At 38.0% G+C, this 68,918-nt stretch overlaps 5 protein-coding genes and 1 long non-coding RNA gene across 7 annotated transcripts in view; 2 read left to right on the top strand and 4 right to left on the bottom strand.

Annotated features, from left to right (window-relative positions):
- Positions 1–9,763: 9,763 nt before the first annotated feature.
- On the bottom strand, positions 9,764–35,824 carry drd3 (dopamine receptor D3). Of its 2 annotated transcripts, none has more exons than XM_008396333.2 (8): positions 35,322–35,824; positions 32,411–32,740; positions 22,965–23,077; positions 19,954–20,090; positions 17,738–17,931; positions 15,063–15,128; positions 13,010–13,382; positions 9,764–10,666 (listed from the first exon to the last, which is right to left on the bottom strand). In XM_008396333.2, exons 2-8 carry the CDS (start codon positions 32,696–32,698, stop codon positions 10,470–10,472), a joined length of 1,368 nt encoding a protein of 455 aa, XP_008394555.1. In that variant the 5' UTR covers positions 32,699–32,740; positions 35,322–35,824; the 3' UTR covers positions 9,764–10,469. The 2 variants fall into 2 exon arrangements, with proteins under 2 accessions (XP_008394555.1, XP_008394556.1); XM_008396334.2 differs by having other exon boundaries at positions 13,010–13,379.
- Positions 35,825–41,216: 5,392 nt separating this feature from the next.
- Positions 41,217–45,036, bottom strand: LOC103456652 (thiosulfate sulfurtransferase/rhodanese-like domain-containing protein 1). The gene is made up of 4 exons (XM_008396335.2): positions 44,775–45,036; positions 42,502–42,627; positions 42,234–42,396; positions 41,217–42,124 (listed from the first exon to the last, which is right to left on the bottom strand). The coding sequence occupies exons 1-4, from the start codon at positions 44,953–44,955 to the stop codon at positions 42,070–42,072; spliced, it is 525 nt and encodes a 174-aa protein (XP_008394557.1). The 5' UTR covers positions 44,956–45,036; the 3' UTR covers positions 41,217–42,069.
- Positions 45,037–50,153: 5,117 nt separating this feature from the next.
- Positions 50,154–52,812, top strand: LOC103456655 (cystatin-B-like). The gene is made up of 3 exons (XM_008396337.2): positions 50,154–50,464; positions 50,582–50,683; positions 51,936–52,812. Exons 1-3 carry the CDS (start codon positions 50,390–50,392, stop codon positions 52,062–52,064), a joined length of 306 nt encoding a protein of 101 aa, XP_008394559.1. The 5' UTR covers positions 50,154–50,389; the 3' UTR covers positions 52,065–52,812.
- On the bottom strand, positions 52,524–54,191 carry LOC103456654 (uncharacterized). Its single transcript, XR_001776062.1, has 2 exons — positions 54,101–54,191; positions 52,524–53,970 (listed from the first exon to the last, which is right to left on the bottom strand). It is a non-coding gene; the product is annotated as an uncharacterized LOC103456654 (long non-coding RNA).
- Positions 54,153–55,737, top strand: LOC103456653 (cystatin-B-like). The gene is made up of 3 exons (XM_008396336.2): positions 54,153–54,308; positions 54,406–54,507; positions 55,420–55,737. Exons 1-3 carry the CDS (start codon positions 54,243–54,245, stop codon positions 55,546–55,548), a joined length of 297 nt encoding a protein of 98 aa, XP_008394558.1. The 5' UTR covers positions 54,153–54,242; the 3' UTR covers positions 55,549–55,737.
- A 1,916-nt stretch (positions 55,738–57,653) lies between these two features.
- cpa6 (carboxypeptidase A6) overlaps positions 57,654–68,918 on the bottom strand; it is a 16,107-nt gene continuing 4,842 nt past the window's right edge. The window contains exons 2-11 of the mRNA XM_008396339.2: positions 67,991–68,066; positions 64,071–64,195; positions 62,906–63,020; positions 62,410–62,511; positions 62,215–62,319; positions 59,658–59,768; positions 58,928–59,018; positions 58,473–58,675; positions 58,217–58,301; positions 57,654–58,131 (exon numbers count right to left, since the gene is read on the bottom strand). Coding sequence (XP_008394561.1) covers positions 57,917–58,131; positions 58,217–58,301; positions 58,473–58,675; positions 58,928–59,018; positions 59,658–59,768; positions 62,215–62,319; positions 62,410–62,511; positions 62,906–63,020; positions 64,071–64,195; positions 67,991–68,066 — 1,228 coding nt within the window. The 3' untranslated portion in view covers positions 57,654–57,916. The remainder of the gene's footprint in view (positions 58,132–58,216; positions 58,302–58,472; positions 58,676–58,927; positions 59,019–59,657; positions 59,769–62,214; positions 62,320–62,409; positions 62,512–62,905; positions 63,021–64,070; positions 64,196–67,990; positions 68,067–68,918) is intronic.

Below are 68,918 nucleotides of genomic sequence, written 5' to 3'. Positions count from 1 at the left end.
CAGCATTGGTACTGTCTTTGGAGTGGATGTGCAGATTAATCCTCTGATCTTTTGAATTTTCTCTAAAAAGAAACTTGAAAACTTGTTGCAGGCGGCATTAGATTGAAGTTCAGGTGGCAACGTCATTGGAGGATTTGTGAGCCTGTCAACAGAAGCAAATAAAGCTCGAGCGTTAGTGTTTTTGTTTTTGCAAAGAAAGCCTCTCTTGCATGTTTTAGTGTTGTGTGATAGTTACGGAGTCTTTCCTTGTAGATGTCACAATAAACATGCAGTTGACCTTTACGACATTTCCGTTCGGCCCTGCGGCAGAGTTGTCTTGCAGATTGAACTATTTGTGCATTTCAATGTATAGTAGAAAGTGGATATCGTTCATACCGATTTCAAGTCCAAGCTAAGCTTCAACCTCATTCCCTGTCTAGGCTTTTGAGAAATGAAGCAAAACAAAAAATTTGGATAAATTAAACATTTTTTCAAAACCTGACACCACGCCGTAAGTACAGTTACTGTAATACCAGATTAAAAAAAGCTATGGTAGTGACTTTTTTAATCTTTGAAATTAAATTTAAGAGTAAAAGAACAGTCCGTCCCAGCAAACCAACTTAAATCAACTCTATCTACTGTGAGTGGAAAGCAAACAGTGAACGACCAACGATTTACTGAGATATTTACAGCTTAGGTCTGAACGTGTATTATCTCTACATGTGAACTGGAGAAAATCTAAAACTAGTTCAAGCTTGTGTATCCAACTCTTGTTTTTGAAATTCAATAAATGTGTTTGTTGAAGAACGATTCAAGAATGGCATGAAAATTACTACGTGCATACATCCTGGTGAGAATGTAAACTTCTGGACTCGTGAAACTCCAAATACATCAACGATTGAAATCATCACAGTTGACCTGAAGTGTTAAAATAAAAAAAAAATAAAAACAGCTACTGTTGTCTTCATGGATTGCTGTCTATTTTTCTTGACGAAACAAAAGACAACCGATATTAAGCGTAATTCCTTTCATTGAGAATTTTCCTGCTTCTTCCCAGTCAGATGAATCCTGATTGGTATGAAGGAATCGTTGCAACCCTCACACTGTCCTTTTACTTCTCCACCGGTCATTAACTCCTGAAGTAGCTCCCTCATTGACACTCAGTGCGGAGATAATAACCAGACGGCCGCATTGTGATGGTAATTCAGAGGGCAGCAGCGTTTACCCTTTAATCTCTTACACAAAAGTGAATCTCTGAAAATATTTATCGCAGTCGCCCAGAGCGGCTGAGACACATTTACATGTCTACGTGCATGAGAAGGAAATTGGGCTAGCTCTATGTGATGAGTGTTTCAGTCAAGGAATCCGCTTTCTAATTGACTTGTAACCTTGCACATGCAAGTGCAGCACCTAGTCTGTCTATTTGGTATTTATAATTTTGCTTCCCAGAACTCAGACGTTCTACTCATCTTTTGTGGTATAGATGAATAGCATCCCCCACCCCCCCAAACAGGTTGGAGCTCTAAGATATGGAGCTCCAACCTGGAAGTTCTGGAGATTTTCATCAAACTCAGCCTCTAAGCGCAACAAGTGAGTGGTTGCAGTATGCAAATGAACAAAATGCAAAGAAATCCAAACTACTAGAAGACCCCTCACCACATGCCACACCCATAACTGCATTAAAGCAGCTTGAAATTGGCATCTTAATCTTCATATGTTGATTAAATCAGGATATTTGGAATACACTTTATAGAAATTTTCAAGCAAATTATAAAAATTTGTACCATGTTGTATGTTTTTGCCATTTTACTCTTTATATGAAGCTGACATTTGGTTAATTATTGGGCAGGCAATTACTAAACAGGCATTGTAGCTTATCATCTGCAGGTTCAAGACACATACCATAAGAATTGGTGTGGTTCTTTGGTTTTCTTAGAGCAGCTTTTTGTGTGTTTTTTTTTTCTTTGCTACAAGAAAGTGTCCAACTGACCAAAAGTGTAGTAGCCTCCTTTCAGCCAGCTGACATGCAGTGTGCAGCAGTAGGTTGGACAGAGAGAGTGCTGCTACACTCTGACATTTTCACTCCTTCCTGCTCTCTCTGACATCAAATTAAAGCATTTTGACCCAGGAGTGTAAAAATGTTAACTGTTTTTGAAAGAAATCTTGGCATGAAAATGTTTTTAAGCCATGATTCTGAGACAGGGGAGCACACCAAACCCTTAATTTGATATAGCGCTACATCTTTGTGCGCACAGTGCCGATGACATTCCACTTTTTTTCGTGCGCGTCTTCACTAGAGATTGAACAGATTCTTGGCGTTGTATTTCTACAGCTTTGCACAGATCTGCTAACTTTGAAAAGTCCTCTGAAAGATCCCCCATTCCCCTTTTATTTACCAGTATGCCACATCACTAACCATCTAGAACTAATTACATTTAATCACTCCAAATCGCTTCCTCGAAACCAAGGCGCTGCTAATGAATGTTGGTCACGAACCACACAAAGAGCAATGTCCTCTTGAGGCTTCCATTCCTCCTCTTGTTCCTCTTATATCTTATCAGAGGAGAGAGATAAATGTGGCAGAGGGAACATGAAGGAGACTGGAGGGAGCTCAAGGCACGACTGCACCTTTCAGGGTCAGTTTGCAAAAGGAAGTTAAGACGCCGTCAGGGCAGGAGAAAGATTTGCATGCAATCAGCCAGTTAGCATGAAAGCTGGAAAATGTACAAAAAAAAAAAAAAGGAAAGTCCATCTATGTTTGGTTTCTCCACATGCTATAACAACTGTTCAATGTAGAGCAGACCTGAGGAAAAAGTAGGGCTATATCCTGTGATTTTCTATTGTTAAAGTTCAAATTATATTATCTATAAATTGTTTTTAATTATATCTAGTCACCTGTTGGGAGCTAAAATTAGAATTATTATTATTATTTTTTTAAAAAGTGCCGTGCAAAACTTTTTGTCTCATGATGATAGCACATACTTAGATGTTTAAAGTCTCCTCAACTCTTAGAACACAACTCTACCATCTAATTTGGAGGCTCACTAGATTTGGGGGGGGAGAGGGAAATCTTTTTATAATGAGTTCTTCTGACTTTTGAAAAAGTGTGTCAATTCCTGAGCTGAGAGAGGGAAGACATTTCATTACTTTGTCTCCATGTCTATCCAACTTCAAACCGTGTCGCCTTCATTCTAACCTCAGAGGTGTCAGCGTCAGATTTCTTTTAGAGATACTAAAACTTACAACGTTAAAAAGGTTTAATGAACCTTTTTTCTTTTTTTTTTTGGCCAGTATTTCATACAATATACAGAAAAAAACCCATAAATAGAAACATTATTCATGGTATGACATCACCTAGCTTAGTGGTTCCTAATTTATTTTTATATCCAACAACTCAGAAAATACCAAGACATCCAAGTAGCTTAATAATTTGTTAAAATAATAATAAAAAACTTTTTTAAGAGTTTATATGATTTTGATTTGCAATATTGATGTTCAATACTGACTTGGAAGCAAATGTTCCTAAACTGGATAGAGTGAAGTAACCTGACAATTATCTGCTTAGGTAACAAATGCATTTTAGCAGGCTTTTACTTATTCTGCTGCTTCTCTTCTACCTATTTTTTTTTAAATTTCTGCAAATTTCCTGCAGTTGACTTCAAATGCTTCTGCAATTTTCACAAAAAATATTCAGCTAACAGCATTCAGCATTTTTGCAGGGAATGCCAATTTGTCCCCTTTCCTCACTGTGTTGCTCTTTTTATATTTAGTAGAAGTCACTAAAGAAAAAGTTATGGGGGCATTACAGGGAGTATTTTTTATTTATTTTTTCTCAGTCCAGCAACTTCTACCAGATTGTTGCAAATTGGACATCCGTGGGAGGTTTAAGATAGATTAACTGCATTAATGCAGCGCGCTTCCTCCTTGCAGCTCATCTTCAAAATGTTGTCAAACCATTCCTGTGACAAAAAAAACAACAAAATTTTTGTTGGTTGCAGATAAAGTTGAGTCTTTCAGCATAACCAGAATATGTCTGCTTTTTTTCCCTACCCTAACAGATCAGCTCCTACAATTTATCTTTGCCCCATATAATTAGCATAGTTTACCTGAAAATAAAACCAATCACATGGTGTGTCACAGGTGTGACCGTGTGTTAGCACATCATCCCTGCCAACCTGCTTGAACTAATTTGTCAGCACTGCTGGATTAGTCCCGTTCTAACACGTGACCATGCAACCTCAAAACGGCATCAAACATTCAAGCGAGGCAGCGCCGACGACAGGGAGGAGAGGATGATTACCGCGTTGCTTTGGTACACTGGTGGGAGGAAGAGTGTTGGATGAAAGAAAGCTGCGACAGTCTCAAGGCTCGTTGCCATCGCCGACTGTAATCAACATCTTGATCCGTCCATCATCGCTACCCATTGTTAAACGCTGCAAGTGCCTATCACAGGGCATGTTTTGTCCACCCACAGACAGGCACAAAGCCTGCTAAAATCCAGCTTGACAAAACAGGGAACCAGATGGAGGACTGCTGTCTTGTGTGAGAGCCGGGATCATCAATTCCCCTCTTGTATCGCACATGCAGCAAAGTTTGCAAGTTTGGACACGCCTGTTTATCAGTCGAGTGTCTACAAATGTTGGACAATGTGGAAATAAAGTTGGAGTTCACTCAAGTTTCAGCAAGAGAATAATCACATGGGAGCAGCTCTCACTTAGCATCCTTTTCCTTTTAAGACTTGCAGATAAACACGGCGAGCGCTTCATTGCATTCATCTTTTACTTCCTCCGTGCTGTGGCAAAAATGAAAAGTCAATTCAGTCGAACCATCCCGCTGCCTTCTTCTCACAATCCTCCCCTCAGTTAGACCTATTTAGCAAAACTCTACCCCCACACAAATGCACACACGTGGAAAGAAAGCACCTGTTTGTGCTTCTGCAGACATGCATACATCAGCAAGTAGTTTTATCCCTGCAGGCCAGGCAAGGCATGTGTCCTCTCAGGCATATCTGCATCGCATAATAATATCAATTTGTCTCATAAAAACGAAGCAAAGCGGGAAGCTGAAATCACCTTTCACAGCAGCTCTCCCACTATAAATGCAGCAGCGTTTAATAGCTTTGAAAATGTCTTCCTTTTGTCCAGTAAGCGGCGGACCGTCTATTTAGCTCACATTACAATAACACGTTGCTCCATTTGCTCTGTGGGTCAGAAAAGGCAATAATGTCACAGTCAATCAACCGGAATCATGGTGCAAATCGGAAAAACCCGGAGAGGTTGATAAATGTTGTACAAGGGAACGAAACTAACTGCAAGCTGATAATAAAACATACAATATGGGTAAAGGTATTCAGTCAACCATTTAAATTATTCAATTTGTGTATTCTGCTCACTTCTATGGTTGAAAATGTATAGAACCCAGCAGGTAGCCATTAAAGTCATGAAATTCCCTCACTGCTACATTTTACACTGTCAAGTATTAATGGTTTTATAGCAAAGGCAATTCAAGAAATATATGAGGTTATGGAATTTCAGAGTGTAGTTTTTCTGGGTCAAAAATTATTAAGCACATCTTGGTATTCCATTTTAATACACTTTAGCCTAAAGTTCTTATACTTTGCAGCTGCTGTGGCCAACTTGATGCATTAAAAACAGTTGTAGTAAGTATTACGTGGTTTTTATTAATTTTTTACATTGTAATATATAACTTATTGATACTAAAAACAGCTCTACTAACTTGTTAACATTAGTAAATGTTTAATATCTATTGTAGCTAAAGAGCTACGTTTCTTTTTGCTCGTCTCATAATTGTCTGCCGCTGTAGTTTTAATCTGTTGACTAAAAACAGGCAAAATTAATTTAGTATTTAGTTAATTTAGTTAACTTTTATAAAAATGTCTTTTTAAAGTATTTGTTAAAACTGTCACTACATTGTGTTAGTATAGTATGAGACATAATATGTTTTAAAAAATCGAGTTCCTCTGCCTCCTTTCTGTGGACCAGCTGTCATCTGAATAAATACACTGCTTCATTAGAAACAACCAACCAGAGCCAGGAGGAAGGTCTTTGCGCTGTCAATCACTCTCGTGTATGCACTGCTCACACCTGACCCTTGTTCTTTTCTGTGCTACAGGTGGTTCACCACAATCATAAAAGTTGTATGACGTGGCTTTAAATACTTGAATCGGTAAATGTAAAAAAGAAAAAGGAACATTTACAGAAGGTTTCAGTCATTCATGTGGTGTTATGTTGAGAAGTTAATCATCAACTGAGAAAACGATGCTTTTATTTTGGTGCCAGTTGATTGAATGCATGTCAGAATGATTGAAAAAATAGTAATTGAATCAGAATGCTGAATGTTGCTTTATTGTGTGTTTTCTGACAGGCAATTAATTAAATTACCAAGTTGTGACAAAGAAAATATATTAATGCTGGGACTGGATTTCCAACCATTTTTTAAATTATTTTTTTTAGTTTAGATAGTCTTTGGAAATGTATTAGTGAGATTTATATATTAACATTATTATGATCTTCCCAGAGAGTGAAGGATTTAGTGTTTTGCCTTTTCAAAAGGTTCATAATCAGAGTTTATCATCATGGCTCTCCTTAGCTACATTTGTAGAAGTGTAAAAACTAATATTTAAGTAAATGATGTTGTTTTAATCATATATTTATCATCTTAATGTTAATATTTGTGAGACTTTCTATTTAAGGTATATTAAATTCTCATTCTCAGATGAGAATGAGATCTCATCTGATCTCATTCCAGGCTCAGTTTCATTTCATTCAGTTTCATTCTGGAGGAGAATATACTTCACCCAAAAACCAAACTATAGCAAAGGATTGCTTCATAGTATCCTTGTGCTGACTAACCTATTTGCTCACCACCAAGATTCAATTTCCTTTCATCATTTTTTATTTTTTTTCCCCTCTACGAAACTCAGATCTTACTACATTAAAACTCTCATTCATTAGTCAGTTTCATTTCTTCCTCGTTCCCACCCCGGCTCAGCTCTGCTACTTCTGGGGGGGTTAATCTGGAAGCAAGAAGGAACGGTCTGACAGAAGAACACCTTAACATTAGATGGCATGCAGCTTCATCAGAGGGTTCGGAGCACACAGAGGTCCATATTAGAGACTTCAGATCTGCAGCCCCCTGCAGTGCAGCTCCATGAGGTCTTTCCCAGAACCAGCAGGAGGCTAGCAGCCAGGACTTTTAACACTGTGAGAACTTAAATCTTAACTTATTGGTGGTGGGTGGGACTACCAGTGTGTGAGCCTGTGTGTAAAATGTATCGCAGTATCCTAGACAAATCCTTTTCCCATTTTTTCCTGCAAAAAATAGTTGTATAAATACAGTTGTATCCTTTTTTTTTCTTTTTTTTGCTTAGTAAGCTCTTTATGAGCTTTTATTGCCTTTAGGAAAATGTCAACATGCAGGATGCCTTTCTATATGAAAACAGATTGCCATGAAATTGGATGAGCACTGAGAAAAACGCACATGATCCCAAAGGACCAAATCCTTTTGTTTTAAATGACCCGTTCACCTTTCCTCTAGCAACTATTAAGGACAAATAAAACATTTTTAGCATCGCAGCTGATAAAAATGCACAACCATAGCCTCTGTATGCTTCAGCCCTCCAGCTGCCTCATCTTGCTGAAAGTAATTATCTTCCAGTAAAACTATCTCGCAGTAAAAGGTGAAAAGGTCTTTTTTTAAAATATCAGCATTATTACACTTGATGGACAAAAGCGTGGCTCCTTAATCACTTTAATTTGAATGGTGCTAACAAATAATACAGTTTATTTCTCATCTGATACCATTCCAGTCTCAGTCTCATTTCTGTTTTGATTGTGCCCCTGAAATATGCAATTATTAAACCTTGCTACGCTATGAATTATGTATCGATTTGATCTCCAAGAAGACAGACTTTTCAATAGAGGGGCAACATAAATCTGTGCAATGTATTATTGATGTTTACATTAAGGGGGTCACAACCGGAATGCTCCGTTCACATTACAGCATGCGTCCATAAATAACATCAAGCGTGGAGGGATACGCAGAAATGCGCACAAGGTGTGCCGTCTTCATAAGCACTTCCAGCTGAACGAGGCTGAGTCTACGCAAAGGCACAAACTGTCAGGGGAGCAGGTGTTTGCCTCTAACTACAAAATAAGGAGATGTATGGCCAAAGGAGGCGGCTCCACCTCACACAGCCTCCACAATTTATCTTCCACATTTCTTTCCTGCCGACATAAGTGATCTGGCTCCATCTGTGCATTTCTTTTCGGCCTCAGACAGAAGCTCCTGGCTTTGATTCTTCTTACTGAACAGACTTTTCTATCAAAGTAACATTATATATATAGAGTTCAAATTATAAAAGTTTGTCATTTTTTTAAATAGGGATTTACAAAGACATTGTGGTAGAGTGCAGTGATGTGACCGGCAAATGTTGCTATGACAATATCCACTATGATTTACATACATATTACTCATTTCTTCCTTTTCCAACATTACAGTTTATTTTTTGGCAGCTTTAGTACTTAATCAATAGAAATATCCATATTGTGTGCATTAGGGGCAATTAGAGAACATCCAACTCAACAATGTCATGAATATTTTATTAGAATGTATAACACCAGAAATACATCTAATAAAATATTACATTCTGTTGCAATGATGATGTTGCAAATGTTGATATTGGGAAGATAATTGGATTCAATATTTTGTCCTGTTCCATTTGTTGGTACGCTATCTCGTTATTTGTTGCACATGTACAGTAAATAGTTAATGGAATGAAGAAAAAAACTCAATAAAATACAAAAAAAAAATGTCCACCAATTATCCACCATTCCAGGTATGAAAAAATGATCCTAGTAATTGATGATGTTGCTTTTTATCTTGCCATGTATCCTGGGATTTTTTAGAAACACGTAGCAAATGGGTCAGAGGGTGATTTTTTTTGGAGTATCCAGTCATATCTTTGAAGTATGTTGGTTGCATTTGATGTGTCTCTGTTCTGAACATTGCATGTGTACTGGGATCAAAGGTGTGGGATTCACAATGTTCTAATCAGATAAGAAAGGATACGATGCTTTTGTCATTATATATATTTATCTAATTTTAATTCTCTAAGAATGCTCCCCCGGGGTTGACTAATTGCCCAAATTAATAAGACAGTAGGCCATACCATCAGTTTCACTTTCAGTTTTTATGCATCTAGTGTGATCAAGTCCATGAGATTTTATAAATATGTTTCAGGGTCCATATTTAAATACTTTCTAACCCACTTGACATTACTTGTTACTGAAGCCAATGGAATAACTTGAAACTTTCTTGTTTGTGTCGATTCTGGTCATTCACAAGATGTTTACTGCCGGCATTTCTAGAGCATAAACAAATCTTATATTTATAAAATCTTACATTTGAAAGGTAACACTTTATGCTATTTTCTTTTTTAATTTTAACTGCTTTCGTGTTAAGAAGGAAATGCTTCTATGACTAATTTCTTTAATTTTCGTTTAGTTCTGCAATATATTTTCCTGTCTTCAGAAATAAGTAGAACTCAGATTGCACGTCCAACTCTAGGTTACAAATTATTTTTTAATGACACTTTTTTCTATTTTATTTTATTTACAATGCATTGCCTGGGCTATTTTGTCCACAACACATATGCTCAAGGTTTGCAGTCCAACGTGAGCAGCTGGCAGGCTGTTCTAAATCACTGACGAGATTGCCATTTAATGTAGTCCTCTTGGAATAAAATAAAAAAGGTTTTTACACCCAAGTTTCACTTTTTTTTATTCAAATGAATCCACACCGAGCACAACAGCTGCACATCAATACATATGAAAACCTCCAGAACGACTTTGCGTCTTGGCAGGGACCAGCTCGATCCCTTGGGCACACTTCTAATACGTAGTTGTGAATTTTGATTTGTGTATGCGCTGTCGAGTACCTGAAGGTCGCGGAGATGAAGGAGGGGGCAAACAGGAGAGGCGAGTAGCGTCAGTTCATCCACGCGATGCAGAGGCAGAGGGCCTTCGGATGAAGAGGCCCGCACATCCATTTATCAGCCTTAAAGCTCCATTTGGACTCCTAAGAGGTTTTAGATTCATATCGACCCAAAGTCATGAACTGAGGAGCTGTGCCAATGAAGAAGTACATATATCGTACAATACAAATCCCCAAAACATAAGAAATAAAAAAAAGAATACCTTGTGCTGTTCTCCAAACAGTGTGCTTGAACAATAATAGTATTGTATGAGCAATAATACTGTTAAAAATCAAATCCCAGCTTTGTTAGAAAAAAAGACTTTTATATGCATTTATTGCTCCCCGCATCCTTCATCCTCCTGTACGCTTTCCTCCACCGACTTCTTTCTTGGGGTCACAGTTTTACCAAATGTGCAATGCCTGAGTTATTGCACAAGCAGTCTGATTTCCATTTTAATCTCCTGACATGTTTCCCCCCCCGCCCCGCCCTCCGTTCAGCAGCTGAGGATTTTGATGAACGCCCGTCTGAACTCGATGTTGAAGGTGGTGTAAATGACAGGGTTGAGGGCGCTGTTCACGTATCCCAGCCAGGTAAAAGCACTGTATAGTTCAGGAGGCACATAGCACGTCCGGCAGTGGGTGTTCAGAATGTGCGTCACAAAAAAAGGCAGCCAGCAGATGAGGAACACCCCTGAAGCAGGAAGACAGTGGAGCGGCGTGGAGGAAGAACAACAGGCAGTCGAGAGGGCGAGCAGAACGAAAGTGGTGGGGGAAAAAAACGGGTTGAAAACCAAGAATATGGAACGAGGAGAAAGGGTTTGTGGAGTTAGTTGTAGGGGATTGAAATGAAAATGAGGAAAAGGAGAGAGAAAACAGAATGATTAATTAATTATGATCTCAGTACATGGTTCCTTACTTTCCCAGACTAGCGACTCCAAAAGACATCAGTAACCATAGAGTAGCTTAACATATTTAGATGCCGGAGGAAGACAGACAATTCAGAAAATACACCACTTTTGTATTTAAATAAGACAGAATATTAGGAAAATTAATTTGCGCTGTGGTTGATTTGTTGAGGAAGTCAGAATTTGGATCTGGGGATTACAACCTGCCAATGTTGCAACGATGCGTTTTAACCGGAAATTATGTTTTCCAGTTGTAGGGCTACACTTCAAGAAATAATCCAACATGCTGCACTGTTAGAGATGCACCTTTCAATACCTAAAGCTTAACTTTTGGCTTTGGCTTTTTTGAACATCAACCCAAAGTGAAACAGGAACATTTGTTGTGATCAGTGCTTCAGTTCCACCAGCTGCATGCAAATAAGCACAAATTTCTTTTCCAATATTTTATGTCATTGTATTCTGATGACACTGTGTTTTCATCTCCTATGATTAAAGCAGGCTGGTATATCTTGATATGTTTTCATCCGACAAATAATTGGCAGTTTTTTGGTATTTTCCTAAATACAAAGCCATCTTCTACTTCCACTGTTTAGTGATCAATACTTCATTGTAAGCTGACTTATACTCATTGGACATTTTTACTTTTTGTCACATTACGTCCACAGATATTTGGCATTTTGTTTCCAGAACGCTTTACTCTGAAGCTCCCTTGATAAAAGACTAAAATATAATAACTAATCATCCTGAACAGACCAACCTTCCATGAAATGTGTTGGCACATTTATGCTATACGGGTCGTTTCCATAAAGATATTGAAACTGACGATTGGTCAGAAGATAAAGGGGACTGAAGGCAGGACAATCCTGTAAAATAACTTGCTACAGACTGCAAAGGACTTAGACAGGGACAGACTTAGACAGGGACTATTTCAGATGGATGATAAAAACATGCAATGCAGTGGTTTAAATCTGTCTGCAGCTCTTCTCTTTGAGTGCCACTGTCACTGCATCCCTGCTCCAGCTTCAGACCGAAGCATATTCATGTGTTATAGTGGCCCAAAGTGCAGAGCTAAATAGAACTGATGATCTGAGGCAATAATTGAAAAGTCACAGAAGAGTCCATCCAATGTGGCTGAGGTTGAGCTATTTTGGTAGAGACGAACCCAAAAGAGTTAGAGCTGTAATTGTTTCCCAGTTGCTTCCCAGACCATACAGTCTGTCATTTGTAAAAGCTCTTCCAAACCCAAGTATCAGTTTTCTTTCTCTTCACAATAATGCAGTACTCTGTCTATGTCTATTGCATACAATCTGTAAAAAAAATACATTAAAGTTTGAGGTTGTAATGTGCCAAATGGGAAAAAAAAGTGCCTGAGTTGCAAAAATATGAATATTTTTGCAACTCAGGCACTTTTTTTTGGTTAGGGTTAGGGTAAGGGGTTAGGGTAGGGTTAGGGTTAGGGTTAGGGTTAGGGTTAGGGTTTTTTTTGGATTTTCCATGTAGAAAGAACAGGTTTGATTTTTTAAAATTAAAAATCAATGTTGTTTTTGATGTAGTTAGTGATGTACACACAATAAAAGATAAAGGCTGTGGAGAAACTGTAGTTTAGGCTCTATATAACTCGATTCTGAAGACTACAGGGAAAATGTGTCGAGGTCGCTGAGACCGAGATCTTCGTCTGTGTATGCGCAGGGCTCTCATTACAGACACCAGTGTAATGTAATCAAGCATCACTGATTCGAGTTTTGTCAGACATTTGCAGTCCCAGAGCTAACTGGACCGAGCCTAAAGTAACTTGGCTGGTCAGTGAGGTGTGTGGACGAGGTGTCAGGGGCTGCACACACTGCAAACCTGCGGCCAGGGTGACCTCTCTGTGACATTTAAGCTTTTACTGCAAGAAGTGTGGCCCAGGCACACAAATTAAGCAAATGCCATATTGCTGTCATGATAAAAGAAGAGCTTGCGTGGTCAGGTATAAACGTGGCAGAAAAGTTCATTGGGAAAATGTGAAAGGAGCCGGAAGTGGATTAAAGAACAGGGCCACTTTAACAGAAGTGTCTCCGTGATTTGTTCTTTTGACATTTACATTCTGGGTGCCTTGTTTAATCCGTATTATGAGAGGCTTGACTCACCAAGCACAATAGCCAACATCTGAGTTGCCTTTTTTTCCCGTGCGTGCATGGTCCTGAATCGCTGGCTGGTCTGAGAATGAGACATCGGCCGCAGTGACGTGTGCGTCCGTCCGTTTGACAGATCCTTCACCTCGCAGCCCATCCTGACAGGAGGAAGCTCCGTCTGGTCATTGTCCTCTGCGTCCTGCCCCACTTGGTTCTGCTCCAGGTCCAACTCGGTGCGTCCACAGGAGGCGTGGCTGATGCTGCAGTAGTTCTGCGTGTCCACCGGGGGCAGCATGGAGTTCTCCACCGGTCCGGTCTTGGGGCGTTTGCGCCACAGGCAGCCCGAGAGCAGATTGGGCTTCGACGGCCCCGACGGTTCCACACTCTGCTGAGGTGAACAAAGGATTACCAGTCAGTGTGGATATTTAGCTGATTGCTTGAGCTGCACCAAACCATCTGCAAATAAGTCACAAACTTCAAGCTTCTTCAAACCCCAAACGTGACAGTCGCAGCATCAAGATCCATCACACACAGATATTTCCAGGTCATTCGTTACATCTGTAGTTTTCCTTTTAACAAGTCATTTTGACATCAGAAAAAACAACAAAAGTCTCTTAGCGTGGCTGAAAAAAAAGAGGCCTGAACAATTTTCAGTGAATCAAGTTTTTCTGTTTAAAGGAAAGTGTTTTTTTGTTTGTTTGTTTTATTTTGGAAAGTTAAACTTTAATAGATTTCATTTTTCAGCAATATTGGCACATGCCAACTCTGACAAAAGTAGTTGTTTCTCATCTGATGGTATCACTGCCATTGATTGGCCAGCAAATTAACTTGATCTAAGTCCCAGACAAGGTAATGAAGGTCGTTATTAAAGCAACCTGGGCTTCCTGAACACCTCAGCAGAGTCACATCCTGATTCCCTCCACACCGCCTCGCATTGATTGACGAATTCATGCAAGTGGCTCAGGGACATTTAAGGAGGATGACATTTCTGTATTATTAACATCTTTTTAATTGGTCTCCCGTGATATTCTAATTGTCATTACCTGCGAGCTATGATAATCCAAACGAACAGAAACAAGCACTTGAAATATATCACCTTGAGTCTAATGAAGCTGTGTGATTTATGAGGCTCATTTATTGAGCCGAATTAGACAAATAAATTAACTTTTCTATGACATTCTAATCTATTGAGATGCAACTGTAACATTAGCTACTTGTTTAAATGTAAATAAATGAAATTCTGTTTTAAATTGTGCTTACAGCAATGCTTAATGCCCTGAGTTTGAAAAAAAAAATCATAATTATTTCAGCTTTTATCTTTGATCAATTGCACTCTGCAGCCTTTCATTCCTGGTTTCCTCAAACCTCGAATGTGGAGCCAATTGAAACCATTAGCTTGTCCTCTTTAGGTTCATGTGGAAAACACTAGCAGGTAAGTGCTACTTCACTAAGCCAACAAAGTGGTGAATAGGGATTTTTTTAAAAATGTAACCTTGCAGCACATTCATGCTCTTCAGAGAGGCTCCAAGCTTTTCATACCGCAGCACACATCAGGAAGTGTATTGTGTGTATTAGTGAATACAGTCATTCAATCTGGCATCATGGTTCATAAACCTCTCATACAACTAAATCTTCACCAGCAGTTTCAAAGGAGCTTTTTCCTTCATGAGTAATAATACTGATTAACAGGCTTCAAGCTGTGTGGCCAAAAACCAAAACATTTTGCGCCATATTCCGATTTATCTGATCTCGTGTTTTCCGCTGAGCAAAGTGAGATTGTTATTTGTTCAGCTGTCGAGCAGCCTGCAGGTTGTGCAGGTGCTGCAGTGCGTCACCCACAGACTTTGCTTATAGCTGACAAGCGACCAGATGACGTCAAGAAACAAGTCACGCTTTAGAATCGCAATTTTAGACTCCTTCTTTGACCTCTGGGTTTGTAACCACTCAATGGAATGGAAAAAAAAATAGAGGAAACGATAAAAACTGAAGCACCAGGTTACAACACCGGCACTGTCACTAACAAGATTCAATTGGTTGCATTTGATCTCTACCTAAAAATATCACTCACCACTTTAATCCTTATAGGCGATAAGTCATGTTTTGCCCTGGGAGTCTCTTCCTGCAGACATGTCTCCTAAGAAAACAGAAAGAAGGCAAATATAGAAAATAGTTTGAGACGAACATACAAAACTCCATCAGTCTACGGACAGAACTGTTTTCTTGCATTTGCACAAAACCCTCTGATTCAGCTTGCCTCATTTCAGAGGACAGTTTTATTGGAATTCATGACAGGGACAAAACAAATCAAGGAAATTAGGTTTCCTGTCGGGTGTGTTTTCACGCAGGCTGACTCTTGAGCCAACTCAATTAGAGCTCATGACAAACTTGATGATTTGCACTATTTAGTATGCTGAGAAGATAAAGACTTAAATCCCAACTAGAAGGATTTATAATCTGCTTAATTATTAGTTTTTTTTGGTTTATTTAAGAAAGTAAACAACAAAAAGAGCAACAACGCATAACAAAAGTACAAGATCCACATATAGCAAACAAGCAATATTTTAAACTCTACATTTATTGAAAAATAACAAGAATGTTGCATTTACCTAAAAACTAAACAATAACTATTTCGAATTAAACAGACAATGGTTCTTCAGTTTTTTAATAATCACCGTCACAGAATTTTGTTCCAGTCTTAACAAAAAAATTGATTGACCTAAAAAAAAAAGCGTCCTCTGAGAGGAACAACACAATCTTGATTTCACTGCAGTTTTTATTTATTTATATTACGTCGTTTTTATGCTACCAAACTTATGTGAATGAAAAATACAAGAAAAACAACGTCCTTATGCAGGACACACATTTACATATTTTCATAATCTTTTTAAGTTCAAGATGTTAATTAAATTTCCTGCTATTGATCAACAGTGAAAATATGCTGATTTCTTAGGAATATTCTTGTGGGGGAGGGTTTTCTTGAGTAAAAATTGTAATTGTGCTGCAGATAAATGATTTGATAAATATAACTATACAGATTTGAACATATTTTAATACTTTTGATTGTCTTATCAATTAGTGTTGTACTAAACTCTTAAGCAAAACTGCACTCATATCAAAAAAAGCTATATCAGAAATAGGTTTTTTTTTAAATATATGTATATATATATGATTTAAGTAAAGCAACTTTTTTTAATCTTTAAATGTCTTTTGTCCAGAAAGTCTGTGGCTTTATTAGCAGAATAATGACAAAATTCAAGTTTTCTTGCTTTCACTTTAAATTAACTTGATAAATTCATAAAACGACATTTTATTCTTTTTAATCTTTTAGGTGAAGTAACAAGACATTGAAGTAAGCAACTGAAATTGCTACCTCAGCAGTCCATTGAGAAAAAATAGTCCATTTGAAAAATACGAGTTGCATGCCAACGTCAGCATTGTTCAATCATCACAGTTTACCTGAAATGACTCAGATCTTCTAGATTTTCCAATTTTTCATTTTATTTTAATCAAACAAACATTGTGAGCAGACCATTAAATTACTGTTTTTAATGTGCCTGATTAGTGTGCACACTATACTGTGAATTAGTTCAAAGACAGAAGTCGGCACATTGTCACATCCTTCTTGATTAAGCACACTATTTTTAACTTGACGAGTCAATTTAATTAAGCGGAGCTTTATTTGGACAGACAGCCGTGTCCAGTGTGCATAAACTGTGCTTTACATTTACATTTCCTCTCTAACCCCTGTTCCTCTGAACACTCTGCTGCACTTCGCTTACACTTACAAAGCCGCCTCACACAAAATTACAGCAGCCTGATGTCACCCGGATAATTTTATGCTGCACAAATATACTTGACATTGCTTTTGAACCCTTTTATCTGTAGATTTCAAAAACTTTTTTTTTCTTGCAGACCAAGAACTTTAACACTGTGGGTTTTTATGATTTCTAATAGCGTTCGTTTTATCACCCTTCATAAAATTAGCTTTTTAAGGTTTAAAGAGGAGCATGGATGGTGTCGGTTCATTAGTTTACATTGAAAAAGGACACAGTGTGACAATTATTAGATTAAATTACATTTTATTTTGACAGTATATAATGAGTATTCTGTTAATTTTTTACTTCCATATTTTCTGTTTTCCATACTATATTTAATATATTAGGGGTTTAATACATAAATATCTAAATACAAGCCAGATGAGCGCAGGACACTGAAAAGCCCTGCAATATAGTATAAAATCATCTATATTATTTATTCTTTTATTACAATAGAATAAAATAGGATAGAATAGAAATGCATCTTATCACCCAACTGCAAAAATTAGTTCAATACCAAACAGACACTGAGTCGGAAGACAAAATTTGTAAAAGTGACTGATGTTCAGAGATAAAAAGGTCTCCAGTTGCATATTTTAGTTATTAATGAATAAGGTATTTTAATAAGTTATCAGTGGTTGATGAATAAAAATCAAGGTTAATGAGTGAATTAAAACATTAATGAGTGAACTTTGTCTGAAATGGCTCTGAGGCTCCTTTTCACAAAGTCAGAAGTCAAAGACTTATTTAATCACGACTTGACAAAACAGGACTAACAGCAAACTCTATTCCCTTGCTATTAACTTAATATTTATTTATGAGTACTTTATTCAGCTTCTTCCAAAATGTCATCATTCTAAAGTTCTGCAAAAGACACAAGTTCCCTAAAAAAAAGAAAACCAAAGGGAAAAGGATGTTTTGAACTTACCATTGAAGGCTGAGTAGAGCCAGGCTGTACTTTTCCGCTGGCCTGTCCAAAGGCAATCCTTTTCCGTCTCATCCTGAGGAAGACGTAGATGCGGATGTAGACCAGCAGAGTGACGATGAACGGCAGGTAAAAGGACACCACGGATGAGTAAATCACAAAGTCCGGATTAGAAATGGAGCACACCAAAGGGTCATCTGTGGTACAAAAGTAAAATGACAGTGTTTGAGGTCAAAATGTGAAAACATGTTAAAAAGGAGTGTGGAGGTTTTGATAATGCCGTTTTACTATGTTATGCAGAGGTGAAATGACAGATTGTGCTTCAGTGCTTGTTCTACAAGAGATAATTATTAAAATAGCTCTCTTCAAATGAGCTAAATTGATAGTCATTTTACTAAACGTTCTTGCCAGTGTCAGCTCTGAGGAAATTAGCTGCTGTGTTCCTGTTTTCCTGAAGCTGGGGTTATTTCATCAGACCCTCAGATTCGGAAAAACAATTTAGAGGTTGATCAGTTCTTCCTCCACTTTCTTTGACTCCTAATCATGTCTTTAGTTGCATGACATTAACACCGTATTAAATCCTGTCAGCAATGTGGACACATAATCTTGTAACTGACCCTTCTTATTTAACATCAAAACCACCATCTGCAGTCATGTTTTTGAGACAAAGGTCAACACGCTTTCACAGAGGGTAGACAAGGCTAATCACAACTCCAATCCTTTAAAGAAGACAGAATCCAAAGCCTTAACAAATTACAGGCTCGTAAATAATCAGATATTTTGGCAAAAAATTATGGAACAGGGAGTTAATGCACAAACATCTCTTTCTAATAAACATAACTGCTAACTACTTTTCATACAGAGTTTCAACCACACAGAATATCTGAAACTGCAGTGGTTTTAAATTGCAGGGATGATTTGCTAAGACACAGTTACTAAGCATTAGTAAGTCTCAGAGCAGCACACAGCTACTGTGCTAAACTAGTACAGATCCTGTTTGTTTGGACTCTAGCACTAGAGTCACATTCACCCAGGCAGGAGGAAGCTGGAATCGAACCCACAACCTTCCGATCAAAAGACAACTACTCTACCTACAGAGCCACAGTCGCTATGCTGATGACAGACAATGTTATATTTCTTCTTGACTGCATCACCCCAGCTCATTCAATTCACTATGCAAGCAAAACAATGTATAATTATTGAATCGTTGAATCATGGTATAATAATTATATAGATACGAGACCAAATAACTGGTGGATATTTTAGATTATTGTAATGCTTTTTGTGCTGATCCTTGTAAAAATTAATTTGACAGCTGCAGATCAACTAAAACGAGTCCAAAACCAGGAGATGATCATGAAACTGACTCTCTCTTGTAAAGAGATGGATTTAAAGATGTTGTCATTGTTCCATAAATATACTGCTTCCAGAAAGCAGTATATTATCTTGGGACAAATACATTCTGGAGATGATTGCCAGGTCTGAGCCATCAAGTCTAGCTCTTCCCAGCCTCATTCACCAAAGACTGTCTTCATGTAGGACAAAAAGTCATGGACTCTTGGTAACAAGGGGCCAAAATGAGCCTAATAAACTCTGCATGAACCTGAACTGGAGGTAGGTTCAGTGTACAGAGCAATACTCCCAAGGTCTGCTCTGCTAAGAAGTCCTTTGCTTTGGACCAGCAGCCTGTGTTGGGTTGGACATCCACACAACAGATAACATTTCAAATGAGTCAAGAGGCAGAGAGGAATGATAAGAAAATAAAAATTTTTTTTCTGAGCACGATTGTCTACAAACTGGAAATACAATTTATTGCTGATTCGAACCATTGGCACCAGTCTGTGGCCTCTTGGTAAGGCATTATTGATCTAATTTAGCTCATGATGTGAGATATGTTTTCTTTCACTCTATGTTCTCAATAACTAAACAAGGTGAGGCAGAAAAGCTTCTAGGTTTTTTTTTTACCTTTGTTTCTTTGGTTTCCTTCAAGGCACCTTAAAGTGGCTTGTTTATGGACTGTGCAATAAAAATAAACTCGCCTTGCTGTGCTCATGAGTCCAAGTTTATGTATCACGTCTCCTGCTGCCCTAAACAAGAAGCACACCGACTTTAAACCTTAGTGTCATGTTGTGCCTTGCATCCTGTTCCGCTGTGTGTACTGTGTATCTAGGGCACATCTGGACATAAAAGCAAAGGTAGGATTCTGTTGTCATCCTGACCTGTTGTGTTGAAACCGAACAGCAGGGGACAGGAGACTGTGAATGCCAGGACCCACACAGTGGCAATCATCACAAACACTCTCTTCCTCGAACGGTGGGTTGTGTTGTACAAGACGGGCATCACCACTGCTGTGTACCTGCACATAAAAAACACCCAGAGGAGCTGAAAGTGTGAGAATGCAGGAGATAAGGATGTGGCATTGAAAACGCTGATACAGGACCGTAAATGAGAGCAATTAAAAGGAGGATAAAATGGCCCTTGAGGAAAAACGTTGGGACTTTTTGCATCCCAAGAAATCAGCGCGGAGAGGATGGATGATAGACTCAAATCTAGACCACATCTATTTAGAAACAAGTTGAGTATTCAGCAAGAACTCTAGAATGGCTTTGATTTAATGGTTAATCAGTTCGCTTTATGTGCCACGAGTGTATAATGAGCTCAGGGTAAAAAAAATAAAATAAAAAAATGGGTGAAGAAGCTGCAATTATGCTGGACTTCAACCCTAAGTGGATGCGGCATTGTGTTGTTTAGAGCCAGATAACTGCCACCATTGTTTATTCTCATGTGAATAATTACTCCGGATGTGCTCTGAGCAAAAAAAGAAAAAACAAAAAAACAAAGAGTTAAAGCCACTTAGTTTCCATTTTATTCTTTTGTTCTATTTAAGCCAAGGTTGTGTCAGGTTAAAGAGTGTAATGGTAAATTATAATACACTCTTTGGTTTACAATAAGCTGATCTGCTGAGCTCTAAGTTCATTTGCACCTCCAACTGCCATTATTTCTGTTTTTTTGTGCATTTTCTGTCTAAGGGGCACAGGGAACCTATTGTTATGAACATATAAATAAACAATGGGGTAATAAAAGTAATGCAGGCATACTATTCACGACCAGTGGCAACAAATGCTCCTAATAACTCGAAACTTCATAATTATGTGCACTGCTGACTCACACAGTAATCAATCACAGAAAATGGCTTTATAACAATAGAACACCCTATGGTGTAAATTAGCTTGTTGTAAGGAAAGCAGGTGTCTAACAATATGCAATTACCCTAACAAAAGAAGCTAAAAGAATAATTCGTCAGCTAAACCCTAAAATGGAGCTTTAAACTTGTGGTTATCAGGTATTTTTGGAATCTTGTTCTATGAGGAACAAGATGAGACGTTTTCTGGACCAAACGATGAAGACACACTTCAGCTGGACCCATTTTTGGAAAGATTAGATTATGTGTTTGAGACTACATGATCGTGGACAGAGAAACAGCACAAAGTAAATGGATTACCTCTCAGTCTGTCCAATATTCTGCCCTATGTTACTTCAAAAACTATTCCTGTATGATAAAAAGGGAACCGATCTATTTTTTTATATACAGATTAAGAAACATTTTAACTTTTAAAATTAAGGACCTTGCTCCTTGGAAGCAAGGTCCTTACTTGCTTCCAAGGACCTTACTTGGAAGCAAGTAAGGTCCTGTCCAAATGTTTGTATATAATCTTCTACAAGAAAGAAAGGTATTATAAAAGAATATTCCATTATTCTTTTTTTAATTCTTCAGGGGTGGGTTTTGCATAAATGTAGGTCTGTATCCCAAGCTGAGCCACATTACACCTTACAGCAAACAAGTTCAGCAAGCTTGAATTAATAGACACCACAGAGGATCAATATTATACACACAGACTCAATTACAAACATAAACTAGCACTAATATTTAAAGAACCCGCTTTTAAATCTAGTCTACAGGGTTGAGATCAAGCCCAGTCTTTTAGCTTAATGTTAGCATACTTTATTCAGTCCAACACCAGCTGAGACCTGTGTCAGGGAAATAGTTTTTAAAGTTTCAACTATGTAGCTGCTGATCTGAGTTGAAGCTGTTCTTCTGGAATGCACTAGTACAAAAAAAAAAAAATCAATACCTTTTCCAGCATGCTAAATACCTACTGGAGATATATCTTATTGTAAGATGAAATATTGAACTGTTTGGCAAAATGAACAAGGAGAATGTTTGGAGGAGACTTTAAGGCTAAATGGTTCAAGCATGGTGGTGGTAGCACCAAGATGAGTGCTTGGTTGGATGCACAAGTGAGTCTCTGAATTTTTTTTATTTTATCTCAAATCAGCAGCTAAATGATTTGGAAACAATTCCAACGTGGTCCTGACCTCAACCTACTTGAATGTAGAATGTATAGTGATTAAGCTGCTGACGGCTATAAAAAGAACGAACTTCCCCTGAAAAATGAGCAGAGACGCTACACTAAATATTAGTTTGGGTGTGTGTGTTTAAATTTGAGCCTGTGTGCGTCGTTGTCAGCCTTTTGTGGGTTAGAGAAAATTCCCAATCAATTTGAACTTGTGCATGTGTTTGTTTTTTTTTTTAAGCTACTTGCGGCATATTCGTTCTGCCCTGGGGAAAAGAGCCGCTTAAGTTTAAACAACATTTAACACTCAGGCAAGCACTCACTATTCATCGGTAATGAAGGAGGTTATTGTCATAAGCTAACAGATGCACAGCAAAAACCTGGGATTAATGGGACATTAACTGTAATATGGTCTCACGGGAGCATTCATCTTCCTCAGCAGCTCCGTTAACCCGCTCCCTGATACGAGCTGTATAAATAGATCCCTCAGCACCTCTGGGTCGTGAGTAGACCTTTACTAATTCTACTGTACTTTTGATGCCTCCTCAGGGCTGTAAGTACGAAGATCTTGGAGAGATATTAAATATTAATTGTTGCACAAGAAGAAAACCAAACAAATAAATAATGTAAATATGTAGTGCACATCCACAGCAAACTTTTAACACAATTCCCCTGGAACAACTGCATGAGAACGTTTAAAGTGGGGGAAAAACTTGCTCGGTTTTCTCCACATGAGCCAAGCAAGCGGTTTAAAGAAAACATTGTCACAACCGTCGTCTCCACCCAGCAGCAGTCTTCAAAACATCCAGGGGACTGAGAGTCGTCATTGGCAGCTACACACAGTCAGTCGATGCACCGAGGAGGTCCGCACTCACCTGTCAATGCTGATAGCACACAGGTTGAGGATGCTGGCAGTGCACATCATGACATCCAGCGTGACGAAGATGTTACAGTAGAGCCTGCTGAAAAGCCAGGCGCCGCCGACCACCTGCACAGGACAGACGGGCTGATTAGCAGAGCCCATTTTCTCTTCCTTTCCATCACCATGAAGTGTGACTCACTGGTGAATGCACTCAGTCGTGCAAGTGACAGAAGGTCAGGGGAAAGGGAAACTGAGCACACAAAAGGTGTTTTTCTTTTTTTTTTTTTTTACCAGCAGTGCACGAAGAAAAACAGGCCAGGGCCGCAGTGCTTTGTCTCACTTTTACTCAATTACAACTTAAGAACTAGGCTAAGTTATGCTTTGCATATGGGCTTATGTTGTAAGCCCATTACAAACACAAACTGGATATTTCAAAATGATGATGTATGTGATAGGCCCTCACAACATAGTGCATGAATAGGAAGTGTAATTGAAAAGTATTCATTTTAATTAAAAACTATTAACCATTAAGCCCCTCTGAGTCGATATTTTGTATAGCAAACTTTTGCTGCAATCATAGAAGCAAATCCTATAACTAGTTCATTTTCTGCTTTGCAAACTAACTCAAACTCCTCAGTCAAGATTTCAATGGAGGTCATCCGTGGAGCTCAATAGGCAAATAGCACAGACATAGTTTTATCTAAATATCAACATATCTTTAGTGGTATGTTTAAGGTTGTCGGCCTTTTAAAATATTAACCTCTACTCCCCATCTTGACTCTTTTGTCTGCTGTGTTCCTTAGTTTTCATTATGCTTTTTGTTCTCAAACCTCTGAAACCGTCAACTGGATTCACACAGAGATTACATTACAAACAGGTGCACTCTATTTCATAATTAGGTGACTTCTGAAAGCACTTTGTTCCACTGTATTTGATTTAGTGGTGTTAGATTAAAGAGCAGAATAGAAATTGCTGGCTCATTCAGATCATCATTTGTTCCTTTCACTTTAATATTACGCACCACTACAGACACTAAGGCACAAAATCCCAGTAAAATCTACTGAAGATTGTTAAGATATTAAGTGAAAAATGTTAAGGGTGTATGAATGCTTTTGCAAAGCAATGACACTTTAGTGCCAAGTGCATGATATGTAGCTGAGCCATGACTCTGATCCTAAAAAAAGAAAGTTGGAGGAGGAAAAGTGTCTAAGATGTTGCATCACTGACTTAAATTGCTCTCATTGCTTTCCATAAAAGGGGACAAACAACAAGCCAAACGTACAAGACCCTCACCTCCCTCATCCCCAGTCTGTAATAGCTGTCTGACAGAGATAGATGGGATCCAAATGCCGTCGCCTCATTTCCGAATCAGTGCTCCATGTACGGGGAGGTGGCAGGCACACGTGGCAATCCAAAATATCATGTGCAGATAACAAAGTAAATACTCGGAAATCTCTCCCTTACTTGCAGCACAAGATTTGTAAGTGCAAGTATTTTCTTCTAACAGACTAACAGAGGGGGAAAAAAAAAATAAAAATGGCGCTGCTTATCAAGCGGTTTACCAAAAAAACTAGGTCACACGGGGTCTGAACATCTGAGCCTCCTTTTTCCACTTTTTTTTTTTTTTGACTGATTAAAATGCAGGAACGACATCAGCATGTCAGAAAACCTCAAATTTCATTGTGATGTTTCCCCAATGTAGCGCAGACAAGAAAGAATTTGCTGAATATTTAAAGATGAGGTGAATGAAGTACAGAGAAGAACCTGTCAAAGAATTTACTGGCCTCCAAACACAACTACTGCACATCCAATTTCTACAGTAAAAACAAAAACAAAACAAACTACTAGGTTCAGGCTTAGACAGGCTGCTGTACCTTTACTGCCTCTCATGAGTTTGAAGCTCAGCTTTTGCCAGCAGCAGGGAAAAAAAATGGAGCTTGCAGAAATCGATTCTCACAGTTTATAAATTGCACCCTCAATTTTTGCAATCCATGTGTAGGGGTTTGTAAAAAAGGCCCAAAGATGTGTAAGCCACATCCTTCCCCATCTATCCATGTAACTCACTGTCACTGAGTGTGTTTTTAATCTGGGGCTCCCACTCTGGATTTAGCTATGCTTGACTGATTTTTTATTATTATTATTTTTTATCCTCTTATGTCTTGTTTGATATTTTTTCTTAATCTGACGTGCAGAGTACATTACAATCACTCACATTACTTTTAAGTAATTTTGTGGTTTACCAAGATACTGAGCTGCCAATCAAATTTCTATTCCTTTGACAATGTGTCCTTTAGGGTTGGTTTAAATGATACAATGACATGGTTCAGTTTCTTCTTACAGAGACGATAGAAAAAAGAAAATCGCAGAACCTTCATCTAAAATGTATGTTCAAGCTATTTCTTCTTTGTTTTTTGTTTTGTTTTTGTATTATTTAGAAGTGAACTGCTTCTCGAAATCTGCATGAGGTCAGATTTGGGCTCTGCCTTCACTATTACTGATATATAGTTTTAAAAAAGTTTTCTTTTTCCTATTTAAAACCACATGTTGAATGTATTTAATTTAAATAATTCTTTGCAACCAATCTTCCCAGTTTTCAAAGCGGTCTAGACTTGGAAAACATGTTTAGACACAATAAAGTAGCAGCGTACTTCAGGATATGTACACTGCTAGTGAGCTAGAGCATGTATTCAATTAGTTCAAGAAAAAAAAAGAGTCAAAGTTAGAAAAATCAATTGAAATATCCCTTTAAGTAGAAATCAATTAGAAGATTATGGGCTACAGTTGGTAACCCCAAAAAATAGTTTTTTGGAAAATTCTAAGATAATAAACAAACAGACAAGCAAAAAAACAAGGACCGTTACTGTACGGCCTCCAAACTCATTACAAAGACTGCTTAATAAATAGTTGCTCAAAAGAGAGTTGTCAACACACTACATAAAGATGACGAGCCACAAAAAATGTAACTGTTAGAGAAGTTGACTGTTTCTATATCACTGCAGTTAAAATATTAATGGAAACTTGTGTGGTGGGAAAAGTGTACATAAACAACATAAATAACCACAGCCTTAAGAGGATTGTCTTTCCTGATTCCTGGTCTCCTAAGCCCTCTTAGATGAGATTACATTTTGCATCTCATTTTGAAATTAATTTGAAAGAGTTCACAGACGCCATGAATACTGAACATGTGCACCATGGTTACAGAAGCAACAGAAATACTACTAAAATGTTGAAGCAACTATCTAAAAATTACATAATCTAAACTTATGCCACACAATGCAGACGCTCTGTCTGCACTGATGAAGATTCTCGCTTTTTTTTTTTGCTAAATACGTGAAATGATGAGTTTGACCTTCTGTCTGATCAACTCAGCTGATAACTAATACTGAATGTTCAATGAAAGCATTGCCCCATGATTTTCAGTAATTAAGTTGAACATTAATAATAAAAACAATTAACAAGGTGGTGTTGCCGTGGCAAACAATAAACTCTCTCCTGAAATCCCTGAGATATATATATAAAAAATAAATTATTTAAATAAAAATAGAAAGTGTTCTGTTTAGTTAAAATATATAACACAGGGTAGTCAAGGCACAAAAACTACCTTGTCAGCGTTAGCTAAATTTAGCTTCTTAACAGAACTTTAAACGTGTCATAATTCAAGGCCACTAAACTGCAACTTACACAAATTATTGTTTGCAAATGAGCCTAAGAAACACTGTCTTGTCCCAGGCTATATATAAATTTGATTTACTGAAACACACCACAGCCTCCTCCCTCTTGTGTTCAGCGGAGCCTTAACTTCCTGCCCCACTGTGCCTTAATTGCAGGAGTGGAAACACCTGTGTGAACGCTGGATGTCCAGCTGCAGCCAATCTACAATCAAGCTCTAACAAAAGGCCCCTGCATTCCACTTAGCTTGCTGCCAAATCATAGCTGGAATTGACACTGTTCGTCTTGCTTCAGCAACACCTTGGATTTGCTGCTCTGCTGGCACTCTTAATATTAATCCCTGTCCCTTTTTTTGTTTGCAGTGTTTCTGCTCCACTGCCTCGGTTTTCCATGGTCCGGGTTCTTCTCAGTTTTTCTTCATCCTTCAGACCGTGAATCAGAGCCACGCCATTAGTAATTAATAAATGAAACACTTGATCTGTTAATATAAATTAAGTGCTAAATATGCCATGTATACAGCCTTGCAAAACTATTGACACTCTCTGAGTGAGCTTTTTCACATGTTGTCACATTGCAGCCACAATCTCAAATGTATTTTACTGGGATCCTTTTGTGGCAAACAAGCAGAAAGTAGAGCAATATTGTGAAGTGAGACTTAAAGAATGTGGTTTATGACATCTTTTCCCAAATGTGAAGAGTAGCATTCAGTCCATTTTGAGTAATGCTTTGTATAATCACCTTTCACTGCAATTACAGCCTCAAGTCTTTTAAAGTGAATCTCTACAAGCTTTGCACAATGAGAATTAAAAATCTTCTCATTGAGCATTTCAGAACATGAGTTCTTGATGAACATGCTATGAATTAAAGTAAACTGCTGTAGCCCTGGCTACAGTGGCATTGTGTTGCTGGAAGGTAAACCTCTGCCACAGTCTAAAGTTGTTTCCATCCTGCACTGTCCTGCATTTGGTACCATCACTCAATGAACTCTGACCATGTTCCCTGCCCTTCTCAAGACATCCATCCATTTTCTTGCACCCTTGTCCCTTAGTGGGGTTGGGAGTGTTGCTGGTGCCCATCTCCAGCTAACATTCCGGGCGAGAGGCGGGGTACACCCTGGACAGGTCGCCAGTCTGTCGCAAGGCAACACAGAGACACACAGGACAAACAACCACGCACACACACACCTAGGGACAATTTGGAGAGGCCAATTAACCTGACAGTCATGTTTTTGGACTGCGGGAGGAAACCGGAGTACCCGGAGAAAACCCACGCATGCACAGGGAGAACATGCAAACTCCATGCAGAAAGACCGGGGCCGGGAATCGAACCCAGAACCTTCTTGCTGCAAGTCAACAGCTCTACCAACTGCGCCACTGTGCAGCCCTTCAAGACATCCATTTCCACAAAATGATGCCACTACCATGTTCAACACTGGTAAAGGTGTGTTTAGGATTGTGTGTAGTGTTGTTCGTCTGTCACGCGTGCATGCAGGCAAAAACAAGTTGACTTTGGTCTCATCTGACCAGATGTCCACACGTCTGCTTTGTTTCCTGGGGCCTTTCATGGCTTTTATTCAATAATTGCTTTCTACTTCCAAACTGTCCACAAAGGTCAGATTTAACAAGCCATTTAAACTGTCAACTTCCACCAAATTTTCATTTAGGAGGAGGTATTGAAGGTATTGATTTTATTTGTTGAAAAAAATAGAGGAAATTATATATTTTTTTCAGTCTTTTGTATTGGGCTGCCGTAAAATCTTGACAAAACATGTTAAACTTTGCGGTTTTGATGTTGGAACATGTGAAAAAGTTCAAGGTACATTAAATGTTTTCGCAAAGCTTTGCAGTCTCATCACCTGATGCATTCCACACTGTTCTCCTAAAACAAGTTTGAAAATCATCACATTTTCTGAAAACGTTTGGTTTTAAATCTATTTCTAAACACCAGTATGCAGTACACAATACATAACTTGGTTGTCACCTTCCATCTTACGCCACAACACTTAAAAACCTTTTTGGACATATTTGATAAGCGTCCAATGGCGGAGGATCAGCAGACGCCTCGCAGTGGCCGCATTAGAACCTGTTATCTATGCTGTCAGCAAGTCGGTGCACAATATGTCCCAGTATAAAGACACAGCAGGTAAGGAAACTGTGGTCTGGCAGTTAGATAGTAAATTTCACGGTGGGGGGAAAAAAACAAAACAAACATTCACATGAAGAGATTTTGGGTTGTAATTTAAGCATTAAATCAATCAAAAAAAGAAAACTAGATTTTTCTGTTTGTACAAACTTCAAAATTGAAATAAAAACAACTCGCTGAAACAAATCTAAGCAAATGTCATGTTTGGGCATCTGCTTACTTTTTTTGAAAAGTTGTTGAATAAATAAATGTTAGGAAAGTTTTTGAGCGAATGAGTATTCCCTCATTACTGGGTGAGAATCGATCAGTCCGACATGAAAGATGTGAAGAAGCTGAGTCATTTCATTCACCAGAAAAGCTTTCACTCTCCCTTTTGTGTCCTCACACAAATTCAGAGATTCTTTCATTGGGTTTTTTTTTTTCCTTTTTTTTTTCCGTGGGATTAAGGTCAAGTCTTTGACAACTACAGCTCACCACATTGACGATATTTTCCTTTGATAACGCTTTGATAAAACGTCTTGCTTCGTTTTACAGACCAAATTTATTTGAAGCTAGAGATAATGATGAGTCGCTTTGGCCCCTGATGCAGCGAGAGACAGCCTGAACAATGCCCCTTTCACAATGACGTACCGAATAGTTGCAGAAACTGTGTCTGTGACCCAAAAGTTTTGTTTTGTGCTCATCATTCATTCAGAACACATTTTTCAGCAACTTTCCACCTCGTTCGTGCTGTTTTCAGTAAACTGCTGCAGGCGGCAAAGATCTTTTCTGAGAAGTGGAGCTTTCTCCTCCTGGTCCTGCCAATGCACACCATCATTACTCAGCCTTGCTCAAACGGTGGACTCATAAACGCCATAGTTGGTTAATGTTAGACTTTGGTTGACATTGAAATTAAGATTAATTAAGATGGATCAAACACTAATAAGGAATTGTATAAAAAAAATGAAACCTGACTTAACTTTTAGGCTCATATTTATAAAAGGAAGAAGAGTCTTTGAAAGTTTTCACATTGCTCACAGCAAGATGAAACATATTTTATGTAGAGTTTGTGCAATGACATCAAAGTAGTGGATAACAAAGTGGAATGAATGGAAATTATATCTTGTTTTCAAATTGTTTGTGTGAAAATGTGAAAATATTCACCCTCCCCCATTTTGCTTTGAGTCACCTTAATAAAATGAAGAGTTGCCTTCAGAATTTCTGTAATTGGTAAACAGACAAATCTAAATATATATCTATTAGTTGTGTAAAGGCTTATTAAAGAACATGAGTGAACAAACATCATCATGATGACCACAAGACGAGGTCAGACATAAGGTTTTGAAGAAGCTTAAAGCAAAAAATGTCCCGCAATTGGAACATCTCAAAGAGCATTGTTCAGTCTATTATCTGAAAACGTAAAGTGTGGCTCAACTGCAAATCTAGCAAAAGTGTCTGTCCACCTAAACTGACAGAAAAGGCAATGAGAGATTATTCAGAGAAGCAGCCAAGAGGACCATGGTTCACTCCACAAATGTGGACTTCACTTAAATGTGGCAAGATGAAAATCACGGTTGAAAAGAAGCCCCAAGCAGTCCTGTGTTCAATTTCACACAAGCCATATAGGGCACAGAGCAGCAGAAAACGAACACTGTAAAACACACAACATCCCCGTCATGGTGTCGGCATCGTGATTTTACAATTCATTTATTTTGCAAGAACAGGTAAGGTGCACAGGAGGATGTTTGGAGCTAAATGAAGGGCAATGCTGTATGAAAACTTGCTAGAGGCTGCAAAAAGAATCGAGACTTGGGCAAAGGCTCACCTTCAAACCTAACATACAACCAGATATCTAATATGAGAGTCTATATTTCAAAGCCTGTTTCATTTTATAAAACAATTGAAAGTCTTTAGTAACACTTAAAAATAATGCTCTTCTGAGATGCCCTTTGATGAATCTGACATAATTTTTAAAGAAATGGGAAAATGATTTGTTTATGAAGAGGAAATCACACAACAGACACGCAGCTTTAATCGCAGCAAACATGTTTCAACAAGCATATTTCTTTCTGGTACAAGTACAAATTTTATAGTACTTTCACATAAAATCCCAATTAAATACACTAATGTTTGTGGGTGTGGCATGACAAAATGTGAACACATATAAAGGGTGTGGATACTTTTCTGAGGCCCTGTACTTCCACTCTTAAAATAGAGCTGTTGCAGTAGACAAATCGTACATTCTCAGGCGCTGGAAAGCATCATTCAGGATGAGTTGTGGAAGGAGAGCGCTCGCTCCCTGATGCCAATACAGCCACTTTACTACGGTAGAGGTCGTAGCTTAACTCAACCGTCCAAGGATAAGGTGACATGGGAGGAGGCGCATGATTTGTTCGCGCCCACAGAGGAGAGAGTGATTATCACATTTCTTGCAGAAACGGTCTTAGAAAAGCTAACCAGGAACCCTGCGGTCGCAATAACACAATCTGTCTTTTTCACCCTACAGCGGACGGTGTTTACTTTGGCAGCTTTTGTGATCTTTTTGTGGTATTTAGTGCTTAGCTTGATATGTTTTCCATCACTCTTTTTCAATCCAAAATGGAAGTCATGCAAAAAAATTTAAAATAAAATCCTGGAAAGCATAACACACATGGAAGTTAAAGCTCATGACTGACCCCAATTAAGGTTCTTGCCTAACTAAATTTACTGTCCACAGGAGGTGATCAAATTTGATTTGTCAGTCTTTTCTCACTGTGTGTCCCTGAAGTTGACGTGCAGCTGGATTTTTGTGAAAACCAATTACTTTCTCAAGATGTGGACCAAACTTTGTCCGGTGGGGTGCCTGTTTACTAAGCATAATCACACTTTAAACCAGATGATTATCAGACCGCATGCCGTCAAGTCCATCCTTAAGCAACACAATTAGTCGCTTCAAGGGTGCCTGTGTAATATAAACATGACTGTAAGACAGTTCGTCTTCAGAGTCCAGTCTTTCTTTGAAATAGATGCTTGAGGCTTGTGTTTGGGTGCACACGAACCGGGGTTGCCAAGCAGCGAATAACATGACGTGAGGTGCTGAGGAAATTAACAATTAACTGGTAAATAAAGATTAATTAGGACAAATAGCCGTTTTCTATTTAAAATTTACTTCTCCGAAGCTCTCACAGTTGATTAGTCATCGCCAATTAGGACCAAGACGTCACCAAAGCCAGTAAATCACTATGTAATTATTTAGCAAATTAAGAGATAATAATATTAATCAAGAAAATGAGGAGCCGCAAATGTATTCATGCATATAGGAAAATGAAGTATAGTAATGTGGAAACTATAAAACCAGGCCAACTAAAAAAACAACAACAAAAAAAACATGGCATCTGAACCAAAAAGGTTGGGTAATCACAGTTCATTCATAATTTAAGATACATTGTCAGGTTGAGCTGGATAGCATTTTTCACTCGATAAGTAATATAATTTAAAATCTACACTTTGTTTCTACTTAGAATATGCTACTTTCACATCAAATTTTGTGTTATTATTAGAAACCTTTCAAAGTGACAGCAGACATTTGAAAGCGGGCAAATGCTTCCTCTTGCCGCTCCACAGGGACGCTTGGGCTCATAAATACTCCAGTAGGTTTGCTGAAGCACATTTACCAGGCCAGGTACATACCTCCAGGTATACGGCCCAGGGCATGACCAGCGACGCCACCAGCAGGTCAGCCACAGCCAAGCTGACCACCAGGTAGTTTGTGGTCGTCTGGAGCGAGCGCTCTCTCAACACGGCCAGACACACCAACACGTTCCCAAACACGATGGCCAGGATGAGCAGGGAGTACAGCATGGCGTAGTAGTTGAGCTCCCCCTCATCCCTCCCGGACGCATCCGACTCGTTCTTCTCGTCCCATCCGAGGCGGTCCGACTCGTTCCAGAGCCGCTCTGCGCTGCTAAACATCGCCATGGGTTTTTCCCGGTGACATGGGAGGTGAGATATTTGGCAAACCTGTCCCAGACAAATAAAAGGAGCATTGTTCAGTGTCACAAAACACTTTTTTGCCTGAATTCCCATGCAAACATGGACAATATATTTCATATAACAGCTCATTAGTCAGATACTGTAAGTACAGCATAATTGTCCTCTGATGCTGAGAGCACAGAACAAAGAACCTTCTGGGAAAACTGCCTCTTAGCAACAGCGGTCAGATGAACTGATAAATAAAATGAAACGGTAGAAATCCCAGCTGAAATGCTATTTTCTGTGCATCACTTCTGTTTCCATGCAACATTGTTTCAGTTTTCCTGCTGAATGAGGAATGGAGGCAATACTGTCAGCCTTTGTGCCTCCAATAGGTACACTTACCTAAATAAAGACACAGCAGAAAAAAATGCTTAAAGCAGCAAAAGTCCTGCATATGAAACCAATTTTTCCCTCCTTGCAGTTCAGATGTTGTGTAGTAAAACTATTAAACCAGAGATTTATTTTAATGTGGGTCTAGGAGTCTAAACGGCATCTCTGAGATGTCCAGTTGGCTCCAGTCCCACGTTCTCCTCCTCTTCCCTCTCATTACTCTCGAAACCTCCCAGCATGGCCTCAAGCCAAATGTCAGACTATCCGACTAGCAGCGGTGCTCACACCTGTGCCTGCTTCCCAAACTGTGACTTGGTAAGACTTTCCCACAGACTTCTTTCCCGGAAAGAGCCAGTCCATTGCCCTACCCTATTTGCTTCACACAGAGGGTCTGGGCTCTTGGTTTTGAGAAACGATTTCTTCCTGGAGTCGTGGACAGTGTTGAGGTTTTAAATTTTAGCCAATTGCTAACGTTTGCTCGTGATGTATGTAATGTGCCAGTTCGCTTACTGGGAATGGCCTTCGCTGTAAATGACCATCCTCCACTGCGAAGAGAGAAGTTCTGAGCTGAGCTATTCGGCTGTTAATGTTAATTCTATATTTGGAAGCTTCAACAACACGGACTGAATGTTCACTTCCTCTGCTGCCATCGCTCAACCAACATAAAGACTACAATTCTAAAACAGCACAGAAAATCAACGTCATCATTCACAACTTCTCCTTTTGTTCGCTGATTGACCTGGTAATAAATCCACTGAAGACAATCCAAGTCCAGGGGAGAAAGCCTTTGCTGGAAGGAGGAGTGTTTTTTTCTTTTTTTGTCCAAGTGGAATTGCACAGGAAGGTAATGTCCAGGCTATTGAACTGCTGTAGCACTTAAAAAAATTAACCCAAATATTCTACCAGACACCTGAATGTTTTGGGTAAAAACTAACTAATATTTAGAACTGTACCTTGCTTCATCCACTTCGAAAATTAGCTTAGTTCAATGTACTAAAATCTACTGAAACATAAACCCTCATCATGATACAGCTGTCACTGTGTTCCACTGAGAGTAAGGTGTTCTTGTGATACTTGCTGTTGTTGTTGCACAAATTTATCTTATGTAATTGTGATGCAAATGTCCAAGATTGGTTTCATGAGACCATAATACGTTCTCCTACAAAGCCTTCATAATTTTTTGCCAGGCCTGAATGTCCCTTTGAATGAAAGGGCGTCCATTTAAATGAAAGCTCTACTCCCTAGTCCACACAGAGACTTACATGGAAGAGGAAAACAGGAGATTGTTACACACGGAGCACAACCTGCACTAACCAGGGATTTCTGCAGCACGTAATTTTGCCGCCACAAAAAATTACGTATATATATATATATATATATATATATACACTGTAGGTACTAAACAAGCAGATCCATCTTATCCATAATCTCTCTCCCTGAACTGCGGAGAGAGAGTGAAAGAGAGAGGTCGGATTTAGACCTGGATGGCACCCAGGTTTTTGAAGATTTCCTCAGTCTATTATCCCAGTCAGTTCCTGAACGGATCTAGTATCACACTGATGCCTACTGAAGAAGCTGAAGAAGCCGAGGAAGATTAAGACACACTGAGACAGATCAGTTTCAAATCTCCTAATTGGAGTGCTTTGGTGAATTTATCACATAAAATTATGTTTGACAGCTACACAAAATGGCAATCATAAATCATTTTAGTGAAAATGCATGGAATGTAAGCTCATGAACAGACATTAATTTTTAATTTGAAAGCAGTAAAAGGATTTATTTACCCCTGAAAATGATGCTCCTCTTTACCCTTTGGTTCATAAAACAATCTGCAGCCCCAAAGACAAACCTCTCAGTTCATAGTTGATTTACTCTGACTGCTGCAAGAGGATTGGGTTCATTTTATTTTCGTTATTTATTTGCAATCAAAACCTCGCTGACAGAATCTGCTTGTTCCGGGTTAAATGTATGCGAGATTGATCAAATCTTAATTTGCAAGCGCAATAATGAACTTTTGAGATTTGGAGCGCCTAATCGGGACTTGGAATCTGACTTTGGCAAAAGGCTGAAGTCAAATAAATCAGCGATAATTATTTGTTCATATGGTTGAGTAGCAAAGCCAACTTGAGACACAAAACAGCGAGGAATATAGCTTAAACGTTTTTAGAGCTTCATGACGCGGTAATTGGTGCGTTTTCCTCCCACGCAAACAAAAAGTGCACACACATTTCCATACCTGTTACCGTTTCCCAGTGGAGGATTCATCAGATGCCATCGTGGAGCCGCTTAATCCGCGCTGAAATAAAAGTTGTCCGGTTACAGCTTCCATCTCCAGCGGGAGGAGCGCTCCGTGCCATTGCGCGCAGGGTGGATGATGTAAATGAAAGGGGCTTTGTGAGAAACCAAGCTGGTTACTTCATCTCGACCGAACTCTCCGAGCTTCTGAGGCAGCTGTTCACACGCTTTCTGCTCCTTTTTTTTTTTTTTTTTTTTTTGGAGGCGCAGTGGAGGCGCGTAACTGGAGTAGCAGGCGCAGATATTATGTGCAAGTAAATGAACAGTTTTTACTTAAACAAAAAAGAAAAACTAATTTATTGTCTCGCTCAAGATTAGTAGCCTTCATGTCCCTCAGTCTGCCTGGGTCGTACATTGCTGGAAGAGGCGTTCAAACGAAAATGGTCTAATGTTGGCCTCATTAAACAAGCAAATGAGAGGACCAGTCAGACAGGGCGCAAATCAGGTCAGCCTGGGAACCGGGGGTGTGGAGGGGGGGATGCTGAGACTGTCGCACCTTTTTTTTTTCCACCAGGGACGCTTCCAAAATGTTTTGTAAGAGGGTGGTGGATTGGGAGTAATACCGCTAGGGTGGCTTCTAATAGTCTTGTCAATTAATTAAAATATTATTCAAAAGTTTATCTACTTCAGTAACTCATTTCATTAATTGAAATCTCAATTATGTAGAATAATTGCACCGATATTTCAAGTCTTTATCTCTGTTAAGGATGATTTTCTACATACATCTAATGACAGCAGACCATGAAAATAATACAATATTTTTTTTTAAAAAAGTATTTGATACAGAAATGTAGACTAATTGGAAAGTATGCAAGGTTATTTTGAAAAGTTGCTTCTGACTAATTTGGCAAATGGCTCTTATCAAGGCACACATTCTCTGAGAAAACAGCTGAAATTGTTTACAAAAATAAACTTTTGGACCCTAGATCGATTGGTAAAATCTATGACGCCGTTTGCGCAATTCTGACCTCTCGGTAGCTGCAGAAATTCAAAATCAACCCAAATCTCACTCTCTTTGGTGTCAATGTTTAAGCATTTGAAATATTGTCAGAAGAAGCAGAGAGATATTTATGGGGCACTGATAAACTTTGGGTGCTACAGCAAAACAAAAACAGATGAAAGAAAAAAAAGAATTTCTGGATTTTTATTTTTTACTCAATTGTAGAATTGAGATTATTTAAAATGTAGGTAATCATTTAGAACTTTTTGCAATATTTTAAAACAACCTATTTGTAAGTTTGTGTTTTCAAGTGCATAGCTCTCATAATGTTGATGGTTTTGTGCATCAGTATATCATTGCGATAAACTTAAAACATTGTTACTCACCTCATTTTTGACTTCAATGATTATCCTTAAAATGCCGCACAACACACAATATTTATATTTAACTTCTCACATGCAAATTTGTCACAAATAAAATATTTGCATGCATTTTGTATATCTGACTGATTATACATATATTTGTGTCCAATTTTAGCTAATCACTGACACATTAAAATACATCTGACATTGCTTATGTCTTGATTGAACAGTGGCACTTTTGGATCTCCATACTTCAGGAGTTTCTGGCTAAGCATGAGGACAAACTGAAACAAACCAGATTAAAGATGTTATTAGAAAGCGTTATTTTCCTTTCTAAGACCAAATTTCTCATTGCAGAATTTCAGTCTTTCAAGCACTTTTTCAGCCCTTCACAGCCTCAAGTTTCCCGGTTTAGTCAACAAGAGAAAGTCGAGGTTTAAATTTCACTACAAAAGAAGAGTGAAGTGCATTTTTTTTTCTTCAAAAAAAGCACGAGCAGCAGGAAGTTGATGGACTGTAACAGCAGTAGCTGGCAACTACGTCCAACAGATCATTTTTCACTTCAAGCTGCCCACGAGTTTGTGATTTAACTAATGTAAAAGTGTCCAAATGTCCTTGATGCTCAAAGGAAACATGACCCATCCTTCTGCTCTTCAACAGCAAATTTCCCACGTGCTTTGTGGCAAGCTGGGAAGAATCCTAATGTGTGCTGTAGCTGAGGGGAATATGAATCTTAAAGTGGTGGTGTTTGAGACCCTTACGGCGTGCTTAAGTTGGACTTAACACTGGAAACCGGTGTCCAGTAAACTCTGACTCCATCAGTCCTACCTTCCTGGTACATCATGCAACATTCAGTAGATCGATCCCAGTCGCTCCCATTAGTGGGAGTCGGTGGAAGTGTGCAACTTGTCCTAAACTTGCTATTCCCTTAATTGAGTTGAACATTTAAAACGGGAGCAAAAAAAAAAAACCCAGATTCTTTTCTCAACTAATTACCTTAAATGTGGCCATTCGGAGCCCTCCTACTGTTTTCATGGAAGTACGAGGCTGGAAAGGGCTGGGACAAAGGAAGGTATGTCCACCTGAATGAGGAGGGACCTTGTGAAGATCAGACCCCTGATAGCTCCTCACAGAGCTGTTACTGTCAGGATCTATATCTGTCTGGGATAATGCCGGTGTGAAGGTCAGGCCTTAGAGAACAATGCTGCAAGAATAATAAAGGAATGGAGTTGGATGGGGGGGGGAATGGTGTATTTAAATCTGCCTACACTTTGCTGCCATCTATTGGTTGAAACACTATTTTCTATCTGTCCAACACCACCATTATGAACAAAAGTTTTTAAACAGACAAATATATAGTTTTACCATATTTTCTACATCACTGTTCTGTATTGAGATTCGATAATAAACATTTTAGTAGTTTTAGGAAAACATTACAGCTGTAGTATGTGACTTTTATTTTAAAAATATGTTTTCTACATATTAAAAATAATCCTTATGTTGTGACAGTATAATGTAAACTACATAATCAGTGAAAAAAAACTCAAGCTCCTTTGTCTTCTCCCAGTGCTCCCAGTACTAACTGCAGAAATACACTAGTCAGTCAGAAGCAACCAATTAGAGTCAGGAGGACGGTCTTAGTGCTGTCAATCACTCGCATGCCCACCCCCTCCCGCTTGCTTTTTGTTTCATTACAAGCTTCCATTGAAGCTAAAGCTAGTTAGCAGAGTCGCTGATGACAGCAGATAAAAGGTTGTTTTTCTACCATTACCACATTGAGCAGGCTGCTAAGGGTGTTGATTGACAGCGGTCAGACACTCCTCCTGGCTCTGATTGGCTGTTTTTTACCGGGAGCCGTGCATTTTTGTGGACCACTAGTAGAAATGGGAGAAGGCGGAAGAGCTTGACTTTTCACGGATTATCTGTCTCATACTGTCCTGGTATGTCACGACAGTCTTAATACATATGAAAAATAAATAAATAAATAAAAATTTGTGAAAGTTATAAAAACATGTTGCTTCAAGGTTATACAAAGAATCGACAGGTTCCTAGTTGGATTAAAATTTGCAGAGTTTGATCAAAACATTAACATTTTCAGTTTGCCAACATCAAATTCTTTATTCGTGGCTTTATTTTTAGACAAAATTGTGAGTCAAATCCCTTATACAATAGAGTCAACCTATTGTCGTCCCAAACATTCAAACCAAAACCCAGAACTTAATGTTAGGAGTTATGTGACAATTATAAACCTGCCAATCTTCTCTTTTGATGCTGCTTTATTTATAAAGCAGTTTGTCAGTATAGGAGCTTACCAAAATGCTGTCCAAAAAATGTAAGATAACAGCTTTATGTTACAACACAGGATTTAAACCGTAAAGGAATGCCTGAACACAGAGGCCCAAAAGGGGGGGAAACTGCATTTTGGTCCTCTAATTCAATCAGAACAACAGAGAGACATCAGCTGCCCTGTGACTGCACAATTTGTAGGAGTTCACTGAAACCGTGCCAGCAGGTCATTTTGAGGCCAGGCTTAAAAACTGAGCAAATGAACTTCATGGGTTAATTTTTAATAACTTTCAATGACTTGGCATTTTATTTAATTCTATCTGACCACTCTTCTCAGGATAGACTCAATCTAAATGACCCCCATAAGATCAGAAGCAGTAAAGATAATAAAAAAAACAATATCTTCAGTCTCAAACCCTTTGACTCAGTAATGTGTTGGTCAGAACCTCATTGGGCATATTTAGGACATAGTATGTGGTTCATAGGCATTCAATAGCTGAACAAAACATATTTGGAGCTCATTAAGAGGGTGGATAATTTTGCAGATCTAGCAAAAATGATAATTTTGCATTATTTAAGTAGACTTGAGCACCTCTTTAATTAAATGATACAAAAAACACAAAAGATAATTGAAAATTTAGTAAGTGAGCAGCTCCAGTACGACTAGAGAAAAGCAATACACCTAAAATCACATTCACTGCTTTTGTTACAGCCACCGTTATTCAGTTATAATGTTAGTTGCATTCCAGCGAAGTCTGCCTCCATTCCAGTTCAGTGTCAGGTTTCTGCAGCTTATGATTCAAGGAAAGATTTGATTGGTTCTTCCATTTATCAGTTCTGAAGCAGAACTGTCAGACACATGCCCATGTTACAATACAAGAAACTCTGTGGTCTGACGTTGTCCTGCTAAGACCACCATATAGATCTCAAAGGAGAAAATATTACTTCAATACAGAAAGGTGTGAATTATATCAATTTGTTTTACATTTTACTTCCAAGGGGGTAGACTATCTTGTAATCTTTTTCTCAATAAACAATCAACTTAGTGAAGCACCAACTTTTAACGAGCAAAGACTTTAAGCTTGTTCTCCGTTTTCGTTCTGCTGAATCTACAAAGATAACACAATTTGACAGTGCTGTAAATAGTATTGTATTCTAGCTGAAAACCTGCATTAAAGTAAAGTATCAATGAAGGATTCTGCTTTGTTTTTTCAGATCTTTACTGGATTTTCATTCTGATGTCAGGATGACTCTTAGGCCAGGCATCCTGTCTGCTCACTTTCCTACGTTTTTTTAAGTTTTACACACTAAAATATGCTGTGGTGTTTGGGTACAGAAACTGAATTTAAACTGGGTATAAAAGCAAGCAAACTTTAAAGAAAAACTGTAATAGGCCTTTAGATTTCTTTATTTTGACTTTATAAGATTGCAAAAAAGTCTTGATTCCTTGGAAGACAAAATATATGAATACTTTTCAAAGTCCTGTAGATCATTCTCACATCCTTCACATCCCTAAAACTATTTCACATTTTGTCACACTACATCAGCATATTTTAATGGGATTTTATGCGATAGACAAATTAGGGCATACTGTTGAAGAGGAAGGAGACTGAAACATGGTTTTCCAAATATTGTAGAAATATAAACCTGAAAAGTGTGATGTGCATTTGTGTCAAGCTCAGTCAGTCAAAGTTAAATTTTAAATTCAGGCTTGTTGTCCCGATTCGCTTCCAGTTGATTTCCCTATCAGCTCTAAGCATTCTCACAGCATGATGCTCCCACCACCATTTCATTGCTGAGGTAGTGCACTCAGGTTTGCTCCGTGTTGCTCACTGGGCCTTCCCTGCTCAGCCCGTCAGTTAAAGCAGACTTTCATATCTTGATGGATTTGCAGCTGTGCGACACGCCTTCCCTTTTCAGATGATTGATTGCACCACTATCTCCTTGACCCGTCTGCTGTATTCTTTGGGTTTCATGTTTTTCTGATATTCTGGATAAACCTGAAAGTCCTTCATTCAACAGCTGTGCTTGTCCTGAGATTAAATTACATATCAGCTGACCCACTTATGTGGTTTGCAAAAACAATGGCTTGTTTTTAGGACTTTCATATATTAGAAGAATATCTGTTTCCTTCCGCTTCACATGTACTATGCCCTAGTTGTCATAGTCTGTCACAATTACATAAAGTCCTAAAAAAAAGCACATACAAATGGTTGTGACAGAAAAAAAAAGAAAAACATGGGGCATCTTTTTTTTAGCAAGACATTTATGTACAACACGCCTGCTTATCATCATCCAGGTTAGCCTATGAACTTTATCTAAAAGTGTTCCAATGTTCCTTTAGCATTACTGACACAATGAAATTTTGACTCATTTGACCATCAATCACATATAGACTCTTTCTGTCCACCTGTAGAGCACTTATGCCTTTCCACTTGAGATGATGTATGGATTTGTTCTTGTTTGATCCAGTTTCAAGTGACATTTCCAGGACTTTGTGCTGAAATATGATGATTGACAGTGGTTTTCTGAAGTACCCCTGATCCAACGTGGCTGATCTAAAATGAAATGATTTCTAATGCACTGCCACTGAGGGCTGAAAGGTCAACGTCCATTATGCTGTGGCTATCAAATCATTTGTGTATTGAACTTTGGACAGCCCTGAATTTTTTCACTGCAATAGGCACGGAAGATATCAACAGATCAAACTTGCACTTCAAAACATGATTTTCCTACATAGGTTCGGCATGGTAAGACAAAACAGCTGAAACAGAACATGCTTACAATAAACTCCTGTAAGATTCCCTCAAAGCAAAAATCTAGAAAGAGACATTTTTTTTAAAACCTTTTATTAACATGAAACTTGTTCAAATTTAACACACCTCCAATGATTTTATTTCGAATAAAAAGGACACTTGCTGTATTTACTCAAGTTTAATGCGTATTTTAATCAAATTCAGTAACTTTAAAATAAGAAGTATGTAAAGCTAACTTTCAACAGCCTAAACACTGCTGCCAAAGTGAACAGTGATGACATTCTGTTTAATGATTTTCTACATTTCAAAACCCTAATCTCACAGGAAGTAGATTTTAGTATGATTTCAATTTCCTTCTTGCTCGACCCATGCAACGTACCCTCCTTTCAGGTGTCTTGCTCTGAGAAAAAGACACACGCAATAAAAAGATCATCTCTTTTCCTGCTCTTCCTGTAAGTGAACAACCAGTTTGTCAAGGTTCTTGCAAACGGAAACCTGCCTGTTTTTACCTGTGAAATCCCATCTGACGGGCAATGCCCAGGGCCTCGCCACTCCTAACGCCGGTTCTGCAATTAAACACTATATTATCGTCATCTTTTCCAGGAGCCTTCACTTCAAACTTCTGCTTAAAGCTCTCAGGAGGCAGCTTCAGAGACTCCTCCACGATATTCACTTGTAATGTCACACAGGAAAAAACAAAAATAACAAAAAAGAAAAGTCAACGTAAATTTCCAGATGAACAGCTCTAAACTTGACTGCACATGTACTGTGACCTACATGGGAGGTTGATAGCTTGAGGAATGTGGCCATCCTGGTATTCATCTGGATTCCTCACATCGAAAAGCTGAACGCTACGGTTTGACAGCATGGCCTTCAGCTGAGAGGGGGTCACCAGTGACGCTTCTACGAAGAAATGAGTGAAGGGAGTAAATAGGAAAATGCAGACAGTGGAACAAAGCATGCTAGCTGTCGTGCTTGATGGAGTTCCATATAAACTAAGCGTCTCCCCGTCTGCTCTATCCTGCTGAATTCAAGAACACCTTGCTCAAAAGAAGGTGCTGGCAAAAGGAAATGCTGGCCGCTGCAGACCAGTAACATCCCATTATGGCTAACTTACTCGCATTAAAATGTTCCCTTGCTGCTCACTTCATCTCACCCACTGGCCAACACCATGAAGAAGAAATAATCACTGATTGTTCACCTTTCATGCAATTTTGCCTGGTAAACTCCTCATATATCTCAAAGATGTTGTAATTTTCAACACCATGAATCTTAGAATAGTTATCAAAGAAAATTCCTCCTTTCAAATGATGTTTCACATAAATAGACATAACTTTAAAAAAACAAAAACAAGCATAAAATCAGTTGCAGTTTTTTTTTTCCAGATAAGCTTTTGTCCTGTTGTGATATACCTTTATTTTAATGTCTAGGGGTCATTTCTTTTTTTGTCTTACCATTTTCTTTACTTACATTTTTCTTATTTTTTGTGAAACTGTATAAATAAAGCATTTTTTCCCATTTTGCTACTAAGGAATGAATAGACTAAGACCTTATTGATCATCTGTCTTAATTATTTTACAGCAATTTATGAGGTGGTATGGAACTAACTTTTAGTTTGAGTCAATAGATAATTTTAGACAATAAGATTGTAAGGGAATTGCCAAGTCATCAAAACTTTAATGAGATTGTGTTGACATGTAATAATTATTTGAAAATAATTAAATATCTCTCTGGGGAGACAGTTTGTGGTCCATCTCTGTTATTTCGACATAAAAATGTTTTAATGTCATAGAAATAAACACAACAAATACACTGGTCATGTATGCATTTAACTGAAGTCCCTAGAGTAGAATGCAATGCATTATTTGGACTTTAAACCTCTAAAAAATGTCAGCATAAAGGATAAAAGTCCCTTCAAAAGCAACATGAAGAGTTAATTTATTCCCACTTATCTCATATACTCAAACCATATTATTTACCAGAGCCTGGGTGCGTCTTCGACTGGCAGCAACATTGATTCTAATCTATTTTTCTGTTTTTTGCTGCTTGATAAAAACTAAAGGCAAGTTCTATCCTTAAACCCATATTTGCAAACTCGTACATTAGAACAGTGCTTCTGAATTCTGGTCCTCAGGGACCATCTACTGTTTTAGGAGTTTGAGTTTTCCTTCTGCCTGCCACACACTAGAGTTGAATGGGCAGGTGATCAACAGGCCTCTGGAGCACTTGATGGCTGCAGGAGGCCAGGCAATCATTTGAATCAGGTATTTTTGTATCTAAAATATGACAGGTAGTGCTCCTTTAGGACCAGATATGAGAAACACAGATTGCATACTAAAAAGCAAAAACCATGTCTTTTTTTTTTTGCAAGATGTTAACACAAAAGAATGGAAAAAGTATCAAATAGACACAAAAGCATGGATAAAATGTTATTTCATGCCAGAAATGACAAAAGAATGCCGAAGAGACACAACTTGCTACATTTAGTTCAGAAAGCAGGTGAAATGCAAACTACACGTCCTGCCTAAATGTCACAGAATTTAAATAAATGGTAGCTGTTACAGAAAAACAAACTTAAGGTAAAACATATCAAGGAGCCCAAGTGGATTTTGCATGATGTATATATTTTTTGTCATTGTCAAAATAGTTTAGTGTACAAGCGGACTTGAACGCACCTTGGAGTGAACAGCCGTGAAACGCTAAACCAGATAGTACACCGGTGTCGAAACACACCACTTGTTCAGTTTTACTGTAACTCATGACTCAACAGCCCCGGCTGCATTACAGTAAGTTATCTGAACCATTGTTTCTCCAAGTTAACCAAAAATGTCGGAATCCTAAAATGAAGGACGAACCAGTTTGAGCGGTTTTACGTGTCTTGAAGGACAAAGTACATGCCATAAAATAAATTATCAGCCTTAAAACCAGGTAATAAGGTGTTAAGTGTTATTGTCACACTTGTGTATGTATGCCGTGTACAGATGGGCTTAGAGGTGACTCGTGAAGGACAGAGTTGAGTGAAGTGAAGGAACATTTCTCTGTGAAATTACCATCGTCGTATGTTCCTCCGCATGATGTGCTGGGGGTCGTGAAAGTCCGGATAAATGAAGCTACAGTCGGGTAAGACCTTCGGTTGACTTCAGTGACAGCCTGACAGAAACCTCGCGACAACAGGAGGGACAACATGGTGAGAGCAAGAACGCTGTACAGACTGCTGTGCAACACGATCATCCCCTAAATAGTTACTGAACGAAGCATTATTGTAAACAAGCTCTTCTTCTTTGGAAATATTTCTTCTTCTTCTTCTTTGTTTTGTCGATACTAAGCTGCAACACTGCCCCTTATCAATTACCGACTTGCACAAGGTCTGCAACCTGGTGCTCCGGAGCCGCAAGTGGCTCTCTCTACCTTCCACAATGGCTCTTTAAATCTTTGGCTAAAAACGACAAAGAATCCACTAATGATTTTCTTTAAATATAATTATAAATGCACGTTTTACCAGTGGATTAGAATGACACTAAAAGCACAGTACTATTTTTATTGTTTTGTTTGTCTTCTGAGAAGGTTTGAAAAATGGGGGCTTTATTTACATTAGTTTTCATAAACAGCAGTATTCCAGATTAAAAGTTATCCATTCTCATTTTGTAAAGGTTTTCTATTTTTCTTTATTTAGGATATAGAGAAGTAAAAGGTTAGTTCTTAAGAAAGACAAAAAAAAGTGATGTCTCCAAAAATCACAAGCTCTCTTTTTTCAAAAGAATATGCATTACTATTATTATTATTAAGCTAGTTTTACTTAGCTAAATTGAGGAAAGATGGAATGGAAAAAAACAGAAGTTAAGATGAGGAGTAAAATAAACGGGACTGCTGTTTGAAATGTCTCAATGTTTGCATGCGTGGTCAGTAATATCTGGAGCATCCTCTGGGTGAGATCTGCAGGAAATTCCACTTTGTTCAGGGACTAAATTGCAGCTGAAACACATTTGCTGAATTCAAACGGGAACAATAGTTGAAATCAGCAGGGATTGGTCTGACGATGCTGCATAAAATTCAAACAAAACCACAAGCAAATTGCTTTTAGTAATCATCTGTTCCTATTGAGATTCATAGGCGTTAAAAGGCTGACTACATCAATCTCTCTTTCTTCATTTTGTATTTGTATTTTTGTACCAAGTGTGTCATATTCACATTGACTTTAAAATTAAACACTTCAGTTATTTAATCTTTTCTCTATCATATAAATGTTTACAAACACAGATGAATGTAATGATTGTCTCTTTCTCTCCCTATTATTACTTTAAAGCTCTCAGTAAGCCTTGAATAGTTGGACATCAGCCATACTGAGCCAAAGTGGCATATTTTCCCAACTAACTCAGATTATAGCATTACCCACTTGTGCTGTTTTTCTAGCCTCCAGGGATGTCCTAAGCACTCAGCTGTGCAACACATTCTCAAGATCTTGTCTTGCTGGAATTAGCGCCACATTTCTATATTTAAGCAATGGGACATCGGCTCAATATTGTTGGACACTAAGCATCTCATTAAACTAATTTGATGTTCTTCTCTACAGTGAGTTTCATATACTTTCTTTTTGACAGTCTGGAGTAAAAAAAAAAAAGTGCTATAAAGCAGAGAAACACACAGCACACTCCTTAGCTTCCACAATACAATACGTCATTTATGGTCATATATTTGTGCAGAACCATCATCACGTTTTCATTTGATGTGTGACTTCTGATCATGCATTATTTTTCTAAAAATGAAGCACTTCTTGTGCTGGCTGTGCAAATATACAGTTAAAACTAAATGCTTAGCTACAATATATAGAAGATTTTTTTTCTCACTGCCTCTACATTTACTCTACTGAATCCTCAGATAATTGAGTGATATTAGTATTGCATGTAGTGTAAGAAACCTGGCACAGCTTTCTAAAAAACACAACGGTCTCATAATCTTTCTTTCAGCTGGACATCCTCCCAGAGGAGTTGCTTCCTTCCATTTTCAAAGGCGTTTTCTTTTTGATTAGCAGTTGTTCTCATGGTTAATCTTTTTACTTGCTGTCATTACATTTTGGGCGGCTTCCAGTCTTCAAAATTAAAGCAGTTAGGGAACGCACAGCTCTCTAGTGATCTGCCAACACCTCTGGACGGAAGCATATTGCATGCAGCTCCACGTTTCATCCCCCGACGGGGAGGACGGGGAATCTGGTGAAGCATCACTATAAAGGCCAAGCACTGTCTTGTTCAATGTTTGTTAAAGCATCCTGTCAGTGACCCTGGAGATTCTCATCCACATGAGCTGCTGCAATAAAGCTGTAAAGTCTGCTTATGCAGATGTTTATTTATTTTTTTCCCACACACATTTTCAGTTGCAAAAGCACAAGAAAAAAAAAAACTTGCAGCATAATGGATTTTCTGCTGTGCACAACATTCAGCCACAGCTGATAGCAAGGCACCACAGACCACCATTTAATCGGACACCTCAGGCAGTCACAAAATAAATCTGAGGGCTTTAAAGATAATTTGCAAGAAAACTCTACATCAGAGCTGTTAATGTGCAGCGAGGGGTTCTCCAGAGAGGCTTCAAGCTGCTTCAGTGCTGCCTCGCAAGTGAAAGATATAATAGTTATCAAACAGAATAACAGAGACTATGTTTAATCTATTTATTTAAGCTAGCAATATGGAGTTCTCTTGGCTCATTTGCTAAATGTGTTTGGGGTTAAATGAAGTAATCACAATCCCTCTGGCATGGACAAATGTAGCAGAAATAAGCAAAAATGTTAGTTTGAGTTTGATCTTTTTGTCCTTTCAAACAAATTTGGAGGGCTGTACAAAAGTATTCACGCCCCCCATGACGTTTTTCACATTGCGATTTTGTTTTTTATTAAATTTTTTTTTTTTTTTTGTGTCATATGCCTGGATTGATATGCAAAGAAAGGAAACATGTTATGCGGCTCTCAATCAAAATTCCAGACTGGTACAAATTTAAGGAGTAGGGAAAAATTGGATTTAGGTCTGAACATTGAGAATGGTATATTCAGGAAGAGGTGTATCCTCTCACCTGAGCTCTGTATCTGTGCAGCTCCCCCATATTTATCTTGGGTCCCTTGGCTCCATCTCTGATGACAATTAACAATAAACCTATTTTTATTGAAGTTTTATTTCACAGACCAACACAAATGACAGCACATGTCTAAGAATGTTCTAAAGGCCTTATAGGAACATGTGTATGGACCTTCCAGACCATGTGTATTTATAGAAAGTAAACTTGATGTAATTTCAATTAAATAAAAACGTATCTACGTGCGGCATCTTGAGTTAGACAAAACTGACCCATTGCACTATTAAGACAAGCAGAAAAGTTTAAAATTTCACATCTGCATTAAACTGTCCTATAATAACAGCTTTGTAAAAACTTCACAGCTGTAAGTTACTCACGATAGTGAGGAAAATTTTATAAATGATCTGTGTGGGACTCCAGATAAAGTCTTTTGCATTTAAGCTCTTCTCAGATCCTAACGAGTTAACCAGGCCGGCAGCTACGAAGTGTTAGATAATGGGTGGAGGTCACTGCTGGATGTGGCACGGGGGCAGCCAGCTGACAATCAGAGATCACCAGGCAGAATATTTGCATAATTGGCGTAAAATTATGCACAAGAAATCGAATATACTAGAGTTGTACTGAAAAATAAAAAAACTGTTGCCAAAGTGTTTGACATGAAAACCTGACGGTGAGAATATGTTACCAAGAAAGTCTTCAGTTTGGAAGGAAGGTCTCAGCATTCAGAACATGCCAAAAATGTCTGCTAGAATAAATGTAGAAATTACTCGAGGTCTTCCTTTGTTTCTTGAAGATTTCTCACCTCTTCTCCAAAACAATTTGTTTTTGTTGGAGAAGTTTGGATGCTTTTGTGTAGCTAATAATTTATTTAACATTGACACCTAAAAAGTTTGTCTAGACTTTGTAGCTATTCAATTAAATTAATATGAAGGAGTGGATGAGTGTGCATTGGTTTGTCTCGCAGATGTATCTGTGTTGCATTTGTACACCATGCAAAGGTTTTAAAGACTGATATATTTCACTTAATGTTCTGAATTCATAGGATACAAGCTTCACTTACTGAAATAATTTACTACTTTTTTTTTTTTTTTTTTTTACTTTTTGACAATATTCTAATTTCTTGAGTTGTACTACGGTAGTCAGTCACAGATTAGGTATGTGCGCCACCTTCTGGCGACCCAAAACATTGCAAAGAATGTAGGAAAGAAGATGAATATGTTTGAACTTTAATCAAGAAAAGGAGAGAAGAACTGTACTGTGACCTAGACAGCAGCTTTATTTTAGTTATGTCCTGATTATTGAAGACTGAAGACTTCTCAGCTTGCTGATTATTTTGTTTCTACATGTAAACACTGTCATCTTGTGGTGGAGTAGCGCAACAGCAGATCTTTTCAGAATTGATCTGAAATAAAAACGCAAAACGCCGTTTTAAGAAATATTTGTTAGTGGATTCTGTCAAGCAATATAGCACTTTTGGTAAACATTATGAAACCTATTAATGATTCCAATCAACAGATATTTTGCTCCAAATAAAATCAATCAAATTTATTATATAGAGAAACCATATATTAGACTTCAGATTCGGGATTACTTCCAACAGAAAACTATTCTTTTTATTTATAGATACAAACGATGTTTATATCTCCATTGCTTAATAGCATATGGATTAACTAAATTGTATATATATATATTACAGGCAAAGATTTGTTTTCTGCATCCTGAAAAACCTGCTCTGATTTTTGTTGGTGCACAAGAAGGAAACAGGAAGTCCAAATTCCTGTAAGAAAGTCTTTGGTTTTTATTCTTATTTCTATGTGATGAATGACATGTTTTCCTTTTTTAAAAAAATAAAAATAGTAGATTTCGATATTTTTTTTTTCAGAGCAGGGAGAAAATGTTTGCAAATAAAAGATGAAATTGGATGAAGTCTGGTCCTCTGGTGTTGGAGATCTGACCCAGAAAGACAGAGGATTTGTCCTCCTCAGCCTTCAGTGCTGTCGCAGATATGAAAACTGATTTTAACATAAAGATTTAATCTATTGTTTCCACACATTATTTACATATTGACAACTTATGAAGAGTATTCATACACAAACTGTTCACAGAGAAGTTTAATGTGCGGATATTTGTTCTAATAAAAACCCGTCCCTGCAACATATTTGCTACAAACACACCTTAAAAATTGGAAACAGGAAAGACTTCCCTTGACATTATACGCCCACTCGGACCTTTGCTTCCTCGCGCAGTCCGTTTTTCTCCTCAGTAGTGTCAGCGGTTCCGTACGGGACTGAGCTATGTGGATGGACGGTAAAAAAATAAAATAAAATTGGTATTCAACTATTTATTTTCTCTTCCTTCCTTCCTGGCAAATAGAGCTTTCTACACCATGTGGCTAATTCATGTAAAGTAAACAAGCATTCTCTGAATTTGCTCAGGAAAGCGTTAAAAAAAAGCAACGCTCCCCTCCACCCCTCTTCTTTCAAGGAAATGGTACAGTCCACCAGCGTTAGCTCAGTTCTCTGCTTGAATTCCTCTCTGGGTCACACACAGTAAAGTGGGTTTTCTCGTCAACTTTTGTTTTGATTTCTGTTTTTAAAAGTCTGCCATGGACATAAAATGTGGGGGGATATCCCACGAGACAAAGGATGCCGATGAAAATGTTCAGCAGATCTGTGATAAAGTAAGAACATGCGTCTATACTGCCACACCTATTCGGACATGAACCCTTACTCTCTGGGGTGTGCGGCGGTCTGTGTTGAATTTTTATGCCGTCTCCTTATTTTTTTTTTTTCCTCAGGTGAGGCCTGATGTGGAAGAGAAAGCAGGGAAGACCTATGACGTTTTCACAGCCAAGAGCTACAAGACTCAGCTTGTAGCTGGGACAAACTACTTCATCAAGGCAATTCTATCTTCAGTAGTTCAACTTTATTTTAAGGCAATCCTGTCCTGGATAGTGAAGTACTATGCGATTCAGTTCATTCAACATCCAATGGAACACTTAAACTTTCAAAAATTAACAGTTGACAAGTTACTGCATTTTAATTTATTATTTTACTATGGCTTAATACTTTGCACGCTGCAGAAATAGTCAGCATCCCTTGAACTTTTTCAGTTTGTCACGTTACAACCTCAAGTTTCTGCTACGTTTCCAATGCTTTTAGAAACGTAACGCAACGTAATCAATCAATCAATCAATCAAATTTTATTTGTATAGCACATTTCAGCAGCAAGGCATTTCAAAGTGCTTTACATAATTAAAATAAAAACAGAAATAATCAGTGAGAAAGAGAGAGATTTAAAAAAAAAATTAAAAAAAACAAAATAAAAAAAAAAAAAAAAACATTACATCATTAAAACGTCGAAAAGAAAGAAGAAAAAATTAAAAACATTAAAGACATAAAAACATGGAAGACATCAAATTGCAAAGCAGCGTTTTTACTTTGACTCCTACTACAGCTACATACAATAGCTAAAGCTGAACTTGAATGTCCCGTCCATTCCAGCACAAGAATATACTTTCTGCGAAGCTCTTTTGCACAAAATATAAAGAATGGTTGTCTGCTTCCATGTTTGATTTGTACTTAGCTTCTCCCATCTCCCCAATAAGTTTAACACATTTTTATGTCCCTCCCAAAGAATACCATGCCATCACCATTTTTCACACTTCCGCAAATGAATTGTTCAAAAATGATGTGCAGACAGTGTTAGTTTTTATGCAAGCCAGAGAGCTTAGCTTTGGTCTCCCCTGATCAGAGTAGCTGCAGTTTGCTGAGATTGAATGATCTACATGTAATTAATTAGCTGACTAGATTATAGTTGTATCATAATATATACATTATGCACTTTTTAGGTTTATATTTGTATAGAATTTTTGAAAATCTATTTCACTTTCATCTAATATGGCATCCCCAAAATGCATTCAAGTTGTAATGTGGCATAATGTCACTGAATACTTTCGGAAGCTACTGTAAAACACCAGCTTTGCCACAAATATAAAGAATGGTCGTCTGGTAACCACACTTGGCATTAATTGCATTGTTTTCCCCCAACTGAAGGACATCAACTTGATGTCACTGCATGCAGACTCTCCTTTACCAATTTTTAATGCATGAAAGGATCCTGCTTAACTTAGTCTATGGTGTCCCTTTCAGGTCCACATTGGCGGAGATGATTACATTCACCTCCGTGTTTGGAAAAAACTCCCATGTTATGGAGGAGATCTTAAGCTGTCAGACATCCAGGTCTCCAAGAGCCACCACGACTCCATTGATTACTTTTAAAAGGTTCACAGTCCAGTCACAGGACCCGGCGGTCGGCAGCGAAGACGTCAAATCATCAATATCCAGCGACGACGGGGCAAAGAGCATCTCATGTATTAGTAAAATACAGCCATCGGCTCTTGTGTAAACTGTTTACTCCTCTGTGCATCTGTGACAGCTCACTTAGAGAGAATCTGGAAACTAACTCCTGCAAATCACATGTTTTACGATGTGGTTGTTCTGCCACGCTCCCTGCTTTTATGACTTAAAATATGAGCCTGTAAGCAGTTGGGTAATCCCTGATCTTTACCATTACTCACATCCCGGTTGCATCTTGTGACTGATGTTCCTTATTGTTTTGCACGCAGTACTCCCAGTCTTACACTAAATGATGACTCGTATGTCTGCAGCTTGATGTTCTTAAATATATTGCATATGAAGAACATACCTCAATGGAGTGCAGCTTCATTAGGGTTATTCTTTTTTTTTTTTTTTGGATGTGAAATTTAATAACTCCTATAATATAAAAATAAAGTTGTTTTTTTCGTTCAGTTGTAAGAATGTATGATCGTGGTCGAGATGAATGGAATGGAGACATTTTTTTGTAGGTTTTTTTTTTTTAAAGAACCTGGAAAATTATGAAAGTTAATGCTGGTGTGACATTTAATGCTGCATAGAAAGCTATAACAACTCACTAATGCTCAATACTCTATTGTTTTGTCTCTTTAGATGTCTGGTAACTGAATAAAACAGGTGCTTTAAATGCTAATAGTTTTCTTGGGATATAATTCAAACTATTGACTGACGTATTGCATCCAAAGTTGCTCCTTATCTGCTTACGGTCCCACATTTTTCTAAAAGTGTGTCGATTTTAAGGTGCTACTGCATTTTATTATTTTGTTCATACATTATACCAGTTCAGATTAAAATATATTGCTAATTAATAAACAACACAGCTGTTTTCAATTAAGTTGTAAGAAGAAGTAAAATTCAATTCAGTATCTGTAACTGAATTAGGGAACCAAAGCTTCCAGTGACCCGAATGAAGCGTCTGTCTAAATTACAATGCTACGTTACAGATGCAATGTTTGCGGGATGAAAATGGAATATTGTACCTGAATTAAGCTTTCTGGTTCATAATGTTGCAATACTCCACCCTGTTCTGTGTCCTCGTCAGCATCATCATGTACTGTGTGTGGCAAACACCACCATAAACTCCAAAACACATATGGTTGTGGCGTTTAAAGCAGTGTTATAAACAAAAATATCCCAAGCTGTTGCGCCACCCTAGTGGATAATTCACTTAACTATTTGCTGTGCCCTTGATTGTTGTAAGAAAACCATAAGAAGTTCTGTTTTATGGTATTTTTGAACCAAGAAAACAAGCAATCAAATGAATGAATCATTGGCTGCCGGTTCCTGCAAAAGCTGACGACACGCAGAGGAGCCATTTTTGCATTAGAGTAGGAAAATATAAAAAACTTAGCAAAACCTGAAAAAGATGTTTCTATGTTCACTTCTGTGTCCCTTTCACATCATCAGTGCACTGGTTGATTAATTAGTGTCAAAATGTTTTTCTTGGGCCAAAACTACAACAACAGTAAAAACACTAAAAAGACGAGACAAGGCGTTAATTTCTCTATCCAGGTTGCTCTTCAGAAAATACAACGGTAAAGAAAAGAGGAAAAAAAAGGGGGGAACGGAGGCTGGAAAGTGGCAAAGAGGAAGGAGAACCGAGTGAGGTGTTTGGTTTCTTGGTTTCGCCGTGACTCATGTTTGTCCCAAAGCTCACTTCACTCCTCATTCCACTGTTACCAGAACTGGGCCTCAAAATCCAGCCAGCTGTGTGTCAGTGAAGCATCCACTGCTCGGTCTGAACCACACGACTCAGATGAAGGGAAGCATGTGAAGTGTAGAATGCTTGTGCCTTTAAAGAAAAGCGCAGAAAGCTTAAATCAATACTACATTAACGCTGTTTAGCCTCTATCTATAAACCTATGCAATTGTTTGTTCATTCTACCATTCTCATCGGAGTCTAAATTAAAATAAAAACACACCTCTCTCCACTTTGTGATGGTACACTCCAGAGCGCTGCCGCATCATGTGATTTACTGACTCAACTTAAACGCCTCACAGACAAGACTGGTTGCATATTTCTTGGTTTTCTGTCATTGATCGCATTTATACTGACTGGTCAACATGTTGTGTGGAGGTACAGGAGCAGCACAGGACGCCACGCCGGAAATTCAGGAGATATGTAACAAAGTAAGAATAAACGTGCTTCTTGACTAAAAATTAAAAGCAGACCTGCTCAAGTCAGCCCTGTCTGACTTTTTCTTGTTGCTGTCTCGTTGCTTTTCAGATAAAGACTCAAGTGGAGCAGAAAGCAGGAAAAACCTATGAAACCTTCACCGCCAAAAGCTACACGAGTCAGGTTGTAGCGGGGACCAACTTCTTCATAAAGGTAGATCAAGGCTGACCACACATGACGATGTGATGAGAAGAAGCAACCCTGACAGCCTTTACACACATCAAATACCGTATTTTCTCTCTGATGGTCTATGTGGTTGGCTGCTGGGAATATTCTACAGTACATGTAGTTACCGTCTTATTAGCAGTTATCCAGCAGAAAGGATTCCAGATTTTTTTGTGAATCTGCCATGACTCAGTCCTTTCCTTACGATTCACCTAGCATGACCTAAACCAGAGACATAGATGCACAGCTATTACTAGTGAGACACAGGCACTGCTGCTGTGCAAAAGGTGCGGAACACCTTTTGGTCTGCCGGATAAAACCCCGAAACAGATTCAGACTGGCACCAAGAGAAATGGAACAACCGCTTTGTTAGCATTTGTAGTTGCATTTTACAATAGTCTTTATCTTTTTCATGTGTCGTCCTGCGTTGCATGAGTTTCATGTCTAAATGTAATCACTTTTAACGTTTCTTTCTTTGGTACATACCATAGACAGACACAGTGTAATAGACTGTGTGTATCTAACGTGCACTAATTGCACATTGCTCGTCAACTGCTAAGCTATGAGCGAGTGGCACTACAAAACAAACAAGTGCATCGTGGGTAATGTAGTACTAAGTGAGGGCATGGATTTAACACACAAAGTAGTGCATAATCTCAAAGTGGAAGAAGAACCATGCATGTTTTTTATTTATTTATTTTCACTTTTTAAGACAAAAAAAAAAATCAGAAGTGGCAACTTTTAATGCTTTAGATGGAGCACGAAAACTCGATTGTTTTTTTTTGTTGTTCATGTCATCTGTCATATGAAAAAGTTCAAGTAGTATTACGTGTTATTATACATAATTAAGGGTTTTCCCAAGTGAGTGCAGTCTAAACTGTTGGCTTTAATTATTTTCAGGTCCATGTCGGAGGTGATGAGTATATTCATCTCCGTGTTTTCAAGAAACTCCCATGCCACGGAGAAGAGACTGAGCTGACCAATATTCAGCTCGCCAAGAAGCACCATGACTCCATTGAGTACTTCTAAACACCAGGCTTTCCAAGCAACCCTCCAGTGCCTACACTCTGCATCCCCCATCTAATGTCCCCAAACCACGTCGTTGTTCTACTCTCATACTGTAGTAACTGACCATGTGTTCAGTGTGGATCATGAATGAAATCTGTTACGGAAATCGTTTTGTACCATATGTTTGAATAAACAAGAGTGAGAATTGAATTTTGTCTTGTTTTTCTTCGCCCTTGCTGTTGTGGTTGGTTATGATCTCCAAAATATGACCATGGTAGATATATGGGAAAGTAGTCGAAACATCTTTTCCTCTTCATCCTACAAGAGTAAATTCACAAAATGTACCCTCTCCTGAGCACAGGGATCCTAACAACTGTTCACTTTCAAGACAAAAGTCTTAAATGTTTTTAAAATGCAGAAAAAGCAGAATACTTGAGACACAGCTTTCCTTTCCCAGATTTTATCATCCTGTTGCACAACCTGCGGAGAAGTGGACTTTATCCCTTCTCGTAGGAAATGAGCCACATTGCAGTGGCAGGCACCCACAAAAAAATCTTCCTTATTGTCAGTCTGTTGAAAAGGTTAGAACTGTTGCTGTGGCTTCAGGCACTTTATGGATTTGTCATTATGAAATTCCCACATAATTTCACTTTCACTCAGAGTTTGTGTGTTTTTTTTTTTATCATTTGAATTTAGTCTGTGTCATAAACAAGAAGTTTTGGCAGGTTTGCATGGAAATACATTTTCTAATCGGCATTTTGAACACAATGTCTTTGTAAGATTGTATTAGTTTCATGTCTTGACAAGCACTGAACCATGGATCTCACCGCACCCCAAAGAAAAATGACACTGTCACATGCTGCACATTCTCTGCCACTACTTTGGTGGGACTAAGTTTCTCTCCACATTTGGCTCCACCTGAGATTGTTTGAGCTTTTGGTGAAAAGGCGTTGGTTGACCTCTGGCTTATATTTTAGACAAGTTGAGCTTTGTTTGAATAGCTCTTTTTTCTCTTAAGCAAAATCAGAATTTACTCACGCTATCTTTGTTTAATATTTAAATGAAGTTGATGATCTAAAATAGTCACTTTGACTGCAAAGCAAAATCAGAACAAATCTGTGGTACGTACCTTTTAACAAAACATAAATTTCAGCTCCAAAATAATGAGCCAAGTTGCAGGCTCAGATGTTGCCATAGAGATGATCGTAAACAAAAGTACACAATTCTCTTATTAGAAACTGAGCAAGCATAAAGTATTCGTAAAGAATAAAAGTTTGTTCTGTAATCTGAACCCAAAAGAGCAGCTTCAAATTTACTGAAAAAGCTGAAGTGAAGCAGAAATCTGAGAAAAAGTTGGGCTGCTAAAATAAAGGCTAAACATGTTAACTATGATAGAAACCTTCAAAATTCAGCAGACACTTAAAAGGCAAAGCTAAGTCTCAGCATGAAAGACTAATTCTTGCTCTGGATTATCCCTATAGGCAAAGTTGATTAATTAGTTTGTCAGAGCAGACTTGAAGGTTTTATTGTCTTTGTTTGAAAAATGTGGGCAGCTCCCTGTTCTACCTGAATCCACCACAATAAGGTGACTGCTGGAAAAAACCCAGTTGTTGGATGATTATAAAACTGTATGTTACATGCAAGGGGATCAGTGATAAAATTCTGTTTGTCGTCATTCAAGATGAGGAGCTAATTAACTTATTTTCTCAGTGTTGAAAAGTGCTGACACAAAGCTTTTTTTTTTTTTTACCCCAAACAGTCTATTTTTTACATCACTCTAGCTTGCAGAAGATAAATAATGTTCAGACTCAGTGGTTGTGCTCCTGCCTGTTTTTGTTCTTGAATGCAATGCTGGTTCATTCATTAGCATGGTTCTGGCCTCTGTGCTCTTTAGTTCTTTGTATCGATGATTGCTGGAGGGATTTCCACTCTTTATTTGTTTTTGCTTGCAGCGGCACCCATTTTGTCGTTTTACCGTAATACACTGTATATGCAAAGCTAATCTTTAGCAGAAAAGTAACATCTGCTGACTTGACTATGTATTTCCATTTTTATACAAATACACGTTTTATTTTCATTTTTTTTTACTCCTCTAATATGTGTAAACAAACAATCACACACATGAATAACATTTTCAAACAAGTTGTTTAAATTTTTTTTAATATAAAAGATTGCTTTTTATTTTATTCTTAAAGTGCCACCATAGCTCGTCAAGTGCTCACATCCCTACCATTTTACTGGGAAAAATAACTTTATATGCAGGCACTCTAAGGCCACCACAGTAATTTCCTAAATGCAAAAATAATAAAAACAAATCAGTGACACTAAGTTGTATAATGTCTTTGTGATCTCCAATAACCTGTGGTAGAAAATTCTACAAAAACATTGTTCATATATATGAAAATCTGTTCTTGTCTGTGTTGCACTTCTTCAGCAGACCCAATGCAATGGCTTTCACAGCTTTCAAGGTCTCAGTGCAGGTGGGTTTGATGAGTGATTCGGGCAGGAGGAAACCAAAATGACCCGTATCCCTTAGCTCAAAAGCAAAAGCATAGGGAATCCCATTCCTGTAGGCCCAGTCAATAGAGCTGCCAGAGCTAACATCTGAAAATAAGTGAAAAAAAAATCTGACATTTCTGAGATTTCTCTTGGAAAACTCTAAGCTAATTATGAAAAACAGAAAACTCACATAGTGTTGTGGCGGCAGGTCCGTATCTGTACCTTACTCCGTATGCAGAATATAGTGCCGTCACCGCACTCTGAGCTGCTGATTCCTGGGGGGAAAAAACAACCTTTTATGAAGTGTGGATTTTTCTGCTGAAAGAAACAGTCGTGTCATTTGGCAGAATATTGACTCAGGATGGCTGAATGCAAATTGATCCTGCATAAGATCCAAATCAAATGAAGTGATGCTTGAGCACCTTGAATTATGGTGGACTCCTTACCACACAGTTAAAGTTGGGGATTGGTTCATATTTGTAGGAGTACGGATAAAGGAGCATCTGCGCGTAGGCGTGGATGGATATGTACGCCTTCATGTGTTTCTTGTGCTTCCGTAGAAACTTGGCAACTGCTTTGACTTCGGGTTCAGATTCAGGGAAAGGGCCACAGTAGGTGTCATCACACGGATGGGAGGAAGCGCCTACATCTTCAAAAAGAAGATAAAAATATTTTACTTTGGCTCATTTAGCATAGATTATACATAAACTAAAAGGCAAAACAACAGCAACCAAAAAACAACAAATAACCTCATCTGCACCCAACAGATACAAAATGTTCACATAAACCATGTAAAATTACAACAGCAACATGCATGTTACCTTAGTTATTTGCAGGCTGCGCATGCTGTCATGAGTGTTGGATACAACTTATTTTACTTAGACTTGAGAAAGTAACTCACTGCCCCATTTCACCTTCCAGTTTCTGTTGGCATCCACACCCCTGCAGTGGAACTTGTGATTTTTGGAACGTGTCTTCCTCCAGAACCGATCCTATAGAAATTAATTAACACAATTTTAGAGCTTAGTTATATTTATAACCAGCATAGGAGCACAGACAGTTCTTAAGTGTTTCTGCAATCATTAAAAGTCAATTCTTATGTATATTTTTTTCTCTGTTTATTTAATATGTTTGTTTCTTATTGAAATCTGAGACATTCAGATTTTTAATTTATATTGTATATAAAAGGTATAAAAGAATTGGATAATTTTTTTCCAGGAACATTTTGTAGGTATTTAAACATATGAGTTTATTTCTTTTGGTAATATTTTGAAAATTTTTTCAGGTATGAAAAGACCCAAACTGAAAAAGTAAGGGGAAAAGACCACAACAAAAGTAACATCAGGGCATGTTACATACAAAAAAATAAAACTATACCTATCCAACTAAAAAACAAACAAAAGAAAGTAGATTATCAAAATTAATTGAAAAAAACAAAACTCTTATAAAAAAAATCAGATTGCATTTTATTCTCTTATTGCAACTCCCCATCCTGAAAAAAACATGGTGATAGCGAAGTGAAGCAACTCCCCTCTAACATGAAGTTTAGGATGAATAAGAGGACAGGTCAGAGATACTAGTTCTAGTTCTCCTTTAAAAACTCAGATAGCCAATTGTGAAACATATTGTACCGTGTTCCAGCTGAAGCGATACCCATCCACATTGAAGACGGGCATGATGAAGAAATCAAGATGGTTGAGTAGTTGTGTCATCACAGAATCATACTTGTATGAGCTCAGTGCCTGAAATTATGCAAACAAATAAAAAATAACTATACTGATCAGTGAGTTAAATAACAAACCAAGCTTTTCTTATTCTGTTTTTTTGTTTTGTTTCCCTTTGCAATGTGTAACCATATGTATCTTCAAATCTAAATATATTTGTCCTATTTTTACCTTGATTAAAAATCAGGACTGGAGTTAGGTGATCAAAGCACTGGGATAATAGTCTTTAGATCCTTGTTTCTTCTAAATAACATTTCAAAGAAAGCCAACATCACTTTAAACAGGGAGCTTAATGATTTGATAAATTACTTTTTGCTTTATGGTGAACCACATTTGCACATTGAACCACATTTTTTCATGCATTATATTGCCATTTTGTTGTAAGTATTATAATATGTAGAAATTGCTTTAACAACAGAAAAAACACAGATTTTTGTCTGTCATTCCTGGTAGAAAGAGACCCACTGTGGAGAGGCACTTGTGATTCAGAAGCTGCAGTCAGAAACATTGGCCGGTTTCTAGCCAACGTTGAGGTAGTAAGAGTTTAAAAAAGATGCTACACTGACCTCCAGTGGTGTACCGACGTTACTACATCTTTTCATAGCTTGCATTGATGTCATTTGATCTAAGTCGTGTTTTAGAAGTCCCACAACTTTTCTTAGTTTCCATTTTCTATTTATTTTTTTGTTGCTAATTTTCTTATGCAGTTAACTTTCCCATCACCATCCTGTAATCCTTTTCCTTAGGTCACTATCTTTTAGTTTAGAGTTTCTTATATTCTGGTCTGTTGATTTAGTTTCTAACTCTGCCTGGCGTGTTTCAGTTAACTTTGCATTTTCACATTTTGCGATTCGCTCCAGAAGGAATCATGTCCTACCAACTGCATGCGTGTCTTCTTCACACTCATTAAAAATTGTTACATTAAAAACCATAAATTTCAATGTACTTTAATATCATATTATGTAACAGTCCAACACAAAGTAATTAATACAAAAATCACATTCAATATGTTAGAGAAAGAGAGGTACCTATGTTTTTATTTATTTGTGTCTTTTAGTTTACTCTGTCTTTTATTTATGTTTATTTTAATCATGTTTTAATGTGTATACTCTTGTCAAGCACTTTTTGATTTTTATCTGTGAAAGATGTTTTACAAATATATTTTACTCACTTACTATATGCAGTAGGACTCCTCGCATTCATCCACACAATAATGAGATCGCTCAGCTACTCTGAGTCATTTGGCAAATAATAAATGTTTAAGGCTTTATACAATTTAATTAATCAATTGGTTCAAGCAATACAAAAATAAACTATTTAATATTTCTTCAGTAGGGTCAGGAAAAATAAAACACAAACTGAACTCTTTCCACCCCTGCCTTGTAACTTAAGCCATGTCTGAAAGTCCTTTTGATATCAAGCTGAACAAACTCTTTAAATCAGGACTCTAAACTTATATAAACTCTACAGTGTATCCTTTTACTTCTGGCTCTTACTGTGTTTCTAATCCCATTCATCTGGGGTACAAATGGTATATAAAAAAAGGGAGAAAATAAGGATTCTTGCAGTGTCTGGTTCTGCTCTGGCTTTCATTTCAGAGAGAATAACTGAGACTAAAAGCCCATTTCCACTTTAGGGATCTTCTCAGGCAATCCAAAGCATAATTAACCACCCTCAATTTCCACAGCATTTACCAGAGTAAAAGCACACAACACAGGTGGAGATTTAACCCATAAAAGAACTCCTAGGATGCAGTACTTTTGGTATTACTCCAAACCTTTGGGGCGAAGCTTTAAGGAAGGACGATGCTTCCTTAAAGTTCCATTTGTATTTGTCTTTTTAATTAAACTTTAATAAATACAAATAATAAATTCATAACTTGTCTCTCCAAAATTAGATTTTTGTAATGCTCTTTTATCAGGTTTACCATCTCCTCTGATAGCTGTTTTTTTATGTCAGACCCATTCCATCAACTCATTTGCATGTAGCTGGTGGCAACTTTACATAAGTGAAGATTCATCAGTTATATATTTTTTTGTATAAATCACAGCCATAGATTTATACATGGCTGGTGGGTTTTTTTTTTTGCCTTTCACAATTAGCTACTGAGGAAAAGCACGATGAGCGACCTGGGTGTCGCCATTGGACACAGCTTGCTTACAGACATCAAACACTACAATGAGACTGAGGGTTGACGGTAATTGAGTTTCGAGAAAACAGTTTTAGGGTGGCAAAGGAACATGAAACATTCATGTAAAAGTGGGGAATACAACTTGTGTGAATGTTTGGATCAATATCACAGCTGTAAAATACATCTTAACATTAGGAAAGCCAAGCAAGACAGAGGAACGGCTATTGTCTTGGTAAAGAACCTTTAACCCAGATTGCTTGATAATATGTGTAAGGAAGAAAGGCTTAAACATCGCATTAGAGATCAAATCTGCAGACAGCTCAACAGAAGCACCTCTTTGACAAACCACTGGCAGAAAGCAGGTCCAATCCACTCCCTGGCGTGAATGCCGCAGTCGATCCACACGGATTTCTTTGGCGGAAGGTTTCTCTTTCCTAGCTGACAGGACAAAACATCCTAGTCAGGACACAGTAGTGTTTCAATGCACATTTCCTCTGTCATTTCTATTTCATTTTTGTTTTCTCCTACCTGAAGCACATAAAGCTGTCTCCCCTCATATGACTTCCCCAGAGACAACATGGTAACCAGCTCAGGATGACTTCTGTTCATTTCAAACATCCAGTTCTGAATCTGCAATTATGATTTGTGAATTGCATAAAAATGCAGAGACGTTTTAAGTTGTGCTGTTCCTTTAATGTGTTTCTGCAGGTACACTGTGGTGGGTTTGTAAATGTAATTATCACTAAGAATGTGTGGATAAACATCTCAGGATTTAAAAGGTATCTCCTCCGTCTTATGATTTTTTTTTTTCCCCAGTCAGATGGATGACATACCTGCATAAGTAATGATAATGGTGGAAGCTGTAAACTGTGGTGGAGTGTTTATGTGACAATAAATCAGGAGACATAGAGCTGCATGAGAAGGGGAGGAATTTGAAGCAGCAGAATGCCTTAATAAAGATGCTTGTTATGTGAACGGTGCTTCAGCACAGGACTGTGACTGTGACAGGTGGGACGACACCCACCTCCTCCAGCGAGTGGTAAACCTCGTAGTCATACTGAGACTCTGACCTCCGCTTGCGGGAGGAGGGGTATCCTGTCTGCTTTTCAATTTCTTTCTGTAGATCGAAGATGAGCATCCTGTGGGAAGTGGAAATAGGGAGAGAAACATTTTTCCCACCATTTTTGAGTTCCTTGATTTTGTTTATTTCTTGACATATCGATAAAAATAATATTTTAAAATTATTTATCTTAGTCTCTTTCTTTCATAATGTTTAGTTTTCATCTCCAGTAGAGTTCTGCTGCTTTTACGGGTCTGCTTTATCACAGGGCCGACTGTATTCTGAGGAGACCATTCAGCCAAAGTCTGTGATTTTTTTGCTGAGGCAACTGCTTTGCACACTAGATTTAAGTCTGGGTAATTGTTATAAAGCTCTGACTAATGCAACGGTATTACATTAATATAATACCTCCTTATAGTTCCCTATTTACTGGGATATGACGGTGTTGAAACGAAGTGGTGGATTAGATAGGTCTTTGTGTTGGCTCTATCATAACACTAATTACACATCATAAGTCAATGTGTCTGACAGCACAATTAAAAGTTATACTATAATTATCAACATCTGTCACATGTTTGAAGTTTTTTTCTTCACCTCCCATGAAACCGAAACAGATCATGCGACCTTTTGTCATCACGTTCATTTGGGCATGAAACATTTACTCCATAAAACATCAATCGCATCATCAAAAATTGCTGCGAAAGATTTCCAACACACAGAGCTGGTCTCTAGCTCGGAGCTGAAATCTCTCCCCAGGGACGCAGATGACAATGAAAGCCTTTTTTTTTTTTTTAGTTGCTGATGTTTTCATAGAGTTTCGTCACTGTGGCGTTAATTTTCACGAGGGATGGCAAACAGAGATGAAGGAGTTGCTTTGTGAAGTGACCAGGGAGAGAAGTTTGAGTCCATGTTAAGCATTTTGAATGAAGGCCATGGCCAACACTGCATATGAGAACAATATTTCATGTCCGCAGGAAAACCGGGTAACTCCAATAACCTTAGAAAGTCAACAAATGTGTGTCTTTCAGGCTGTATACAACTTTAATTTTGTTTTTCTCATTATAAAATAAGACAGCATCCGGTTTTAGGAACTCTTGCGAAGCTAAAACCATGCACGTAGTCGGCTTACCGAAACTTGATCCTTTCCAGCTTTAGCCGAGCATGCAGATGTTGTATGTCATTTCGCTTCACGTGAACATCCACTGTGGAATTGCTATGGATCAGAGAAGCACTGATGGGTTGCCAGAAGTCCACCTGAAGCATGAAATTAGGTAATAAATCAGTCAGTAATCCAGGGCATCTTTTCATACTTTCACTTTAAAGAGGAAACATGTTGACTCTGGAAGATGGAAGATGTTTGTGTAAAACTCTTCAAAAACAAAAACACTCAGATTCAGACAATGTTAATCCCAATATTGAATTCACTTGCAGCTTGCCGGTCCACACAGCCTTCTCTACCACGCATCCTTTAACTAGAGCTCCTAACTAATTGAACAAAAACCCAATTCGAGTATCACAAAAGATAAACACATACAACAAAAACCTTTCAGTATTGTTTCATTACTATCATCATAGCCTGACAGAAGGACAAATAAAGGACTTAGAGTAGTGATTAGTAGTGAACTTGAGCACTACATGATGTGGATGTGGTAATTTTCTTTGCTTTATATTCACCTGTTTCTTCCAAAGAGTTGTCAAATAACTCAGCTAAAACTCCATCAATCTTGGAGCAAACATTCACAACGCTATTTAGGCTTTTTTTTTATTGTCCATTTGACACAATTAGAGCTGCACATATCCAGCTTTTACTGGTCGATAGAAATTCCAGGGTTTTTCATCTGACTATAACAGCTACGATGTCCTGCAACAACAATCCCTCATACTCCTCTCAAACTCAAATGTATTTTGTTAGAATTCTACATGAAAGAATCAAATCAATTTTAATAGAAATAGCAAAAGTGTCCAAGAGAGGATCTTCAACCAAACAGGCAGGCAGTAATTTACAAATGATAGACAAGAATCATGCGAACTGCAGGGTGTTGCAGAGTATATGTGCGATCATCCTCAGCTGGCTCTCATTTTCTGGAGAGATGCTTGTTAATTTGTCAACTTTTAAAAAGTTTACAGAATGCATAAATGATTATTTTAACTGATGGGACTGAAACCTGTCAGCTAGAACGTTTGGTGCCCCGGAGTATAAACTACATTTATATTGTGCCGCTTTTTATGCCATTTCTCATAATAAACCTTCAAATGTTTTAGGCTCACTCATTTAATAGCAAAAAAAAAGAAAAACATGTATGGTATGCCAAAAGGGCAAATTAAAACTCCTTGATTAAGTTAACAGTTTATGGCTTCATGTATGAACCCTAAAAAATTTTTTTGTTTTTGTTTATTAGATTTTTAATGTTCAATTTCTTTAAGTCCCTTCGGCCAGCTATGAATAATTGAATTAGTACTATTCTGTTTCATGTGGTGGCAGAACAGGCAGAGCAAGTAGAGCAAAGTTACAGCTCAATAAAGACTGATGAGTTTCTCAGGAGGGCAAAGATGTGACGCTGTCTCACTGTCTGGAATGCAATTTAAAATAAGACGACCAAATGCGATCACACTGGGAAAAAAAAGCCCTGATGTGTCTGTTTTTGTAAACTCAGACAAAAATACACATCCTTAGTGGTCAAATAGCAGATGTGTATGAACAGTCTGAAAAGAAAGCAGCATTTAATATATTTTGTCTAAAACAGGTCTTTTTCTTTTCCCTTCAGCTTTCCCATGTTTTTAACTCAAAGCTTAATTGAGGTAAAAGTCGATTCTATATAAAAATATATATGAAAAAACGTACATACATATATTTATTGTTGTGCATAAATTGGGGAACAAGAGCTGAGGGCAGATGGTACAGATGGCAGAAATGTCAGCTAAAGAGGAAATTAAACAGAAATGGCTCTTGTATTAATAGTAACATATTGTTAGACAGTCTGCATGGTGGGTGAATAGCTGTTAGCTCCATTTCCTCTTAGCAAAAAAGCTCTGAGTCTATTCCAGCTCAGGCCCTTCTGTCTGCAGTTTGCATGTTCCACCAGAATGTGCCTGGGTTTTTTTCTGGGTACTTCAGTTCCTCCATGCATGGTGAGCACTGTTAACTAGTCCAAAAAAATATGTTTATTATAGTTTTTTTTTTAAGGGTTAAAAAGTCAATGACTATAATTACATTTTTGGTTAAAGTGATCACTAATGTGGGTACTGAAAGTCAACTGATGTGTAGCAAAAGTACAGAAACAGTCTGTTTGTCCTGCCACAGAAAATAATGTTATGCAAATTTAATAAGTGTTCCATAAAATGTTTACATTTGTATGTTTGTATTTACTTCAGATAAAAACAGGTGATTATATTTTGATCTGCAGTTTTATGCAAGTAATACAAAATTTTTCCCAAATGTGCCCCCCCCAACCCCCGGTTCTCAGACTTGTATAAAACCCTTGTCTAAATAAAGGATTCTGCTTTGTAGACACAGCATTTTGTTCATATCTGAGACCGCTTCAGTAAAGCCGCTTAGAATAAACACTCAACCAAGTGATTTCTCATATTCAAGATTGTGTCACTTAAGTTTCTGTCATTAATAAATAGAAACAGAACGAACCCGGACACATGCATTCTGTGGTGTTGAGGCTCTGACCTGACGTGCAGCCTGAAGCTCACAACTTAGAAACACACTGGAGGCACTGCAGTGTGTGTAAGCTACTGAGAACACACGTACACAGCTGTCCAAACAGTAGCTGCTGCTGCTGGTGTTGTTCCTGCTGCACCCTCTGCCAGCGCCGCGCTTGCATCGCTTCCAAACACAATAGCTCAGTTCTGACCAGTGGCTATTAGAAGCACTCACTGAGTCCGTTTTGTCCTTGTTTTGTCCTGCAGTGCTTCATCACTCATGGGGGATAAACAAAGTTTAAACGGCCATATTAAAAGTTGTTCTGAAAACATTGAGACCAAAATCCTGTCCCTCACATGTTGCATCATATTTGTTTTCACTTGGTGATGACTGTCTTCATTGTGTTAAATTAATTGGTCTGCTAAACTGTAAAACCGGGAAGACGTTACGTCAAATGCAAAGTACAAATGAAGACTATTTTTTAATTTCTTTATTATTTATTACTAAATTAAATTACTTAATCACTAGTTTGTTTGTTTTAGTAATTATTGCTGTAAATTAGGGGTGCACCGATTTATCGGTGCCGATTTCCTTAATTTTGGGAGATCGGTGATCGGCCGATTTTTACATGTGAAACAGATCTTATCCATCAACCTCGGCAAAGGTCTAAAAATCAACCACTGTGCTTTTCTTTTCTCCCGTGAGAGATGATTGACTGAAAAACCGGCCGACCAGGTCACGTCTGCACATTTTCAGCTAACAATTACCCCACTGTTGCTAATTCAGCAACATTTCAGAGAAATAAAATTGTATCAGGTATAGGTAAGTTAGGCTTTTTAAATGATTGGTAATCGGCGAACAGCCAAAAAACTGCAATCGGTGCACCACTACTGTAAATACTTTCTGCTGGTATAAAAAGTCTTATTTTTTACATTGCCAACAATAAAAAGCATGTCTGAAAAAGACATCTGTAAATCATTATTTGAATCATCAATCAAATCCATAGTTTTTGTGCAGAATAAGTATCTCTGTCCGTTTTCAAAACGACCTTTTATGCTAAAGCATGAGCAAACTGGAGCCTTGTGGGAAGAGGGTCTTGGTTGCTCCTGATCCTAATGGATAATTACTTCCAAATGAGTTTGAGAGGAGAGGCCTTTGTCTCCTCTGTGGGTTACTGCTTAATTTCAGTGTCTTTGAAACACATGTTCACAGAGTTTAAACATCTGAACAATCCACACCCCCCCAAAAATGGGGGAAAAAACCCACTCCCTTATATCGGTCAAAGCTTCTTATTTAAATGATGACTATGACATCCTGCTGAGAGTGTATCAATATAGTATGATACTGGGAATACAAAGAGATGTTTAAAGTTTTAGGGAAATCCATTAAACAATGCCAACCTTAATCAGTCCCAGGATTTTCTTGAGGGCTTGTACCTCTGTGTCGTTAGTCAGGGTAATCCTGAAGACTTGGTCGCTGTGGAAACAACACAAGCCCTATAAGGTTCAGGTTACAGCTACAAAAAAAAAAAAAAAAAAAAAAAAAACGCTCCAGAAGGTGTTTTTACAGCATTTTTACCCACTTCAACACATATTCACAGAGTGCATGTAGTAAAAACACCTGGGCTACAGAGTCAAGTCATGAAACGAGCTTTTGTGGCAGCTGAAGGTGACACTTGTTGACACTTGTCATAACAGTGAAATCGGGGTTTTCCTTTCTTTCGGTATCTCACAACAGGGCAGAACTAAATAACATGTTTCAGACTTCATTATAAGATTATGTTACCAGTCTATAAAGGTGACGCCTGCAGCCAGCAGATACAGTAGCAGCAGCTGCATCCAGACTTTCCTGTTTAAAACGCAATTGTGTCGTTATTTTACGCCAAACACCAACAGCAAAAACTTTCACTTTTATTTAAATGGGGCTAAATAATAAAAATAAGTAACTCCCTTAATTTTCATCAAATGCCATATTTTTTAAGACGGTGTAATGTTCAAACACCTCACCCTTCACACACGTATATCACACAATCCCTCAAAGACATGACACAGAATGAGCCCAAAAAAATCCAAAATAAATTTAACTAAAAATGCACACATTTATGCATATATACACAAACATGTACTCACATGTACATATATACACCTATCTATCTTTATAGTTACATTAAAACACATCAATATAGATTTTTTTTTAATACACTATCTGATAAATAGAAACATGTTGTAATTTCCAGTTTTTGTTGTTTTTTTAAAAAAAATTGCATAACTTACCAGATGACAAGAACTCTAAGAGGAGAAGTTCAACGACGTTTCTTGTCACATACTA

This window comes from Poecilia reticulata, linkage group LG20 (assembly GCF_000633615.1).
Source record: "Poecilia reticulata strain Guanapo linkage group LG20, Guppy_female_1.0+MT, whole genome shotgun sequence".
Classification (NCBI taxonomy): Eukaryota; Metazoa; Chordata; class Actinopteri; order Cyprinodontiformes; family Poeciliidae; genus Poecilia; species Poecilia reticulata.
This window is presented reverse-complemented; position numbering and strand designations above follow the sequence as displayed.

Coding starts and splice junctions, on each gene's coding strand:
- LOC103456653 (XM_008396336.2), top strand. CDS start 54,243: ATGTTGTGTGGAGGTACAGGAGCAGCACAGGACGCCACGCCGGAAATT. Junction 54,309..54,405: donor TTCAGGAGATATGTAACAAA/GTAAGAATAAAC, acceptor GTTGCTTTTCAG/ATAAAGACTCAAGTGGAGCA. Junction 54,508..55,419: donor GGACCAACTTCTTCATAAAG/GTAGATCAAGGC, acceptor AATTATTTTCAG/GTCCATGTCGGAGGTGATGA.
- LOC103456652 (XM_008396335.2), bottom strand. CDS start 44,955: ATGATCGTGTTGCACAGCAGTCTGTACAGCGTTCTTGCTCTCACCATG. Junction 42,628..44,774: donor CGGAGGAACATACGACGATG/GTAATTTCACAG, acceptor ATTTCTTCGTAG/AAGCGTCACTGGTGACCCCC. Junction 42,397..42,501: donor TCAAGCTATCAACCTCCCAT/GTAGGTCACAGT, acceptor TGACATTACAAG/TGAATATCGTGGAGGAGTCT.
- drd3 (XM_008396333.2), bottom strand. CDS start 32,698: ATGGCGATGTTTAGCAGCGCAGAGCGGCTCTGGAACGAGTCGGACCGC. Junction 17,932..19,953: donor GTTCGGTTTCAACACAACAG/GTCAGGATGACA, acceptor TTTGTACCACAG/ATGACCCTTTGGTGTGCTCC. Junction 15,129..17,737: donor GCTCTACTCAGCCTTCAATG/GTAAGTTCAAAA, acceptor CTGTTTTCTTAG/GAGACATGTCTGCAGGAAGA.
- LOC103456655 (XM_008396337.2), top strand. CDS start 50,390: ATGGACATAAAATGTGGGGGGATATCCCACGAGACAAAGGATGCCGAT. Junction 50,465..50,581: donor TTCAGCAGATCTGTGATAAA/GTAAGAACATGC, acceptor TTTTTTCCTCAG/GTGAGGCCTGATGTGGAAGA. Junction 50,684..51,935: donor GGACAAACTACTTCATCAAG/GCAATTCTATCT, acceptor TGTCCCTTTCAG/GTCCACATTGGCGGAGATGA.